The following is a 72,089-nucleotide window of genomic DNA, read 5'->3' as shown; positions in this document are numbered from 1 at the left end:
TGAAAGCCACTCAAATTGACAAAAGAGCAGAATCCTGACAGTGAAAATATTGTGCAGAATCCTGACAGTGAACATATTGTGCAGAATCCTGACAGTGAAAATATTGTGCAGAATCCTTACAGTGAACATATTGCGAACAGTCAGGATTTGGAAATATGCAATTACAGAGTGACTGCAGAAATGTACGTATGTTGTGAACCAAAAATCAATTTAATTCTTACATGGGCACAGAACTATCAACATAATTTTCTTATATCATGTGCAAAATCTCAACAGAAGCGTACAGACCTAAAAGTGAGTGAAGAAGTTGTGCTATCTGTATCGGGACAGTACTGCAGATCTGCATGATATTGTCAGATTAATAATGAAGTTTAACCAATGCGACCCAAGACATGCTTAGTATATTTCAATGAGAAATGGAAGCTCCTGATTGTTTTCCATCGGCATCATAACTTCCTTCACGCACTGTTTTTTATAAATGAGTCACCATTCCCCCATATATTTTGTATTCGTGATTAATGCCTAAATATTTCATTACTTTTTGATGGCCCTTAACTGTTAAGGATCTCAGCGGTGGCATTGGTCATAAATCAGAAATCAGCACCTAAAGCAAATCTCTTGATTCATGTGTATTATGAAATCTTAATAGTAATGTCTGTAATAGGGGAAGCCCTGTATAACAACGTAGGAGGTCATTCATAGAAACATAGTGTACATCCTGCGTACGACTTATCATACAGCACCCTAGGGAGTACATGCCATATATTTAGGGGTTACTGGTTCTGTACTTATTCAATAGAACAGAATTGAGAGAAGTCAGATGAGACTAGTCACCACGTCACGTTACCGTAATTATGCAAATCACATGCATAAGGTCATGTGACCATGCAATTGCAAAGGAAATGTAGAATTCTGACAGTGTCTGCATTAGTCTGCACTCACATTGAGTGACTTCTGACTTTTCTTTTGAAACTAGAAAACACCTTTAAGGCTATTGTTATAAGATTGTCAGGATTAAAGGGAACCTGTCACCAGGTTTTTCCCTTATGAGCTGCGGCCACCATCACTGAGCTCTAATATACAGCATTCCAGGCCGCTCTGTAAAACGTAGAAAACACCTTTATTATACTCACCTACGGTAAGGGACGGTACAGTCCGATGGGTGTCCGGCGCTTCCTTCATCTTGTGCGATCGGAGTCCTCCGTCCCAGCCCTGTGTGAATGAATCATCCTACGTCATTCACACAGTGGCCTCCATTGCGCTCCTGCTGAGGGCAAATCATCTGCCTGGCTGAGGGCAAATCAAAGTACTGTAGTGCGCATGCGCAGGCGTTCTTTGACATTTTCTCATACCTGTGATTTACAGTATTTTTATCTGCCCTCAGCAGGGCAGATCAAAGTGCACCTGCACAGGATTGCAATGGAGGCCTCCCTGTGAATGATGTAGGACGCATGATGCACATGGGGCTGGGAAGAAGGATAGAAGTCACACAAGATGGAAAAGGCGCCGGACAGAGAACAGTGACACCCATCGTACCAGACTGCCCCCTTGGTGAGTATAATAAAGGTGATTTTACGTAATACAGAGCGGCCTGGGCTCTTATATACAGTATTCTAGAATGCTGTATGTACCGCCCCGTAGCAGTGGCCGAGCCGCTCGGATCCGGAACCGTGGTGGCTCGAGGGGTCTCCGGACCCGGGGGTTCGCGCAGATGTGGCGCCCCTGACCTGGTCAGGCACCACTGAGTACTGCACCCATGCTGGGGACAGTACAAAACAGGTAATCCGGAAGGCTGACCGAGGTGTGACTACACAGGCGCATAGTGATCAGGTCTCACACATTTACCTTTGAGAGGACCCCTGGGGATCCCAGGAGGGGGCGAAGCCTCCATCTCCACTCGAGGGGTGTGGTAGAGAGCCTGGTTGCTAGGTGACGTAGGCAAGAACAGGAGAGGAGGGAAGAGTGAGTCGAGGACAGTTGAGTGGTGAAGTTCAGGGAGGGCAGAAGCAGACCCTGTAGCTCTACACAATTCTGACAAACGTACGCGCAGTGACTACCGACGGGGGAGAACGGTCACCTGGTAGTGCTGCCCGAAATCCACACACGGCTAAAGAGAGAGCAACGGAGTGGAAAGTAAGGAGACTGTCAGGGAGATACCAGGCCCAAACGGGTAACAGGTCCCAGTGCAGGGATAGATCCACCTGTCCTTTGCCAAACCTGCATGAGGGGGCACTTTACACCCCCAAGACAACACCACAGAGTCCGCAGCCACGTAGCCAAAGTGAGGGGCCCATAGCTCACAGGAGGCAAGCAGCCGGAGTGACCTGGTCCAGGCTACAAGCAAACGGGCCAAAAAGAAGGGGAGAGAGGCACCAGCAACTTCCCTGGGCGACCCCAGCAGGGCTTCAAGCAGGGGTTACCCCAAAACACAACGGGCTAAGGAAGGCGAGTTGGTAGCCACCCTCATAAGTCAGCCTGAAGGACACCTGGTTCCAGCCTGGTTCATCCCAGCTACGCCCGGGTTACTCACCCTGCCACCATCAGTGAGTAAAATCCCTGAAAGACATCCTGCTTGTGCGTGTGAGTCATTCTGCGACTTGTAGTTCCACACACCTACACGGGACCCTGGGGCATGCCTCACTCTCAGGAGGCTATTACAACTGACTGCACCTACTATCAGCCCCAGGCACCCCTAATGTGCAGTGGCGGTCTCCATTGACCGCAATTCTGAGAGTGGCGTCACGACAATCAAAATAGAGGATTTCCTACCTGTGACGAGATCCAGCCGCGTGGAGTCCCTGAAGGTAATGCACCGCTGCACCGACACCGAGCCTCGGGGCCCCACACATCTGGCGTCACGAACAGGATAAGGACTAGACCTGTTCAGACAGGTGACCATGTGCCTGGGCGGTCCGCTTGGAAAATTGGAAGCGCCGCCATATTGCCACCATGAAAAGCGCGCTGAAAAACAACAGCAGCCCGCGCTGGGAGAAGTTACCGCCCACGAAGAGGTGTGGCTACCCAGAGATCCCCTGAAGGGTCCTGGCCTCGCAAGTGATGAGAGCAAAGGCGTTCAGAGACGTCGGGAAAGAAAGGGAGCCAGAAGCCTGCTACTAGAAGAAGGAGACGCAGAGGAAATGGCGTCTGAACGCAGAGACCCAGAACCAGGCTCCGCTGCCTGGTGGTATCGGGAGCTTGCCCAGTTTTGCGACCAACTGGAGGCCAGAGTCGTATGGCAGATCAGCGAGGGACGTACGGAGCTTCTGGAGATGGCTGCAGCGGTTCAGGCCTATGAGAGGGGAACCGCACGACGAGTGCCAGACCGAGCGGCGACGACTCAGACCCCGATGATGTTACCGATGGGTGAGTCCTGTGTTGCCCCTGTCAGCGCGAGTGCCCCGACCCCTGCTGCCATGCCCGCGGTCCCTGGAGAGATGCCCGGCGCGGCGACACTGAATCAGGCCGCAGCCATGCCAAGTGCGGCCCGCCGAGCCCAGGCCGCCGCAACGATGCCCAGCCCGGCCCGCAAAGATCCGGCTGCCACCGCGACCCTCCTCCACGCCGCAGGTGCGGCCCGCACAGATCCCATCGCAGCTGCGACGCCAATCCAGGCCGCAGAAGCGCCCAGCCCGGCCCGCACAGATCCCATCGCAGCTGCGATGCCAATCCAGGCCGCAGAAGCGCCCAGCCCGGCCCGCACAGATCCCATCGCAGCTGCGACGCCAATCCAGGCCGCCGCAGCGATGCCCTGCTCGGCCCGCCAAGACCAGGTCGCTGCCACGCCAGGCTCGGCCCGCCAAGACAAGACTGTACAATTATTTACCCCGGCCTGCAAGGCCAGAGCAGACACCGCTCCCCAGCCCAAGGAAGTCCCTGCTAGGAAGTCCCTGCTGGGGGAGGACCCCGAATACTGGAAGCTGAAGGCTGATCTAGAGGCCCACTTCCCAAAGGAGATGGTGGACCGGTATCTGCTCCCTCCGCATACTCACAGGAAGACTCCTGCAACATTCATGCCAAAGGGTCCCCCGCCCTGGCCTGCTGATGAAAATCCATCCCTAGCGCTGCCACAAGAGGAGTGCCCAGAAGAACTAAGGGGGAGGGGAGGCCAGGAAGCTGAGAAGCTGACCCCAGAGCCATCAGCAGTGGATGCAGCACCAGTCCAAGAGCCAGAGATGCTGCCGTACTCCCACTGGGATGAAGAGGGACCGACATCCTCCGCTGAGGAAGATTTGTCCAGATACCTCACCTGGGAGCCTGCAAGCGGTAAGGTGGCAGCCAGGCAGGACCCAGCTCGCAGGACACGGCGCCACAGCAGGACAAGGGATCCACCTGCACAGCAGTCTCCCGAGAAGAAGGACGAGGTCACGGCCAGAGACTTAGAGGAAAAGCGGTCCTTGAGAAGAGCCAAATCGCAGGTCAGAGGCCCACTTTGTCGAGGAGTTGTAGAAGACTTCAATCTAAGGTCTGGATATGGCTTTATAGTAGCACCTGGTGTAAAAGAGGGCATCTTTGTGAACAGAAGGGATGTTAGAGCACATTTACCTAGAGGACATCCAGGAAGAAACCTACAGATAGGAGACCCAGTAGAATTTACAAAGCACCAAGGAGAACGCGGATGGTACGCACTAGATGTCACACCCTGCCCCAGAAATCCCTACAGTAACCCTGCTGTCTCAACACTACAAGATAAAGAAAGAGAAAAAGAAACAGACACAGAAGAAGAGGAAAGAAAATACAAAGAACTCATTGATGAAACCACTACAGATGATGACGACAGGTGCCACAGCCCTACAGGCCCAAGCCCTGGTGAGGAGGAAGAAGGAGCAAAGTCCATGTAAAGTAAAGTAAGAAGTACAGCAAGTTAAAGTACAGTTTTGCAACGTTTACAAGTTCAAGCATGTGCCCACATGAACTTATGTGAGAAACCCTTTTGCACTTTAACCAATGAACCTTAAGGCTATGAACTGGCTATAGCCACAAACTCTCGCAGTGTTTATAGTTACCCCAGAGGTACCACCACTACCAGGGAGCACGCCTGTTTATGGGGCCTGGCTCTCCACCACAAAGAGGGTACCTGGTCAGCACCAACTGTGGAGGCCGCCTCTACATCCTGCCAGAAGAGGCTGAAGGCGCGGCTCCACCAGGCCAGGTATACCCTGAAACCACCAGACCATGAAAGCCGCCTCTACATCCTGCCAGAAGTGGCTGAAGGTGCGGCCAACGGGAGAGGCAGATGGGAAGAAAGGTCTGGGGAAGCTGATGGCCCAGACCTGGTTACCAAAAGAAACCGGTGACCTGCCGCCAGAGAGGGTTTAGGGTGGGTTAACGGACTTGTGGGTGGAGGGTGGTGATGTATGGTACCTGTTGGTTTTAAAAACGTTTTACCCTGTTTTACTGTTTTACGCATTTTAAAATGTTGTCTTGCAGCCCGAGGACGTGCTGGTGATAACTAAGGGGGAATGTGGCGCCCCTGACCTGGTCAGGCACCACTGAGTACTGCACCCATGCTGGGGACAGTACAAAACAGGTAATCCGGAAGGCTTACCGAGGTGTGACTACACAGGCGCATAGTGATCAGGTCTCACACATTTACCTTTGAGAGGACCCCTGGGGATCCCAGGAGGGGGCGAAGCCTCCATCTCCACTCGAGGGGTGTGGTAGAGAGCCTGGTTGCTAGGTGACGTAGGCAAGAACAGGAGAGGAGGGAAGAGTGAGCCGAGGACAGTTGAGTGGTGAAGTTCAGGGAGGGCAGAAGCAGACCCTGTAGCTCTACACAATTCTGACAAACGTACGCGCAGTGACTACCGACGGGGGAGAACGGTCACCTGGTAGTGCTGCCCGAAATCCACACACGGCTAAAGAGAGAGCAACGGAGTGGAAAGTAAGGAGACTGTCAGGGAGATACCAGGCCCAAACGGGTAACAGGTCCCAGTGCAGGGATAGATCCACCTGTCCTTTGCCAAACCTGCATGAGGGGGCACTTTACACCCCCAAGACAACACCACAGAGTCCGCAGCCACGTAGCCAAAGTGAGGGGCCCATAGCTCACAGGAGGCAAGCAGCCGGAGTGACCTGGTCCAGGCTACAAGCAAACGGGCCAAAAAGAAGGGGAGAGAGGCACCAGCAACTTCCCTGGGCGACCCCAGCAGGGCTTCAAGCAGGGGTTACCCCAAAACACAACGGGCTAAGGAAGGCGAGTTGGTAGCCACCCTCATAAGTCAGCCTGAAGGACACCTGGTTCCAGCCTGGTTCATCCCAGCTACGCCCGGGTTACTCACCCTGCCACCATCAGTGAGTAAAATCCCTGAAAGACATCCTGCTTGTGCGTGTGAGTCATTCTGCGACTTGTAGTTCCACACACCTACACGGGACCCTGGGGCATGCCTCACTCTCAGGAGGCTATTACAACTGACTGCACCTACTATCAGCCCCAGGCACCCCTAATCTGCAGTGGCGGTCTCCATTGACCGCAATTCTGAGAGTGGCGTCACGACAATCAAAATAGAGGATTTCCTACCTGTGACGAGATCCAGCCGCGTGGAGTCCCTGAAGGTAATGCACCGCTGCACCGACACCGAGCCTCGGGGCCCCACACAGACACTCGAATGAAAAGGAGTGGGGGGATGAGATATGTACAGGGGGATTTTGGAAAGTTTGTGTCGCCGTTGGGGAGCCCGGTGACAGTGATGTTTAATCCCTCCGTGGGTAGGGGGTTTGTGTCCCGGGGCCTGTTGGTGATGGATGGTGTTCGGGTGCCGTTGGGGGATAGGTGCAGGGGATTTCCAATGTACTCACTCAGTCCTACAATAACCACACCTACAGCTTGTAAACTAAAGTTCTTAGCACCAACATAGTCTGCAGGGAGTACGCCTGGATCTGTGCCCCTGGTGTTCTTGTTGGTCTGTGGCCCTATCCCTGGCACCTTAGTTTCACTTGGACCCGTCGGTATGAAGCTCTCCGGGTCCCGCTCACCCGTATGGCTAACAGAGTGAGCTTGCTCTCAGGGTTCACGTGTAGGATTTCTTTGGACTGTAGTGAGAAAGTCCTATACCATCTGTGCGCTAGTACCCCGATTTTGGAGCAGGTTCAGGATGACACTTGAAGTCTTCACCCCCGTCAGGTAAATTACTGGAATGCGTGAAGCTACTTTCCAGCCTAGGGTCCACGTACCCTATTGTGCTCTGGCCCCTGCCCGCTGATAGCTCAAGGCCGCCGGCTGCCCTGCTTGGTAGTCCGTGCCCCTTGACACTGTCCCCTGGGATCGGGTTCCAGCTCCCACCAGGCCCAGACCAACGTCTGCCACCTAGTATACAGGAGCTCTCCTCTGTGGCCTCTCCTCACGAGAGCCACTTCACCTTCTCTCTCCATCACTCTCTCCTCTCCACTTCTCAACTCAACTCCTCAACTCAACTGGCACTGTCTTCACTTTCTCTACACCAACCCCCCAAGTGGGCAGCCCTATTCCCTTCAGGCCCCCAATGGTGTGTCTGGTAGGTTCAAGTGGGAAGTGTTCCTAGGATTTTAATTGGACTAGCTGTTAACAACACCGGAGGAATGGGATCCGTTAACCAAGAAGGGTGGATACTGTGCGGGAGGGCAGATTGCACAATACCCTGTGACGACCTGATATATACAGTGTGACGCACTGGCCTAAGAGCTCAGTGGTGGTGGCCACAGTTCATAAGGGAAAAATTTGGTGACAGGTTCCCTTTAAACGGTTTCTCCCTCTCTGCATCTTCCTAAAAAATGCAGTAAAAAGGGATATGTGAAACGACGAACCGAGGCCTCTCCACTCTGCAGAGCAAGTCACGGGATCAGACAGATTTAACGGGTAAACCAAAAAGGGTATTTATTGCTCAGGGTAATAAACGTGAGCTGCCAAGTGGCTGCGGAATAGGGAAACTGGGAACAATCGGTAAGAGTAAACTCAAAGTACAATCTTGTATAGTCTAGCTGAGGCGGACAGGTCAGGTAACCACAACTAGTACAATAAGCAATACAACGATATGCACATATACAACATTAACCAATCCTACTCTATCCACTAACCTACTGATCTCCTCTAAAGGGACCGGATACCGCACTCTCACTATGAAGGCCTATACTGGTTCCCTCACCGCCGTATTCGGGTACTCACACTCGGCTCCGTCCGCTGGACCGGTCCACTCTGGGGTTCGTCAGTACGGAGGTGCTCTCTTCACTGTTAAAGGGCGATGCAGGACTCTTTTCTCAACCACGCTGGACAGCTGGACTAATGTGGCAAAAAGATCTGGCATGGGATCCAACTCTTCTATCTCTGCATCTCTCAGCACATCCTGGAATCACACTGCTCAGTGATTTCCTGCTTCTTCAATCCCAGACTCCGATCAGACCAAGTCAGCTCCAGCAGCAGGGGAAGTCCGGGCCAACCCATTATGCTCTGCTTATGAGCCAGACTCTTAAAGGTACAGTGCAAAATAACAAATAACACAGAAAGCAGTGAAACATCCTTAGTAGGTGCTGCACTACCCTATATATGTACGTCAAAACAGTATTAATAAAAATATCAGCTAACCATTCACGAGAAAATACAAAACAAAAAAAAACAAAACACCATTTACAAAACTATCAAAAGGTTACGAGTCTAAAGGGCACGTTACACGCTACGATATATCAAATGATATGTCGTCGGGGCCACGTCGTAAGTGACGCACATCCGGCGCCGTTTGACATATCGTAGCGTGTGACAGCTACGAGCGTCTGTTAATGAGCAAAATACTCACTTTATCGTTGCTCGTTGACACGTCACTCATTTTCTAAAAATCGCACGTCCTTCTGCGCGCCGGTTGTTCATCTTTCCCAAGGCAGCACATATTGCTCCGTGTGACACCCCGGGAACTCTGAACTGCGGCTTACCTGCGTCCCGCCGGCAATGCTGAAGGAAGGAGGTGGGCGGGATGCTTACGTCCCGCTCATCTCCGCCCCTCCGCTACTATTGGTCTGCCGCTGTGTAACGTCGCTGTGACGCCGAACGTCCCTCCCCCTTCAGGAAGAGGATGTTTGCCGCCCACAGTGAGGTCGTTTGGAAGATAAGTACGTGTGACGGGGGTTTACGACTTTGTGCGACAAGGGCAACAAATTGCCCGTGCCACACAAATGATGGGGGCGGCTACGATCGTAAATGTGATTGCACGAGAAATTGATACGTGTAAAGCAGACTTAAGGAATAGGCATCACAAGCCTTTTTTGTTTTCTTTTGCAAATTTCTGGGGGGGGTTTCACCAAAAAAAGCAAACTATGAAGATGTTGATTTGCCATAACTGTACCGAAAGGAAAAAGTGTTACATTGAACAATGTAAATATAAAACCCAAAAAACAATGGTGGAATTCCATTTATATCACCACACTTGGATTTTTTTCTTTCCATTTTCTGGTAACGGTATGGTAAAATCAATGGCGTCATTCAAAACTACAACCACAAAAGATAAGCTTTATGCCGACTGAAAATTAAAAAAAGTCATGCTCTTGGACAAAATGAAGGAGTAGAAAGAAACAAGAGCGCAAACACAAAAAGTAGTCATGGTTGGAGAGATCATTGAGGCCAAATAGAACGTGGTGGTTTATGCATAGCACTGGCACTTATACGTTTCACGTCTTCCTTACTACCCTATATAGCACCGCTATGTCTTCATGAATGACTCCTATGAAATATATGATGGTATGGTCCAAATTTATCTGACTCATGTCAGGGACTAAAGCGGGCTTTATATGCTACAATTTATCTAACGATGTGTCGGCGGGGTCACGTCGTAAGTGAAGCACATCCGGCATCGTTAGTTACATTGTAGCGTGTGAAACCTTCGTGCGATTGCGATTGAACGTTAAATCGTTGATCGCATGCACATCGTTCAATTACTAAAAATTGAATGTCAGGTTGTTCAATGTTCCCGAGGCAGCACACATCGCAGTGTGTGACACCCCGGGAACGATGAACTGCAGCCTACCTGCGTCCTGCGGCTCCCGCCGGCAATGCGTAAGGAAGGAGGTGGGAGGAATGTTTATGTCCCGCTCATCTCCACCCCTCCGCTTCTATAGGCCGGCTGCCGCGTGACGTCGCGGTGACGCCGAACGATCCTCCCACTCCAGGAAGTGGATGTTCGCCGCCCACATCGAGGTCGTATGGAAGGGTAAGTGCGTGTGATGGGAAATAATTGTTTGTGCGACACGGTCAACAAATTGAACGTGCCGCACATACGATGGGGGCAGATCACATCGCATACGATATCGCATGCGAAATTGTAAGGTGTAAAGCAGCCTTAAGGTGCATTGGTGGAAACACTTCTAAAAGTGTGTTGTATTAATTTTTAAATAATGGATTTTACATATTGCTTGATGTGACATCTTATATTATTCTTATTTATTATTATAGCGCCATTTATTCCATGGCGCTTTACAAGTGAAAAGGGCATACATGAAAACTAGTACAACAATCATTAACAGTACAAAACAGACTGGTACAGGAGGAGAGAGGACCCTGCCCGCGAGGGCTCACAGTCTACAGGGAATGGGTGAGGGTACAATAGCTGAGGACAGAGCTGGTTGCGCAGTAGTGTACTGGACTGAGGGCTATTGTAGGTTGTAGGCTTGTTGGAAGAGGTTGGTCTTCAGGTTCCTCTTGAAGATTTCCACGGTAGGAGGGAGTCTGATATGCTGGGGTAGAGCGTTCCAGAGTATGGGGGATCCACGGGAGAAATCTTATATGCGATTGTGGGAAGAGGAGATAAGAGAGGAGTAGAGAAGGAGATCTTGTGAGGATCGGAGGTTGTGTGCAGGTAGGTACCGAGAGACTAAGTCACAGATGTAAGGAAGAGACAGGTTGTGGATGGTTTTGTATGTCACGGTTAATGTTTTGAACTGGAGTCTTTGAGCAATGGGAAGCCAGTTAAAGGATTGGCAGAGTGTCGAGGCTGGGGAATAGCGAGGGGACAGGTGGGTTAGTCGGGCCGCAGAGTTTTGGATAGATTGGAGGGGTGCAAGAGTGTTGGAATGGAGGCCAGAGAGCAGGAGGTTGCAGTAGTCGAGGTGGGAGATGATGAGGGCATGTACTAATGCTTTTGCTGATCCTTGGTTAAGGAAAACACGGATCTGGGAGATATTTTTGAGTTGTAGTCGGCATGAGGTGAAGAGGGCTTAGATGTGTGGCTTGAAGGATAGAGCAGAGTCGAGGGTTACTGCGAGCTTATGAGACTGGGGAGAGTGAGGAGAGTGAGCAGCCATTAACTTTGATGGAGAGGCTTGGTGGAGGCGTTGAATGAGGAGGAAAGATGATGAATTCTGTTTTGTCCATGTTAAGCTTTAGTGTTTCAATATGTATAGTACAAATCGATCTTATTTGTGTTCACATCTCTGACATTTGGATGTAAATATGTTAATTACTACATATGAAAACATTGCAGTGCCTATGAGTATTCACTGCATGAATATCATGGAGATATAGGTGATCGCTCTTCAGTAAGCTGTTCTTATCTTATGATTGTAGGTCAGGCTTATGAGTTCTAATAAGGAAAGTGTAGAGCATCGGTAAATGTCACACGGAGTTTTGCACAAACTTCACCGACTGTCATGGCTGAATTGGATTCTGTTCATAATTGCTGATTTTGAGAGTCATACCAAAGGTTTCTCTGCTGTCTGGGTCAACACCGGCAGACTCAGGTGTCAACCTGCTGTGTGCTGATTCATAGGAAGGCTAGCTCTTGCTTGCTAGCCTGCTTGCTCTTTTAATCATATATTATGAGGAGACCTATCATATCTGCTCCCCTCCTATATATACTGCTGAATCCTTCTACCCATGCTAGCTATAGTTTATTCTGTGTTGGTCTGTGATGTGTGGTGTCCCAGACTCTTCATGGTGAAAGTTGTGTTTAGTGGTGCTTTTTGCTTGATGCGGTTGTGGAGTTTACCCCTATTGTTTAGTTCTTCCTTCCTGGTCTTGTTTTCCTCCTGAATCTCTTATTGTCTTATCCTGTGTGTGTGCATGCTGTGTGACAGAGTTTTGGTTTTTCCCTTGCCTGTATTATTCTGTGCTTTTATCATACTCCTGTCCCCGCCTTCCCTTTGGGAGGGGGAATTAGAGTAGGACTGGTCAGGAACAGGGCCAGGAAGTGTAACGGGGGCAGGGGGCGCCTCAGGGGGTGTAGTCGGGTCCCCTCGCCTTGTGGGCCGCAGGCTGAACCCCGGACCGGCCGTTACTTGCAAAACAGGTGTGTTGTTGGGGCAGAGTGTGGATGCATGGGTCCCATTCATGACAGCGTTCTTTCTCAGCTCTCCAGCTCCTTTTTCACTTTCAGGAAAGAGACAATTGCAGGCAGCAGATAAACCAAACACCGATTTATTAAACAAAGCTTCCATCTTTTTGTTTGCAGCAGGTTTACTTTAGTACGTTACAAGTTACAAGTCCTTTTCTACAAAAACGGTTTCCTTTTTCTCTACGGGCACTTTCCTTTGCCTGCAGGGGACATACGTTAACCTCCTAGTAGCTGCGCTCTAACCCGGATTTACTGTAAGGCAGATCCAGCACACACTACCGGCTCTGGATAAGTTCTCACCTCTCCACTTCTTTGTCAGGGCACTAACCTTCGCCTGCAGGGGCCACTTGTTATCCCCCTGATAGCTGCACTCCACTCTAGTACACACCACCGGCTCCGGACTAGTCCCAACTCTTCCACCGTTTCTCATGGGTTTCCTCTGCTTTCTAGCCTAGAGTACTCACTCAGGCTGACTGCCTCGTCTCACTCCCACACTCTGCCCCGTCACCTCAGACCGAGCTTGCTCACCTCTCACATCTCACTGGACTCTGCATTCAGAACCCTTCCTTCCCCACCTAGACTGCCCTGCCCCTTCCTTCCCTGCCACTGTTACCAGGGGAACCACTGCTCTACACTGGCACCTAGTGGGGAAACAGTTTATGACAGGTAACATTTTACCATCAACATTTACAATTTGCCACCATACTACTGTGGCGTTTTCAGGGGGGAAAAACCGCTCCTTCACTACCAGGGGTCCGACTACCCCTTACATTCCTCCCCTCTTTAACCTCAGCCTCCTGGCGAGGTTCGTACCTGCAAAACAACACATGTAGGAAAACACACAGACTGGCACACAAGTTTGGTGCCCGGAGTCCCTCCAGGGAAGCTCCCGGTCTTAGTCGCACATCTGCCCGGAGGCCCTCCTCAGGCGCTCCCGGTCTTAGCTGACCTTCTGCCCGGAGGCTATTTCCAAGCGCTCCCGGTCTTTGGGTGGGCAGAAAACAACAAGACAACAAGATTCCTTCTTAACAGTCACGGAAGGAGTCCACGCACAGTTCTGCATTAAGCTCCTCCCGGGTTCAGTAGTTTTAACGTTGCTTGAGCTGTAACATTTGCTGGCTCCTAACAGCAAACAGACGTCTCTTCCGGATGACCACCTCTTCACGCTGGGTGGTATGCACGCAGCCATTCGGCCCGCTGGGCCCTCACATGGTCGGAGAGGGACTGTCCAGGTAAGCGGGGTAGCCTACGAAACGGCTCATAACCCGGTGGCTCCGGTACTTCCCTCTCCGGTTCAGGCCCTTCAGCCTCCTGCGGGGGTGAGGGGGTAGCTGGACGGGACCGCAGTGGGCTGCCGACAACAACTACTGGGTGCGACACCATACTCTGATGTATCACCAGTAATGCCGATGCTTCTCTTGGCTTGTCTCCAGCCGTAGGTTCGGCGGCCGCTTTTGGCGCGACCGTCGGGGTACTCTTCAGCCCACAGGCTTCAGCGAGCGCTTGCTTATGCTGAGCGCGCCACGCTCTGTTCTCCATTCTGCTTGGTCCAGGTATTGGAGTTTGCTTCTTCTTCCACTGCCGGGGTTGCAATCGCGCCAGGGAAGGTGGAGGCGATTCTTCTTTTCCCGCTTCTGCCCATACTCCGCCCCCGGCCTCACCCACCAGGTCGGCACAGCGTTTGCGACGCCTCTTCTTTCTTGCGGCGCCGCCCACGTCTCTAGACCTCTGCAGTATCTCGGGGCAAACACCTCCCCTCTTTGGGCGGTGCACTCCGGGCTTCTTCCTTACAGGCCAGCCCAGCGCTTTTCGTTTGGCGCCCACTTTTCGCGCCTTCACTGAATCCATGAGGACGGCCGCCATCTTGCCGCCATCTTGTGGCCTGTTCAGTACATCAGGCACCACTTGGTCTCTACTCGGGGTTTCTCTTCTGCAGGCTTGATCCTGCCGACTACGCCAAAATGTAACGGGGGCAGGGGGCGCCTCAGGGGGTGTAGTCGGGTCCCGTCGCCTTGTGGGCCGCAGGCTGAACCCCGGCCCGGCCGTTACTTGCAAAACAGGTGTGTTGTTGGGGCAGAGTGTGGATGCATGGGGCCCATTCATGACAGCGTTCTTTCTCAGCTCTCCAGCTCCTTTTTCACTTTCAGGAAAGAGACAATTGCAGGCAGCAGATAAACCAAACACCGATTTATTAAACAAAGCTTCCATCTTTTTGTTTGCAGCAGGTTTACTTTAGTACGTTACAAGTTACAAGTCCTTTTCTACAAAAACGGTTTCCTTTTTCTCTACGGGCACTTTCCTTTGCCTGCAGGGGACATATGTTAACCCCCTAGTAGCTGCGCTCTAACCCGGATTTACTGTAAGGCAGATCCAGCACACACTACCGGCTCTGGATAAGTTCTCACCTCTCTACTTCTTTGTCAGGGCACTAACCTTCGCCTGCAGGGGCCACTTGTTATCCCCCTGATAGCTGCACTCCACTCTAGTACACACCACCGGCTCCGGACTAGTCCCAACTCTTCCACCGTTTCTCATGGGTTTCCTCTGCTTTTTAGCCAAGAGTACTCACTCAGGCTGACTGCCTCGTCTCACTCCCACACTCTGCCCCGTCACCTCAGACCGAGCTTGCTCGCCTCTCACATCTCACTGGACTCTGCATTCAGAACCCTTCCTTCCCCACCTAGACTGCCCTGCCCCTTCCTTCCCTGCCACTGTTACCAGGGGAACCACTGCTCTACACTGGCACCTAGTGGGGAAACAGTTTATGACAGGTAACATTTTACTATCAACATTTACAATTTGCCACCATACTACTGTGGCGTTTTCAGGGGGGAAAAACCGCTCCTTCACTACCAGGGGTCCGACTACCCTTTACAGAAGGAGGCTCAGGCCTCTCCACTATTAGGAGTATCCTTGAGAATTGGGATAGCTTAGGGCCCCTAGCTTGAGGAACAGTTCCCTGCTATCCCAAAGTCATTGTGACAGTAACTTTATGTCTAGATACATTTTTATTTTTGCTGTATTTCAAAATCTAGACTGAAAATAAGACCCAAACATGGTGGAGAGGAAATAAGTTTTTGATCGTCTCATCTTTTCCTTTACTTCCTACCTTCAAAATAACCCAAGAGGGTTCCTCATTTACCCCTTCTCTCTTGCAACCTTCACAGTTACCAGTCTATAGGTTAATCTTTCCATCTTTTTTCATTATTCAATTTTTTAAAAAAAAGGTTATCCTATCAATGACATTTATGGACAATCATCAGGGTATGTGTGTCGCCCTGGGCAAGCCAGGGGACACAGATAACAACACCACTACACCCCACACTCCAGGTAGGCACACCTGCTAACCAGAAATCCTTGTTGCCTCCCTCCAGGAGTCTGTGATGCACACCAGGGGGTGGGCCAGGCAGTTGGCTCCGCCCACCAAGGAGCTCACGACTCTGGAGGCAGGAAGTTACCAGGCAGAAAGCTCAGGGAGGAGCAGGAGTCCAGTCAGGGACATGAACGAGTGAACAGCAGATTAGCCCAGGCAGGGGCTAGAGGAAACAACCTGAAGTGAAAGTGAAGGAAAGGAAAGTGGAAAAGGAGGAAAGCAAGAAGTGGTGACAGAGCAGAGAGAAGGAGAAGCCTGAGAGCCCAGCTGTGTGTAGGGCTAGAACAGCAAGGTCAGCGACAGCGGTGACTGTCCGGAGTGGGACAGTTCGGAAGTTCCTGGAAGGACCCCGTTGGCTGTGTGCCCGGTGGTCTGGAGCAGTGTTCCGAAGGACAGTCAGCACCAGGACAGGGGCCTCTCGGACCCCGGCAAGGCTAGGAGTCGCCCAATTTGCCGAATCCGTCAGTGAAGGGGACGCAGATCCCCCAGCAACAAAGTCCCGATTGACGGCAACAGCCCGACCATTAACGGGGAGACACCGCCACCGCCAAGGCACCAGTTTCCCCAGGGCCAGCGCCTGCGGGCAAAGTGTAGAGCTCCTCCGGCCCAGATTGCAGTCGGGGAGCGGGTAACCGGAGGGAATCCACCGCTACCATCAGTCAAACAGGTGCAAGGAAGAGAGACGTCACCGTCACCTACCGGGAGTGCAGGTGCAACCGTCTGTGGGACCGTCCTACCAGCCGTTGGTTTACCGTACAAACTGTGTCCGTGTCTCAGGCTGAGTGAGTACCACAGTGCCGCAAGGCATAGCGCTGCCCCCGCGTCCCTGCGCCCTCCAGGCCCTACCCTTCACATCTCTTCACCGGGCCCCGGGAACACCAACCCCTACCCACGGAGGGGCAACACAACACCTGGCTGCTCCCATCACCATCCCCGGGACCCTCACACTGAGCAGCGGTGGTGCCATCACCACAACCGTGGGTGGCGTCACGAACTATAATCCCAACAAACACCCCCTTTTCACTCACGGGCGAGGAGTATCGCTCGAGACACCCCGGGATCCGGCCCGCAGCTCGAGCCACCAGGAGCAACTGCCGGACCCGAGCAGAAGGGGTGAGCGCGGTGTGCTGACACCCTCCTCCCCGCCCGCGACAACTTGGCGTCACGAACAGGATCTTACCGCTCTGCCGTCAGGTAGAGGTGCGCCTTGTGACCGCCGGAGATATCCGGCAGAAAAATTTCAGAAGCCGCCATCTTTGGCGCGAAAAGTTCCCGCTCGAGCGTCTTCTCGAGCAGTAGAAGCGCGAAGGCCAAAACCCCGCCCCAAGAGAGGAGGGGCCGGAAAGAGCTAAGGGGGACGGAAACAAGATGTCTGCGCCCGACGGAGCCGCTGGAGGAGCGGTGGTCGCAGCCGCAGCGGCACCCGCGGATGGGAATGGGCCTGCCCAGGTCCCGGCCGTACTGGCGGGAGGTGCCGCGGCCCCCGCGCTTGCTCAGGTCATGCCGTTTTCCTTGCCCTATGCGCCCGGAGCTGCCTGGCTACCGCAGTATGACGGGAAACCGGATGCCCTACAGGCCTTCCGGAAAAAGCTTAACCCGTTGCTAGAGCTGTACCCCCTGACTGATAAGCAACGTGCAGCGATAGTGCTAGGCCAGTTAACCGGTGCGGCGGAGCAGGAAGCGGAGACCTGGGCCGAGGGGGACCGGCTCTCTGTAGCCACCATCTTCGAGAAGCTACAGACTGCCTTTGAGACCCGGACAGAAGCTGAGGATGCAGTTTTACCAGTGCCGGCAGCGAGCTGGGGATAGCATTCGGGACTATGCTCTACGTCTGCAGACCGCCCTCCGCACGCTGAAGCGGGTGAACTCTATTAATGAGGCGGATAGCAACAAGATGTTAGTGGAGCAATTTGCGCAGGGGATGAGGTCCCCTGAGGATCGTAAACAACTCCGGCTGTGGGCCCTGGAACACCCTGATGTGGACTTTGCCGTGTTAAAGGAGCGGGCTATCAAAGCACTACAGCCCCCAGCTGCTGAAATTCTGGAACCCGTCCCGTGGCCCGTCGAAACAGCTCCCGTTGTGGCGGCCCCAGCCAAACCAACCTCCTTACTACCTGCAGCCTCGAGCAGTACAGTGGAAGAACTGGCAGACCAGGTCCGTCGCCTGGACGGAGACCTTGCCAAAATCCTTGCTGCACTACAACCTCTGACCAGACCTCAACCCCCAGCACAGATACAGCTTGCTGACAGTCCCGAGGATGTTCCCTGGATGCAGCGGAGAAGCACTACCAACCCGCGGAGCAGACTTCCAATCTGCTACAAGTGCCGTAAGCCGGGCCATGTTTACCGACAGTGCCCGTTAAACGAGCAACCCCTGGGGCCCCGGGCCAATCCTCAGGAGTAGAACACCGTGGCCCCCCGGACTGGCGAGACCGATATGTCGGGGCCCGCCCTATCATCCCTGTGGCTGTGGACGGCATACCCGTGATGGCTCTCCTGGACACTGGATCACAGGTAACTACCATACCGTATACCTTGTACCTGCAGTATTGGGCCACAGACGAACTGGCGCCTCCAGACCCTAGTATAAATTTGATTGCCGCTAATGGACTTCCATTGACCCAGGTGGGGTATAAAGAAGTGGCTATGACAGTGGGGCAAGCTGAACTGCAACATCAGGGCATGATTGTGATCATGAATGAACCCAGTGATCATAACCCGAAAATAGTGCTGGGAACCAATGTGATGGAACACTGCATGGCTGATGTGTTGAACCTTTTGCAACGGCTAGCCGCCACGGCGGCGGGGAGCCGGCAGAGGGCTGTGCAGCGTGAGATCCGCGCCCTGATGTACCGCCAGCATGTAAGCTCGACCGGAGGGGAGATTGGTGGAGTGCGAGTGATGGATGCTGCTCCATTGACTGTGCCCCCTAGGAGTGAGATGATGATCTGGTGTAGGGCAGCAGTAGGGCCTCAGGGGCGTGACTACCCTGCGATGATGGAACCCATGCCTTCCGAGCACTGGCCCACTGTAGTGGCCGCCCGAGGGGTGGTAGATGTGAAGAAAGGGAGAGTGCCTGTGAGAGTGTTGAACTGTGGGGAGGAAGAAGTCAGGCTCCCCCGGTATGCCACCATTGCCAAACTGCTCACCCTAGACCCTCACACTATCCAGGAAGCCCGTCCATCCACACTCCCACCTACCACCAGCACTTCCCCACCCCAGGGGGACACCAAGGAGTGGCACCAACAGCTACATGTGGGCACTGATGATACCCCTACACATCACAGGGCAGGGGTACACAGGGTAGTACAGGAGTACGAACAAGTTTTCAGTAAGCACCCCCTAGACTTTGGGCAGATCAAGGGGGTCCAACACCACATTCCCACGGGTGAACATCCCCCTATCAAAGAGAGGTATAGACCTATTCCCCCTGCACATTACCAGTGTGCCAAAGATATGTTGAAGAATATGAAGGAGGCAGGGGTTATTCGGGACAGTTGTAGTCCCTGGGCCGCTCCGTTGGTACTGGTCAAGAAGAAAGATGGTACCATGCGGATGTGTGTGGACTACCGGAAGATCAACCAGGTAACCCATAAAGATGCCTATCCCTTGCCTCGTATCGAAGAATCTTTGGCTGCACTGAGAACTGCAAACTACTTCTCGACCCTTGACCTCACCAGCGGATACTGGCAAGTGGCCGTGGCCCCCGAGGACCGGGAGAAGACCGCCTTCACCACCCCGATGGGGCTCTGCGAATTCAATAGCATGCCGTTTGGGCTGTGCAATGCCCCCGGGACCTTCCAACGGCTGATGGAGTGCTGTTTGGGACATTTAAACTTCGAGACCGTCCTGCTGTATTTGGACGATGTGATTGTTTATTCCCAGACGTATGAAGCCCATCTGGAGCACCTGGCCGAGGTGTTCGCGTCCCTTGCCAAGTTCGGGATGAAGTTGAAGCCCTCGAAGTGCCATCTGCTGAAACCCAGGGTACAGTATCTAGGACATGTGGTGAGTGCGGATGGTGTTGCCCCCGACCCTGAGAAGATCACTGCCATCCAGAGCTGGCCGAGACCAACCACAGTGAGGGAAGTAAGGCAGTTCCTGGGCCTGGTGGGGTACTATCGGCGTTTTATAAAGGGGTACACGAAGATGGCTGCCCCCATTCAAGATCTCCTCGTGGGACAGACCAAAGGTGGTAGACCCGTTGTAGCCCCACTGTTGTGGGAGGACCAGCATGAAGAGTCCTTTGGCCAGTTGAAAGCGGCCTTGACCGGAGAAGAGGTCTTGGCGTACCCCGACTATGGGCGCCCGTTCATTCTCCACACGGACGCCAGTAACGTGGGGCTAGGAGCGGTCTTGTCCCAGCTACAGGATGGAAAGGAGAAGGTGATTGCCTACGCCAGCCGGAAACTCCGGCCGACCGAAAGGAACCCTGAGAACTATAGCTCCTTCAAGCTCGAGCTATTGGCGTTGGTGTGGGCTATCACCGAGCGGTTTCGCCACTACCTGGCGGCAGCAAAATTCACCGCGTTTACGGACAACAATCCGTTAACTCACCTGAACACGGCCAAGTTGGGCGCGCTGGAGCAGCGGTGGGTAGCTCGGTTAGCCAACTATGATTTCACCATAAAGTACCGAGCTGGTCGTGTCAACATCAATGCAGATGCACTCTCCCGGATGCCCCATTTGTCAGAAGAGGGGTGTGAGGACGACGACCTCGAGGAGATTGAGTTACCTGCGTTTCACCAGCCGCCTACTGAGAGGATACAGGTATGTCAGCAAAGGGTGGATCTGGACCCGCGGCCCAGTCAGGAGTGGCAGGACGCCCAGGACCAAGCGCCGGCTGTCCGCCTTGTCAAGACTCTGGTGGAACAAGGCGCCATGGGAATGGACCCCAGCGCTCCAGCCGAAGCCCAACGCTTGTGGAAAGAACGGAAACGGCTTTACCTACACCAAGGGAGGCTGTACCGTGAGCTGATCAACCCGAAGACCCATGAGAAAATATGCCAGTTAATCGTTCCTCAGGCTGATGTCGCTACTGTACTGCGGGCATACCATGATGGTGCTGGCCACTTCGGGTGGAAGAAGCTGGAGATGCTGTTGAGGGAGCGGTTCTATTGGAGTGGGATGCGTGAATCGGTGGAAGCCTGGTGTCGAGAGTGCGGTCCTTGTACGCTGAGGAGAAAGGACGAGACTAGCCAGAGGGCGCCGTTACATCCCATCGTCACCCATCAGCCGCTGGAACTGGTCGCCCTAGACCATGTTAAGCTCACCCCTAGCCGAAGTGGGTACACCTACGCATTGACCATGGTAGACCACTACTCAAGGTTTATGGTGGTAGTCCCCGTCAAGGACCTGACTGGTCGAACTGCTGCTCGTGCGTTTCAGGCTTATTTCTGCCGACCTCATGGGTACCCCGAGAAGGTGCTGACTGACCAGGGCCCGGCTTTTGAAGCAGAGGTGTTTCACGAATTCTGCCAGTTGTACGGCTGCAAGAAGATCCGGACCACTCCGTACCATGCCCAAACTAACGGCATGTGCGAGAAAATGAATCACTTGGTCCTGGGGCTCCTCAAGACGCTACCGCTGGAAGAACGGAACATGTGGCCGGAAAAGTTACCCGACTTGGTCGACATGTACAATAACATCCCAACCAGCTCGACGAAGTGTACCCCAGCGTATCTGATGAGGGCTCGGCCTGGCCGCCTGCCGGTGGATCTGGAGATGGGGTTGGAAGCCCCGGAAGCACTCCCTTCAACAGCAGAGTGGGAAAGTCAGAGGAGGGCCCAGTACCGGCAAATCCAGGAGTATGTGGAGAAAAACCTCAGTCGAAGTCGAGAACAGCAAGAGCACCGGTTCAACCAGAAGGCGCCTGCAGGTCCTTTCCAGCCAGGAGATGTGGTGCTGAAACGGAAGAGAAAAGCCCACAAACTGGATGACCAGTGGGAGCAAGTCCCTTACGTCATACAACCCACTGAGTGGGACAATGGGAAGACCTACCTGATCAGTCGTGACCAAGGGGACACCCTGGCCACAGTTTCTCGGGACCATCTAAAGAAATGCCCCCCAGCGCTGAAGGCAGAGGCCGAAGTACCGGTTCCTCCACCAGTGGAAAAGGTAGCAGAGGTAATCCACACTGTAATGGGTGACTTCCCAGCAAACTGGCCTACACAGAACGGCGCGGTGATACTTCCAGTGATACTGTTCCCACAACCCGTGGATGAAGAAGTAGTGGAAGCGGTCAACCGTGAGCCAGAACTAGTGCCAGTGCCCAGGGATGAACCTGTACCCAGCTCCCCTGCACCTCCGCCTGCCCCACACTGTAGCAGGGAGGAGGAACCGATTGTTCCCTCTACCCCACTGTCTAGTACCACTGACACCGGGCCCCGAAGGTCCACCCGTTCCAACCTAGGTAGACCCCCACTTAGGTACAGGGAGACCGTTCTATGAATGAAAAGGGTCCGCGAATGTAAAAGAGTGTTGTTTGAAAGTTTGTTGAAAGTTTTGAAAAATGAAAAACACTGATTGAACCGAGTTTTCACCTGATTGTCAGCTGTGATTTGCAACCGGCAAGAGCCGGCACCGTTGTCCCCGTGGGGACCGTTTAAAATGCATGGGAACTAGCCATGGACAAGCCCGTGAACTCTGCAGGGCAACCACAAACGTTAGTGGCTTGTAAATATGTTGGGTACCGTTACCGTTTCCGCAGGCCGCCTCCGGAGAGGCAGGTTGGAGGGAGGGCCCTGAGCAGAGCAGGCCAGGGCCCAGCCACCAAAGGGACCGGTGGCTACCCTCTGGAGGGGAAGGACAGATCCCGCTCGGGTGACTTGTGCTGGACTGTGGGTCAAGGGGTGCTGCCTGGGTTTTAGGGGCAGCATCAGGGCCAGGTTGCTTGGGTGGGAGAGAGCGGAAACCGTGACCGTACACCGTTGAAACGTTAAAAGTAAAATGTGCCTCCCGTCTTGGGAAGAGTTGATTAAAAATGTCATGCATGTTGTTTAACCCTGTTATCCCCTTTTTTTTTACAGAAAAATAAAACCGGTGTAGGACGGCAGCCCGCGGACGGTCTGCATTTTGCTAAGGGGGAATGTGTCGCCCTGGGCAAGCCAGGGGACACAGATAACAACACCACTACACCCCACACTCCAGGTAGGCACACCTGCTAACCAGAAATCCTTGTTGCCTCCCTCCAGGAGTCTGTGATGCACACCAGGGGGTGGGCCAGGCGGTTGGCTCCGCCCACCAAGGAGCTCACGACTCTGGAGGCAGGAAGTTACCAGGCAGAAAGCTCAGGGAGGAGCAGGAGTCCAGTCAGGGACATGAACGAGTGAACAGCAGATTAGCCCAGGCAGGGGCTAGAGGAAACAACCTGAAGTGAAAGTGAAGGAAAGGAAAGTGGAAAAGGAGGAAAGCAAGAAGTGGTGACAGAGCAGAGAGAAGGAGAAGCCTGAGAGCCCAGCTGTGTGTAGGGCTAGAACAGCAAGGTCAGCGACGGCGGTGACTGTCCGGAGTGGGACAGTTCGGAAGTTCCTGGAAGGACCCCGTTGGCTGTGTGCCCGGTGGTCTGGAGCAGTGTTCCGAAGGACAGTCAGCACCAGGACAGGGGCCTCTCGGACCCCGGCAAGGCTAGGAGTCGCCCAATTTGCCGAATCCGTCAGTGAAGGGGACGCAGATCCCCCAGCAACAAAGTCCCGATTGACGGCAACAGCCCGACCATTAACGGGGAGACACCGCCACCGCCAAGGCACCAGTTTCCCCAGGGCCAGCGCCTGCGGGCAAAGTGTAGAGCTCCTCCGGCCCAGATTGCAGTCGGGGAGCGGGTAACCGGAGGGAATCCACCGCTACCATCAGTCAAACAGGTGCAAGGAAGAGAGACGTCACCGTCACCTACCGGGAGTGCAGGTGCAACCGTCTGTGGGACCGTCCTACCAGCCGTTGGTTTACCGTACAAACTGTGTCCGTGTCTCAGGCTGAGTGAGTACCACAGTGCCGCAAGGCATAGCGCTGCCCCCCGCGTCCCTGCGCCCTCCAGGCCCTACCCTTCACATCTCTTCACCGGGCCCCGGGAACACCAACCCCTACCCACGGAGGGGCAACACAACACCTGGCTGCTCCCATCACCATCCCCGGGACCCTCACACTGAGCAGCGGTGGTGCCATCACCACAACCGTGGGTGGCGTCACGAACTATAATCCCAACAAACACCCCCTTTTCACTCACGGGCGAGGAGTGTCGCTCGAGACACCCCGGGATCCGGCCCGCAGCTCGAGCCACCAGGAGCAACTGCCGGACCCGAGCAGAAGGGGTGAGCGCGGTGTGCTGACACCCTCCTCCCCGCCCGCGACATATGCCATAAATGTCCAAAAAGTGTGGGTTCCTCTGGGGCTCCATCATGCACCAGGAATACCTCAAAGCCTCCGCCCTGTGAAGTGGATCTCAAATTGGACTGTGCTTATGCAAATATGCATGAAAATGGGCATTTCTAAAAAGGCTTTATGTGTATTTCTGGGTAAATCAGGTGAAAATAAGTCCCATTAATGGGAATTTTTAATTTTAGGTGGTGTGCAAATAACACTACCTTGTGATGTAGTGACGTAGCATGATGAATTTTGTTTTGGTGCTTTTGACCCTTTATAACATTATGTGCATATTGAATATGAAGGTTGTTGCCTTGCATCCTTATGCGGGCGTCACACCGTACGATCTATCGTGCAATCGCACGAGCGATCGTACCCGCCCACGTCGTTTGTGTGTCACGGGCAAATCGCTGCCTGTGTCGCACAAAGTTGTTAAACCGCCGTCACACGTACTTACCTGCTGAGCGACCTCGCTGTGGGCGGCGAACATCCTCTTCCTGAAGGGGGAGGGACGTTCGGCGTCACAGCGATGTCACACAGCCGCTGGCCAATAGAAGCGGAGGGGCGGAGATGAGCGGGACGTAAACATCCCGCCCACCTCCTTCCTTCCGCATAGCTGGCGGGTGCCGTGGGACGCAGGTAAGCTGTGTTCATCGTTCCCGGGGTGTCACACGGTGCGATGTGTGCTACCCCGGGTGCGATGAACAACCGGCGCAAAGAAAAAGAAACGATTTTTTAAAAATAAACGACGAGTACATGACTCACGATTTGTAACCAATGTGCGAACGTTCAGCGCCGTTCGGAGGTGTTACACGAAACGACGTCGCAAACGATGCCGGATATGCGTCACAAAAACCGTGACCCCGACGATGCATCGCACGATAGATCATCTTGTGTGACGCCCGCATTAGACCTCATTTACAAGCTTGTAAGGCTTTCTTCACATAGAGCCACAATTGTGTACCCATAGAGGTGGATGTGATCGTTAATAATCTGGAAGCATTACTTTTAGGGGACATACAGTCCTGATGGAGCACTGGATGGCAGCACACGGCTTCCCTGCAGCTCTGCAGTATTGAGCCTCGGGGTACTCTGTGTGCTCCAACACATTCTCTGAGCCCAGTGTATGTGCCTCTAGGGCCATGGCTATATCTGCATAAAGTTTTCATGTTCATGTGAATGTGGGGTTTTGAGATGCCCAGAAACGCTCTTTATGATAGAGACATTATATAGCTAACCCCGCATGGTTTCAGTGTATTTCAGAACAACACTGTGGAATATGTCTATAGCCATCAATACACGTTCTTCCAGTGGTAAATGGGCAGATGTGTCCGTAGCACTAAGCACCTCTCATTTAAAAAGCCATCTGCACTCTTTATTGTCCACCATCCAGACCCTATGTGAGGTCAGTAACAGGACTGTCTTCTCAACGAAGAAAGAGAAGGATTAGTGTTATTGCACTAAGAGGGATATGCCGTAACAAAAAGATGCATTTTATATCACGTGCCTCAGTGCTGAGGAGCGCTCAGTAATTACCAATCACTGGTTCTGCAAGATCACAGTGGTATATAAAGACCAGAAGGATCCTCAGCGTAAAGCTCATACACACAGGCACATTACAGCCATATTACGCCCTCCACTAAACGTCTTATTGTTCCTTATTTTATATGGAGGAATGTAGAGGTTGTCTATCGGCATTGCATATGAATAAATATTACTTGTGGGCTGAAATCCATATAGTACCAGAGTCCATAGTGCAGTGCAGGAGGTCATCCAGCTCTGTGCTATGGAGCCATGTAACCTCTGTGCTTTACTGTGTGCAAAAGTCTCAAGGTCGCTTAAAGTGCCTAACGAGATAGACAATGATTGCAAGGGTTAATTGTGGAGCAAGGCCATTTCTTAGTGTCGCGGGCGGGGAGGAGGGTGTCAGCACACCACGCTAACCCCTTCTGCTCGGGTCCGGCAGCTGCTCCTGGTGGCTCGAGCTGTGGGCCGGATCCCGGGGTTTCTCGAGCGACACTCCTCGCCCGTGAGTGAAAGGGGGTGTTTGTTGGGTGTGGGGATTGTTATAGTTCGTGACGCCACCCACGGTTGTGGTGATTGCACCACCGCTGCTCAGTGTGGGGGTCCCGGGGATGGTGATGCGGAGCAGCCAGGTGTTGTGTTGCCCCTCCGTGGGTAGGGGTTGGTGATGCCGGGGCCCGGTGATGAGATGTGAAGTGTAGGGCCTGGAGGGCGCAGGGACGCGGGGCAGCGCTGTGCCTTGCGGCACTATGGTACTCACTCATCCTGACACACGGACACAGTTTGTACGGTAAACCAACGGCTGGTAGGACGGTCCCACAGACGGCTGCACCTGCACTCCCGGTAGGTGACGGTGATGTCCCTCTTCCTTGCACCTGTGTTGACTGATGGTAGCGGTGGATTCCCTCCGGTTACCCGCTCCCCGGCTGCAATCTGGGCCGGAGGAGCTCTACACTTTGCCCGCAGGCGCTGGCCCTGAGAAACTGGTGCCGTGGCGGTGGCGGTGTCTCTCCAATACGGGTTGGGCTGTTGCCTTCAATCGGGACTTGGTTGTTGTGGGATCTGCGTCCCCGTCACTGACGGATTTGGCAAATCTGGCAACTCCTAGCCTTGCCGGGGTCCGAGAGGCCCCTGCCCTGGTGCTGACTGTCCTTCGGAACACTGCTCCAGACCACCGGGCACACAGCCAACGGGGTCCTTCCAGGAACTTCCAAACGGTCCCCCTCCAGACAGTCACCGCCGTTGCTGACCTTGCTGTTCTGGCCCTCACAAAACTGGACCCTTCAGGCTGTCCTTCTCTTCTGTCACTTTACTTGCTTTTCCTCCTTTTCTACTTTCCTTCCTTCACTTTCACTTAGTTGTTTACTTTTGCCCTGTCTAGACTACTCCTCCACTCCTTCCACTTCCTCCTCCCTGACTAGACTCGGTTGTTCACTCAAGCTCGTCCCTGAGCTGACTGCCTGGTTTCTTCCTGCCTCCAGTGTTGTGAGCTCCTCGGTGGGCGGAGCCAACCGCCTGGCCCACCCCCTGGTGTGCATCATCAACCTCTGGAGGAAGGCAACAAGGATTTGTGGTTAGCTGTGATGTGCCTACCTGGAGTGTGGGGTGTGGTGGTGTGTGACCTGTGTCCCCTGGCTTGCCCAGGGCGACACATTCCCCCTTAGCAAAATGCAGACCGTCCGCGGGCTGCCGTCCTACACCGGTTTTATTTTTCTGTAAAAAGGGGATAACAGGGTTAAACAAACATAAATACATTTTTAATCAAAACTCTTCCCAAGACGGGAGGCACATTTACTTAAACGTTGCAACGGTATACGGTCACGGTTTCCGCTCTCTCCCACCCAAGCAACCTGGCCCTGATGCTGCCCCTAAAACCCAGGCAGCACCCCTTGACCCACAGTCCAGCACAAGTCACCCGAGCGGGATCTGTCCTTGCCCTCCAGAGGGTGGCCACCGGTTCCTTTGGTGGCTGGGTCCTGGCCTGCTCTGCTCAGGGCCCTCCCTCCAACCTGCCTCTCCGGAGGCGGCATTGCGGAAACGGTAACGGTACCCAACATATTTACAAGCCACTTAACGTTTGTGGTGCCCTGCAAGTTCACGGGCTTGTCCATGGATAGTTCCCATGCTAATTAAACTTTAAACGGTCCCCACGGGGACAACGGTGCCGGCTCCTGCCGGTTCAATCACAAGGCAAATCTGGTGAAGTACTCGGTATCATTTCACTTATCATTCTTTTCAAAACTTTTTAAACTTTTTCAAACAAACAGCTTCACTCTTACATTTGCGGACCCCTTTCATTCATAGAACGGTCTCCCTGTACCTAAGTGGGGGTCTACCTAGGTTGGAACGGGTGGACCTTCGGGGCCCGGTGTCAGTGGTGCTAGACAGTGGGGTAGAGGGAACAATCGGTTCCTCCTCCCTGCTATAGTGTGGAGCAGGTGGAGGTGCAGGGGGGCTGGGTACAGGTTCATCCCTGGGCACCGGCACTGGTTCTGGCTCACGGTTGACCGCTTCCACTACTTCTTCATCCACGGGTTGTGGGAACAGTATCACTGGAAGAATCACCGCGCCATCCTGTGTGGGCCAGTCTGCTGGGAAGTCACCCATTACAGTGTGGATTACCTCTGCTGCCTTCTCCACTGGTGGAGGAACCGGTACTTCAGCCTCTGCCTTCAGCGCTGGGGGGCATTTTTTTAGATGGTCCCGGGAAACTGTGGCTAGGGTGCCCCCTTGGTCACGACTGATCTGGTAAGTCTTCCCGTCTCCCCATTCTGTGGGTTGTATGACATAAGGGACTTGCTCCCACTGATCATCCAGCTTGTGGGTTTTCCTCTTCCGTTTCAGCACCACATCCCCTGGCTGGAAAGGACCTGCGGGCGGCTTCTGGTTGAACCGGTGCTCCTGCTGCTCTCGGCTTCGACTGAGGTTCTTCTCCACATACTCCTGGATTTGCCGGTACTGTGCCCTCCTCCGACTTTCCCACTCTGCCGTTGAAGGGAGTGCTTCTGGGGCTTCCAACCCCATCTCCAGATCCACCGGCAGGCGGCCAGGCTGAGCCCTCATCAGATACGCTGGGGTGCACTTCGTCGAGCTGGACGGGATATTATTATACATGTCGACCAAGTCAGGTAGCTTTTCCGGCCACATGTTCCGTTCTTCCAGCAGTAGCGTCTTGAGGAGCCCCAGGACCAAGTGATTCATTCTCTCGCACATGCCGTTGGTTTGGGCGTGGTACGGAGTGGTCCGGATCTTCTTGCAGCCGTACAACTGGCAGAATTCGTGAAACACCTCTGCTTCAAAAGCCGGGCCTTGGTCAGTCAGCACCTTCTCGGGGTACCCATGGGGTCGGCAGAAATAAGCCTGGAACGCTCGAGCAGCGGTTCGACCAGTTAGGTCCTTAACGGGGACTACTACCATAAATCTTGAGTAGTGGTCTACCATGGTCAATGCGTAGGTGTACCCACTTCGGCTAGGGGTGAGCTTGACATGGTCCAGGGCGACCAGCTCCAGCGGCTGATGGGTGACTATGGGATGTAACGGTGCCCTCTGGCTAGTCTCGTCCTTTCTCCTCAGTGTACAAGGACCACACTCTCGACACCAGGCTTCCACCGATTCACGCATCCCACTCCAATAGAACCGCTCCCTCAACAGCATCTCCAGCTTCTTCCACCCGAAGTGGCCAGCACCATCATGGTAGGCCCGCAGGACAGTAGCGACCTCAGCTTGAGGAACGATCAACTGGCATATCTTCTCATGGGTCTTCGGGTTGATCAGCTCACGGTACAGCCTCCCTTGGTGTAGGTAAAGCCGTTTTCGTTCTTTCCACAAGCGTTGAGCTTCGGCTGGAGCGGCAGGGTCTATTCCCATAGCACCTTGTTCCACCAGAGTCTTGACAAGGCGGACAGCTGGCGCTTGATCCTGGGCGTCCTGCCACTCTTGACTGGGCCGCGGGTTCAGATCCACCCTTTGCTGACAGACTTGTACCCTCTCAGTAGGCAGCTGGTGAAACGCAGGCAACTCGATCTCCTCGAGGTCGTCATCCTCGCACCCCTCTTCTGACAAATGGGGCATCCGGGAGAGTGCATCAGCATTTATGTTGACACGACCAGCTCGGTACTTTATGGTGAAATCATAGTTGGCTAGCCGGGCTACCCACCGCTGCTCCAGCGCGCCCAACTTGGCTGTGTTCAGGTGAGTCAGCGGGTTGTTGTCCATAAACGCTGTGAATTTGGCTGCCGCCAAGTAGTGGCGGAACCGCTCCGTGATAGCCCACACCAACGCCAATAGCTCAAGCTTGAAGGAGCTATAGTTCTCAGGGTTCCTTTCGGTCGGCCGGAGTTTTCGGCTAGCGTAGGCAATCACCTTCTCCTTTCCATCCTGGACCTGGGATAGGACCGCTCCTAGCCCCACATTACTGGCGTCCGTGTGGAGGATGAATGGGCTCCCATAGTCAGGGTACGCCAGGACCTCTTCTCCGGTCAAGGCCGCCTTCAACTGGCAAAAGGACTCCTCATGCTTGTCCTCCCACGACAGTGGGGCCCCAATGGGTCTACCACCTTTGGTCTGTCCCACGAGGAGATCTTGCATGGGGGCAGCCATCTTCGTGTATCCCTTTATAAAGCGCCGATAGTACCCCACCAGACCCAGGAACTGCCTTACTTCCCTCACTGTAGTTGGTCTCGGCCAGCTCTGGATGGCAGTAATCTTCTCAGGGTCGGGGGCGACACCATCCGCACTCACCACATGCCCTAGATACTGCACTCTGGGTTTCAGCAGGTGGCATTTTGAGGGCTTCAACTTCATCCCGTACTGGGCAAGGGACGCGAACACCTCGGCCAGGTGCTCCAGATGGGCTTCATACGTCTGGGAATAAACAATCACATCATCCAAATACAGCAGGACGGTCTCGAAGTTTAAATGTCCCAGACAGCACTCCATCAACCGTTGGAAGGTCCCAGGGGCATTGCACAGCCCAAACGGCATGCTATTGAATTCGCAGAGTCCCATCGGGGTGGTGAAGGCGGTCTTCTCCCGGTCCTCTGGGGCCACGGCCACTTGCCAGTATCCGCTGGTGAGGTCAAGGGTCGAGAAGTAGTTTGCGGTTCTCAGTGCAGCCAAAGACTCTTCAATACGAGGTAAGGGATAGGCATCTTTATGGGTTATCTGGTTGATCTTCCGGTAGTCCACACACATCCGCATGGTACCATCCTTCTTCTTGACCAGTACCAACGGAGCGGCCCAGGGACTACAGCTGTCCCGAATAACCCCTGCCTCCTTCATATTCCTCAACATATATTTGGCACACTGGTAATGTGCAGGGGGAATAGGTCTATACCTCTCTTTGATAGGGGGATGTTCACCTGTGGGAATGTGGTGTTGAACCCCCTTGATCCGCCCAAAGTCTAGGGGGTGCTTACTGAAAACCTGTTTGTACTCCTGCACCACCCTGTGTACCCCGGCCCTGTGATGTGTAGGGGTATCATCAGTGCCTACATGTAGCTGTTGGTGCCACTCCTTTGTGTCCCCCTGGGGTGGGGAAGTGCTGGGGGTAGGTGGGAGTGTGGATGGACTGGCTTCATGGATAGTGTGAGGGTCCAGGGTGAGCAGCTTGGCAATGGTGGCATACCGGGGGAGCCTGACTTCTTCCTCCCCACAGTTCTCACAGGCACTCTCCCTTTCTTCACATCTACCACCCCTCGGGCGGCCACTACAGTGGGCCAGTGTTCGGAGGGCATGGGCTCCATCATTGCAGGGTAGTCACGCCCCTGAGGCCCTACTGCTGCCCTACACCAGATCATCATCTCACTCCTAGGGGGCACAGTCAATGGAGCAACATCCATCACTCTCACTCCACCAATCTCCCCTCCTGTTGAGCTTACATGCTGGCGGTACATCAGGGCGCGGATCTCACGCTGCACAGCCCTCTGCCGGCTCCCCGCCGCGGTGGCGGCTAGCTGTTGCAATAGGTTCAACACATCAGCCATGCAGTGTTCCATCACATTGGTTCCCAGCACTATTTTCGGGTTATGATCACTGGGTTCATTCATGATCACAATCATACCCTGGTGTTGCAGTTCAGCTTGCCCCACTGTCATAGCCACTTGTTTATACCCCACCTGGGTCAATGGAAGTCCAATAGCGGCAATCAAATTTATACTATCGTCTGGAGGCGCCAGCTCGTCTGTGGCCCAATACTGCCGATACAACGTGTACGGTATGGTAGTTACCTGTGATCCAGTGTCCAAGAGAGCCATCACTGGTATGCCGTCCACAGCCACGGGGATGATAGGGCGGGCCCCGACATATCGGTCTCGCCAGTCCAGGGGGCCACGGTGTTCTACTCCTGAGGATTGGCCCGGGGCCCCAGGGGTTGCTCGTTTAACGGGCACTGTCGGTAATAATGGCCCGGCTTACGGCACTTGTAGCAGATTGGGGGTCTGCTCCGCGGGTTGTTAGCGCTTCTCCGCTGCATCCAGGGAACATCTTCGGGACTGTCAGCAAGCTGTATCTGCGTTGGAGGCTGAGATCTGGTCAGAGGTTGTAGCGCAGCAAGGATCTTGGCAAGGTCTCCGTCCAGGCGACGGACCTGGGCTGCCAGTTCTTCCACTGTGCTGCTCGAGGCTGCAGGTATTAAGGATGTTGGTTTGGCTGGGGCCGCCACCACGGGAGCTGTCTCGACGGGCCACGGGACGGGTTCCAGGACTTCAGCAGCCGGGGGCTGTAGTGCCTTGATAGCCCGCTCCTTTAACACAGCAAAGTCCACATCAGGGTGTTCCAGGGCCCACAGCCGGAGTTGTTTACGATCCTCAGGGGACCTCATCCCCTGCGCAAATTGCTCCACTAACATCTTGTTGCTATCCGCCTCATTAATAGAGCTCACCCGCTTCAGCGTGCGGAGGGCGGTCTGCAGACGTAGAGCATAGTCCCGAACGCTATCTCCAGCTCGTTGCCGGCACTGGTAAAACTGCATCCTCAGCTCAGCTTCAGTCCGGGTCTCGAAGGCAGTCTGTAGCTTCTCGAAGATGGTGGCTACAGAGAGCCGGTCCCCCTCGGCCCAGGTCTCCGCTTCCTGCTCCGCTGCACCGGTTAACTGGCCTAGCACTATCGCTGCACGTTGCTTATCAGTCAGGGGGTACAGCTCTAGCAACGGGTTAAGCTTTTTCCGGAAAGCCTGTAGGGCATCCGGTTTCCCGTCATACCGCGGTAGCCAGGCAGCTCCGGGCGCATAGGGCAAGGAAAACGGCATGACCTGAGCAAGCGCGGGGGCCGCGGCACCTCCCGCCGGTACGACAGGGACCTGGACAGGCCCATTCCCATCCGCGGGTGCCGCTGCGGCTGCGACCACCGCTCCTCCAGCGGCTCCGTCGGGCGCAGACATCTTGTTTCCGTCCCCCTTAGCTCTTTCCGGCCCCTCCTCTCTCGGGGCGGAGTTTTGGCCTTCGCGCTTCTACTGCTCGAGAAGACGCTCGAGCGGGAACTTTTCGCGCCAAAGATGGCGGCTTCTGAAATTTTTCTGCCGGATGCCTCCGGCGGTAACAAGGCGCACCTCTACCTGACGGCAGAGCGGTAAGATCCTGTTCGTGACGCCAAGTTGTCGCGGGCGGGGAGGAGGGTGTCAGCACACCGCGCTCACCCCTTCTGCTCGGGTCCGGCAGCTGCTCCTGGTGGCTCGAGCTGTGGGCCGGATCCCGGGGTTTCTCGAGCGACACTCCTCGCCCGTGAGTGAAAGGGGGTGTTTGTTGGGTGTGGGGATTGTTATAGTTCGTGACGCCACCCACGGTTGTGGTGATTGCACCACCGCTGCTCAGTGTGGGGGTCCCGGGGATGGTGATGCGGAGCAGCCAGGTGTTGTGTTGCCCCTCCGTGGGTAGGGGTTGGTGATGCCGGGGCCCGGTGATGAGATGTGAAGTGTAGGGCCTGGAGGGCGCAGGGACGCGGGGCAGCGCTGTGCCTTGCGGCACTATGGTACTCACTCAGCCTGACACACGGACACAGTTTGTACGGTAAACCAACGGCTGGTAGGACGGTCCCACAGACGGCTGCACCTGCACTCCCGGTAGGTGACGGTGATGTCCCTCTTCCTTGTACCTGTGTTGACTGATGGTAGCGGTGGATTCCCTCCGGTTACCCGCTCCCCGGCTGCAATCTGGGCCGGAGGAGCTCTACACTTTGCCCGCAGGCGCTGGCCCTGAGAAACTGGTGCCGTGGCGGTGGCGGTGTCTCTCCAATACGGGTTGGGCTGTTGCCTTCAATCGGAACTTGGTTGTTGGGGGATCTGCGTCCCCGTCACTGACGGATTTGGCAAATCTGGCAACTCCTAGCCTTGCCGGGGTCCGAGAGGCCCCTGCCCTGGTGCTGACTGTCCTTCGGAACACTGCTCCAGACCACCGGGCACACAGCCAACGGGGTCCTTCTAGGAACTTCCAAACGGTCCCCCTCCAGACAGTCACCGCCGTTGCTGACCTTGCTGTTCTGGCCCTCACAAAACTGGACCCTTCAGGCTGTCCTTCTCTTCTGTCACTTTACTTGCTTTTCCTCCTTTTCTACTTTCCTTCCTTCACTTTCACTTAGTTGTTTACTTTTGCCCTGTCTAGACTACTCCTCCACTCCTTCCACTTCCTCCTCCCTGACTAGACTCGGTTGTTCACTCAAGCTCGTCCCTGAGCTGACTGCCTGGTTTCTTCCTGCCTCCAGTGTTGTGAGCTCCTCGGTGGGCGGAGCCAACCGCCTGGCCCACCCCCTGGTGTGCATCATCAACCTCTGGAGGAAGGCAACAAGGATTTGTGGTTAGCTGTGATGTGCCTACCTGGAGTGTGGGGTGTGGTGGTGTGTGACCTGTGTCCCCTGGCTTGCCCAGGGCGACACATTAGCAAGTGAACCACGTGCTCTTTATGAGTTGGTTAAGGGGAGAGAACAATGTGTTGTAACAGGTCAAGCTTTCCTTCTGCCATCTTGATGGGAAGAACACTCACTCACCCTCCCATGTCTCTCTCTTTTAGCTACAATTTTGCCAAGGTATGGTATGTCCTTGTTTATTTGATGGAACTGTTGTAATATCTAGACGGCTTTTTTTCTGTGCCACAGATTTAAAATGAAGATCCACAAAGCCCTTGCCACGGCACGGACTGGGAGAGAGTCCGGCGTGGGCCAAAACACAGATCAACAGGGATAATGTCGCGGGCGGGGAGGAGGGTGTCGGCACACCACGCTCAACCCCTTCTGCTCGGGTTCGGCGGCTGCTGCTCAGTGGTGGCTCGAGCGGTGGGCCGGATCCCGGGGGCTTCTCGAGCGGCACTCCTCGCCCGTGAGTGAAAAGGGGATTTTGGTTGGGGAGATTGTTTATTGTCCGTGACGCCACCCACGGTTGTGGTGATTGAGTGTACACCACCGCTGCTCTATATGGGGATCCCGGGGATGGTGAGGCGGAGCAGCCAGTTGTTGTGTTGCCCCTCCGTGGGTAGGGGTTGGTGATCCCGGGTGCCAGTGGGGTGCAGGGGCGCAGGGGCAGCGCGGTGCCTTGCGGCACTGAGGTACTCACTCAGCCAGTAAACACGACACAGTTCTCGGTAAACAAACGGCTGGTTGGACGGGTCCCTCGGACGGTTCACGGTGCTGCGGTTCCCTGCAGTTAGCGGTGACGGTCCCTTCCCTGCACCTTTGAAATGTCTGTTTGGTAGCGATGGATTCCCACCGGTTACCCGCTCCCCGACTACAATCTGTGCCGGAGGAGCTCCACACTTTGCCCGCAGGCGCCGGCCCTGGGAAACTGGTGCCTTGGCGGTGGCGGTGTTTCCCCGTTGTGGTTGGACCTTTGCCATCAATCAGGACTTGCTTGTTGGGGGATCTACGTCCCCTTCACTAACGGATTTGGCAATTCACAGCGACTCCAAGCCTTGCCGGGATCCGAAAAGCCCCTGCCTTGGTGCTGACTGCCCTTTGTATACTGCTCCAGACCCCCGGGTACACACAGCCTCCATGGTCCTTCCAGCAACCTCCAGACAGTCCCACTGCAGACCTTCACCACCGTCTGCTGACCTTGCTGACTCCGTCTGGGCACACAGCCACAGACTAACTTCAGGCTTTCTGTCACTTCTCTTACTTCCTTCCACTTTCCTTACTCCTCTAGTTGTTCACTCCTCACTCAAGCTCTCCCTGAGCTGAACTGCCTGGTTTTCCCCGCCTCCAGAGCTGTGACCTCCTCGGTGGGCGGAGCCAACCGCCTGGCCCACCCCCTGGTGTGAATCATCAGCCTCTGGAGGAAGGCAACAAGGATTTGTGGGTTAGCTGGTGTACCTGCAGGGAATGTGGGGTGTGTGTGTGTTGTTACCTGTGCAAAACGCAGACCGTCCTCGGGCTGCCCGTCCAACACCGGTTTTATTTTCCTTTTGTTTTCTGTAAATGTAAAAAGGTATAACATGATAAAACGGTAAATTATGTACATTTTTAATAATAACTCTTCCCAAGATGGGAGGCACATTTCTTTTAACGTTGCAAACGGTTTACGGTTACGGTTTACGCTCTCTCCCACCCAAGCAACCTGGCCCTGATGCTGCCCCTAAAGCCCAGGCAGCACCCCTTGACCCACAGTCCAGCACAAGTTACCCGAGCGGGATCTGTCCTTCCCTCCAGAGGGTAGCCACCGGTTCCTTTGGTGGCTGGGCCCTAGCCTGCTCTGCTCAGGGCCCTCCCTCCAACCTGCCTCTCCGGAGGCGGCATTGCGGAAACGGCAAACAACATATTTACAAGCCACTTAACGTTTGTGGTTGCCCCGCAAGTTCACGGGCTTGTCCATGGACAGTTCCCATGCAAAAACTTTTTAAACGGTCCCTATGGGGACAACGGTGCCGGCTCCAGCCGGTTGTAAATCACAAAGCAAATCAGGTTACTTTCACGGTATCATCATTTTCTTATCATTCTTTCAAAACTTTTCAAACTTTTCAAACAAACTTGTAAACATGCTGACTGGTGGTCCCAACGGGGACTGTGCAGCGGCACTCCGCTGCCTTTTGCGGCTCAACAGTCCATTCTCACTCGTGGGGCTCTAGTGCCACCTTCACATGGTGCACCGCTCTGGACCCCAATGGTAGCTCGCTGCAGGCGATCTTCTTCCATATTCATGCGGGCATGCACATCCGCTCTACACCCCTCTCGGGCATCGATCTCCTTGCGCAGCTGCTGTTGCCGCCGCTCCCAGCCGGGAGTACTTTCTGTTTGCCCCGGTTCAGCGTGTGCGGGGGACGGGCCCAGCCAGAGTCCCTCCGTGTCGGCTACGACCGGCACCTTCAGTAATGAGGGACCCCACTGTGACATGGCCTGTTCTGCCTCCTGGCAGCTGCATCCCCGCCGTGCCTCCGGTGCATCTTTGCTGACGGCCTCAGCCTCCGGCTTCTTCCATTGAAGCGGATCAGGGTGGTCACGATCTTCTGCTGCAGGTCTGTCCGCCGGGGCGGATTGGCAGGGTACCGCTACCGGTGGTGGTGGTAGCGGGCCTAGTGGCGGGGCAGCAGCAGCTAACGCGGGTAGCGGGAGAGGCAGCATGGTGAACGGGTGTAGGCCGGGCCCCTCAGCCGCAACGGCCGATCCCTCGGGAATACAGGGACGTGGGTCTCTTACCCGTTCCTCCAAATCTTCCTCCACCTCGCATCTCCGCGTAGCAGCCACCACTTCCACCATGTCGGCCTCCCACTCCTCCAGGAGGAGCTGCATGCGGACCTGCAGACGGCTGCTTAGCTGGGGGGTCCGGACGGACTTCCACCCACGCCGCCATGCCGGGCGCGGGGACCACGGTGTTGTTGGTCGGACTCAGCATCTTTAGCAGCAGCCTCTTCCAGGAACCAATAAATGGCCGCAGGGTCCTGGCGTCCCTGCTTCTATAGCTGCAGCTACATGCGTCCAGCCGCCATCGCGTCCCCCTTAGCTCTTTCCGGCCCCTCCTCTCACGAGGCGGGGTTTTGGCCTTCGCGCCTCTACTGCTCGAGAAGACGCTCGAGTGGGAACTTTTCGCGCCAAAGATGGCGGCTTCTGAAATTTTTCTGCCGGATACCTCCGGCGGTAACAAGGCGCACCTCTACCAGACGGCAGAGCGGTAAGATCCTGTTCGTGACGCCAAGTTGTCGCGGGCGGGGAGGAGGGTGTCGGCACACCACGCTCAACCCCTTCTGCTCGGGTCCGGCGGCTGCTGCTCAGTGGTGGCTCGAGCGGTGGGCCGGATCCCGGGGGCTTCTCGAGCGACACTCCTCGCCCGTGAGTGAAAAGGGGATTTTGGTTGGGGAGATTGTTTATTGTCCGTGACGCCACCCACGGTTGTGGTGATTGAGTGTACACCACCGCTGCTCTATATGGGGATCCCGGGGATGGTGAGGCGGAACAGCCAGTTGTTGTGTTGCCCCTCCGTGGGTAGGGGTTGGTGATCCCGGGTGCCAGTGGGGTGCAGGGGCGCAGGGGCAGCGCGGTGCCTTGCGGCACTGAGGTACTCACTTAGTCAGTAAACACGACACAGTTCTCGGTAAACAAACGGCTGTTTGGACGGGTCCCTCGGACGGTTCACGGTGCTGCGGTTCCCTGCAGTTAGCGGTGACGGTCCCTTCCCTGCACTTTTGAAATGTCTGTTTGGTAGCGATGGATTCCCACCGGTTACCCGCTCCCCGACTACAATCTGTGCCGGAGGAGCTCCACACTTTGCCCGCAGGCGCCGGCCCTGGGAAACTGGTGCCTTGGCGGTGGCGGTGTTTCCCCGTTGTGGTTGGACCTTTGCCGTCAATCAGGACTTGCTTGTTGGGGGATCTACGTCCCCTTCACTAACGGATTTGGCAATTCACAGTGACTCCAAGCCTTGCCGGGATCCGAAAAGCCCCTGCCTTGGTGCTGACTGCCCTTTGTATACTGCTCCAGACCCCCGGGTACACACAGCCTCCGTGGTCCTTCCAGCAACCTCCAGACAGTCCCACTGCAGACCTTCACCACCGTCTGCTGACCTTGCTGACTCCGTCTGGGCACACAGCCACAGACTAACTTCAGGCTTTCTGTCACTTCTCTTACTTCCTTCCACTTTCCTTACTCCTCTAGTTGTTCACTCCTCACTCAAGCTCTCCCTGAGCTGAACTGCCTGGTTTTCCCCGCCTCCAGAGCTGTGACCTCCTCGGTGGGCGGAGCCAACCGCCTGGCCCACCCCCTGGTGTGAATCATCAGCCTCTGGAGGAAGGCAACAAGGATTTGTGGGTTAGCTGGTGTACCTGCAGGGAATGTGGGGTGTGTGTGTGTTGTTACCTGTGTTCCCTGGCTTGCCCAGGGCGACACAATAACACCACAACAAACAAGGGGTACACCGGAGACACTTTAACAATGGTCGTCCCTAGCACTAGTGAGAGGAAAGATGGACACCTCCTCCATTTACCTACCACTGTACCCTGAACTCTTAGCCAGTCCCTATACAGGTTCTTCACCTATCACCGAGCAGGAATCTGGAGTCTTGAGAAGACCCAACAATGGTCCCTGGCTAAGGAGTGGGCGGATGAAGAACGCTAATCCCACTGCTGCACTAACACAACACACCAGGGATGGAAGATAGACAGGGGGGAACACAACAACAGACTGCTGCAGTCTGCACCAAGACTGCAACTACCACAGGAACTACAGCAGAGGGTTTCATACAGCTCCTTCCACCTCCAAGGTCTGCATCCCAATGGCAATAAGAATAACCGGCACCCTCTGCTGGAAGCAGAGGGTATATAAAAGGCCTGGATGTGGCCCCAAAGCAGAAATGGCATGCTTGCAGTCAAGGAACACAGACATTAACCCTCTGACTGCTAAAAGATAGGAAACTACATCAAAATCTGCAGTCTCACGAGGCAAAGTGAGTCTCAGACCAAGAACCTGTCACTCATCTCTTGCAGCAGAGAGACAACCATGACAGCCCAATTGGCTGTTTGACAGATGGTATTTATGTTCGATGCCACAAAAGTTCTCTAATTAGAGTACACAAAAGTTATGTTATTGGATATTTAGATGTAAAACCAATCAAAACCGTGGTCATCCCTCTAGATCCATATCAGTTGTGTTATGCGCTTTATTTGATAAGTATTTGTGGTCACTGATTTAGTCTGAATGTAGTACCCCCTGCAGTCTACTCTATCACTGTCAGAACATCTTTGTATTACAGTACTGGAGGTGCAAGTTCACTTTTTTCCCACTCCATGTGAATTTTTTTAACCACCATTTGAGCTGCATACATGTGGTATCCCACAAAGTGGCCATCTCCATGGGATACCAGAAGCACAGAATGCTCCACACAAATGCTGTCGTTTTCTATGTATATTGTATAGTGTAGCATATTGTGAAACTTGCTGACAGGCAGCACTCAGAGGGTTAAATTTCTCATGTGCAGTCAGCCAATGACTGCAGCTGTATGAGTCACATGTGAGTGGGAGGATCTAACTCCAGCTATGCACTGAAAGATTGAGTCAGTTGGGAGATGGCAGTTGAGGAAAAAAAGAGAACTGACATCCTCCATGTTGGGAGGATTTCTAAAACACATCTAGAAGGATAAGTTGCCTTAGAGGTGAAGCACAACTCAGCCCAAAATACGGGGAACTGAGTAAGAGACAGGGAGACAGCCTGCGAGACAGTCATCAGATCTAATAAGAAAAGTTTTCCCTCAGAGGTCTGCCTGTCTGTACGAGTGGGTCAGCCTTCAACTGTAAATGGGGAAAACACCAACCAGCCATCACTTACTACCTGTAAATAGTTATCCAACCTGTTGTCACTCATAAAAAAACCTGTTCATTCCCAGGCATAGTTGTTTTCTGATGAAAGATTTCCTTTAAAACATCACACTCTACCAAAAGGGGCAGCCATAGCATCTTGGTTGTATTTCCTTTATTTTGGAGACTGTCTTCCTGTTTCTCACTCAGTTCTCCTTATTTTGGGCTGAGTTGTACTTCACCTCTAAGGCAACTTATCCTTCTAGTGAATGTGATGTGTTAAAAATCCTCCCAACATAGAGGACGTCCGTTCCCTTTTTTCTCTCTTAACTGCCACATCTCCCTGTTAAGGAGAAATTCCATAGTTTTCGGGAAATCTCCTTTTTAACAGTGAATGTCTGCTGTAATCTCAGATTGAAGGTCGATGAGAGTCGGTGGAGAAATTCAGGCCACACAATATAGCTGGTATGAATTCCTTCTCAGTGAAGGTGCACATGTGACGTGCTTTATTATAACAAGCCTTTTATAGAACAGTCATGGGTTAATCTCTTAGTAAAATTCCTAAGTATGCCTTTGGATATATTAAAAGCATATTCAGAAAGCCTGTGACATTCATCCATTTTTTTGGGACTTTCCCTCTAGCTCCTCTTGTGTTCCAACTCCATAGCTTACAAACTCTTTGTCACGTACCAGATACAGCCGGCCATTGTTATCAATATTTTCATTCTGTTCCCTTGTTTCACGATGTCAGCTGCTGACCTTGGTGTACACAAGCTTATAGTCTCTTGTTACTTATATATAGAAAAAAAGCTTGGTTATAGAAAAAGCAATAGAAAAATATATTGTATTCGCACAGCCCAACCAACTCAATTTTTAATTGAGTAGCCGAAGTTAGCTCCTCCCACTTGCATGTGACTCATACAGCTGCAGTCATTGGCTGACTACACAGGGGAAACTTAACCCTGTGAGTGCTGCCTGAAATTACAGCATTTGTGTGAAACAGTCTATGCTTCTGGTATCCCATGGAGATTGCCATTTTCTGAGATACTTTAATATACACGCTATATTATGTTAATGTAGTATGTTGATTTTTTTTTTATCATTTCTATATCTGACTCACTGAACGATCAGGCATTAATGATCAGTCCACTCTTGGCTTATGGATAAATTGAATAATGCATTCCCAACCCTGAAATGAAGCATCTTCAGTGACCTTCATTTCAGGGGCTAGGCTAGTCCCAGTGCTACTGAACATTTTTATCAATTCTGCCATATAATTAGTATGATCTCTTGGAATGACTCCTGGAAGAAGGAGAGGAAAAACGGAAAATTGCCAGAGGTGAAGGGGTTAAAGACGTATTCTCATCATTGACATCCATGGCATGCTAACTTCACTGTATGTATAGCTCACATATAAATCAATGAACAAATTCATGCACATTAGACATGATCGAATCTTTTAAATTTCGAGTTTACCATAAAATTTGATCAACAGCAAATCAAGTCTTTGTGAATCGTAAGGCTATGTGCGCACGCTGCGGATTTACCGCGGATTGGCTGCAAAAAATTCCCCAGCAAAACCTATGGGTGCGCACACTGCGTTTTTTTATACCCATGGATTTTCCGGTGTGGAATTAATGTGCATGTCACTTCTTTTCTTCAGGTCCCTGCGGTTTTGGCCATAGATAATGGTAAAAATCCGCAGGGACCAACCTGCGGAAAATCCACGGTAACTCCACGGCAAATCCGCACCAAACCACGGTAAAACCGCATACGGATTTCGTTACGGTTTTGTTTTTTTGCCACAGGTGCGGGATTCTTTCAGAGGGTCCGGATTTTTCTTAAGAAATAGTCAGTTTCTAGTGCACACATGGCCTAATACTGCAAAGCCTCCAAATTCACTGAAAAGACGTAACACTCTGAGGTTTCTTAGAGCTGTAGCCAGCCTCTTTCAGGCTCTTTAACACAAACAAAGCATTAATACTGTAAGACTAGGTACACACATTGCATTTTTGCTGCATTATTTTGCAGAGTTTTTTTATTACTTAAAAGCTGCTTTTTACAGTACCAGCAAAACCTGAGACTCCAGATATCTCAGGTACACAATTGCTTTTTTTTTCCTGACTGAAATAGAAAACTGCTGCGTTTTTAAAAGAAGCATCATGTCCATTATTTTAGCAGCATTTTTTCACCATTGAAAACAATGAGAGAGTGCAAAAACAGAACAGCTGCATTTTTACTGCTCTTAAACGAACTTCATTACCAAAGACGCAAAAAAACGCAACAAAAAATGCAGAAAAAAAAGCAGCAAAACCTTGTTTTTGGAAGTAGCATTTTTACTGCCAAGAGAGCAGGTTTTGGCTGCAGAAAAAAAAGGCAACGTGTGAACATAGCCTAGAAATTACATTGTTACAGAAACAGATGGTAACCAATATTAACCAACAGCCATGTAGTAACACAGCACACTGATAGACTCATATTTTTTTAAATTAAAAAGCAATCCAAAAATTATCCCTCTTTGGGTGCGCGTGTAACGGGGTGCCAGGGGTGCCTCGGGGGTTGTAGTCGTGGCCCCTTTTTCTAGCAGGCTTACCCCTGGCTCCGCCGTCACTTTTGGGACAGGAGATGACTTGGTGGGGCAGAGTGTGGTGGTGCAGATGCCGCCGTCAGTTGTACAAAGACTCTGTGGACGTGGATCAATTGAACCAGCAGGCTTGTTTATTGAACACTTCTTCATCACAGAGGCAAAACACATCAGATGACTTAACACTTTTGCTAGGGGAAAAACCTGTTCCTGACGTCTCCTCCAGTGGGGATGTGCCCGGCTACTCCACTTCACCTAGGCTCCCACTCCGGCTAACACAGACTGGACCCACACCAATTCTGCTTCACCCTTGAGGACACTTCTTCTCTTCTTCCCTTCTTTCTTTCTTTCTTTCTGCCCACTCAGCTCCACACTCTGCCCCTGGCTGTTCCTTCTCCCCCCGTCCCGGAATCAACTGACTTTTACACACACACACACACACTCTCTTTCCCCCTAAGCTGCCGGCTCCTCCTCCCTCCTGCACAGTTTCTATGGGGACAGCCGTCCCACTCGGCCACTAGGGGAAACCCAGCTATACAGTGCAATTACAATAAAACATCAACATAACACATCAACAGCTTTGTCTACCCCAGCGGGGGTATCTTCAGGGGAAACACTGCACCTCTTTGTAAGGGGTCTGCCCACCCCTTACACGCGCACACCATTTGGATCTCTGTCAGTCCCCTTTCTCCTGGCCTCATGATGAAACTTAAAGTGAACCTGTCAGGTCCAATATGCACCCAGAACCACGAGCAGTTCTGGGTGCATGTTGCTAATCCCTGCCTAACCGTCCCTGTATACACTAGCATAGATAAAGGGATCTTTAGAAAAAGTATTTCTAAATACTGTATGTTTTACCGTATGCTAATGAGTGAGGGGACTAGTCCTCTGGGCGTTAGTTCCCCTGGCTAGTTGGCTCCATTATCATTTTAGTACGCCCCTGTGGGTGTGCTAACATGCTAAAGAATGTTCAGCGTCAGAGGATGATCTCACTCACCTCTCCGCCGCCATCACGCCCGACGCTGGATTTCAGGTCAGTGCCCATGACCCCTTCAGATTCAGTCATGCGCACTACTTCAGTTTGAAGCCAGGACGCTACACCTTGCGTCATAGTGCACATGACCAAACCTCCGGGATCATGCGCACTGAGCCAAAATCCAGTGTTGGACGCAATGGCGGCAGAGAGGTGAGTTAGATCATCCGCACTGATTAGCATGTCAGCACACCCACAGGGGCCCACAGGAGCGTACTAACATACTAAGGGGGCCAACTAGCCAGGGGAACTAACACCCTTGGGACTAGTCCCCTCACTCATTAGCATACGATATAAGATTATTATTATTATTTATTTATAGAGCACATTGATTCCATGGTGCTGTACATGAGAAGTGGGTTACATACAGAACACATATACAAGTTACAATAGACAGACTAGTACAGAGGGAAGAGGGCCCTGCCCTTGCGGGCTTACATTCTATAGGATTTTGGAGAGGAGACAGTAGGCGGGGTGGGGGTCGGGCGGCAGTTCTGTACGGTGGTGGGGCGGCAGGTCCGCACGGTGGTGGGGCGACAGCTCCGCACGGTGGTGAAGCAGTGAGGTCATTGAAGGTTATAGGCATTTCTGAACAGATGAGTTTTCAGGTTCCGTTTGAAGTTTGCAAGTGTAGTAGATAGTGTAGTAGATAAGATCTTTAGAAATACTTTTTCTAAAGATTTTTTCTGTTGTTTTTTTTTTCTGGTACAGCATATGGTTTGGTGGATATATTATATTACCTTTGTGGCACATCATATTTGCTGGCAATAATAGGTGATTACTTAAGGGGTAGACAGATTGGGGGCATCATCTCATGTTTTGCCTACCAGGATTCCAACCTCTGCAGTCAGGCAGGGACAATATCAGGGCCGCTAATGGATCTGTTTCCATTGCCCTGTACCTTGATAATGCACATGCACATGTGGAAGCAAATATCTTGTTTTATTTTTTCTGTTTTTGTTTTTTTTAATGCATGCCTAATAAAATATGTTATGATTTTATTACATCTATAGAGGGGATATTTTTTCTACTTGGGCTGTTTCTATGGACAAACAAGTACACTATCTTCGGTGATGGTCCGATACCTGGCACTGCCACATATCAGCTGCGTTTTGCTCTAGCGGCGACTATATGTAAACAATTTGAACACAGCTGCTGAGTGCAGCTTCAAAGTGTTACATCCGGCCAGAACAAAAACAGCTGATCAGTGGGGTCGCCAGGTGTGGTGCCACCACAGATCTTCCATTGAATCTATCCTGCAGATAGGTTATAAGTATCAATTTGGATCTGGGCCCCCTGCATATTGGTCAGATGTATGGGCCCTTGTTGCGTTCTGAATCTTATAAAGACATACTTGTTTCTCCCCCCCTTATGTAGTAAAGTCACCCATTCTGTACTAATGCCCCCGATCCTTGGCCCCTTCCTGACATACTGTATATACCAGGAAGGTTCCCAGGATCGAGGGCATTAGTACAGGATGGGCGACTTTATTACATAATGTGGGGGAAATAAGTATGTCTTTCTAAAATTAATTCTGGGCCCCTTCCTTTAATATATTTCCCCCATCCAGGACCCCTTCTTTGTATATATGCCCCCATGCTGGGTTCCATCTTGGGATATATCTCCCCCGTGCTGGTGTGGCACCCCTGAGGCTTCAGGCGCCACAGGGTATTGTATCTCATTTAAGATGCAATGCTTATCCTGGGTGATGAGAGAGTTACCATTGGTGTCTTTGAACTTACACAACATCCAGCCAGTGAGTCAACCAGTTATACAACTCAGAAAACCAGCCAGCCTGGGAAATTCCCGATTGCTGGGACAACCACTAGTGAGTCATCAGAAAGGTGGGGGCTGCACTGAGGGAGTAGGGACACACAGACAGTTTCATTTTAGAATAGTCTGAGACCTTGAACAACACGGTCGCAGGACGAGAGTGCTCTAGAGCTTCTCCTGCTAACTGGAAAAGGGCAAGAGGCAACCAATGGAGCTAGTGAGACAGAGGAAACATGGTAGCTGGAGGTCGAGCTTAACCGTTCCCACAGTGCCAGCACTGTGCACGGTGCAGAGCCCTAGGGCGATACAGACTTTATGCTGGATCACCAGATTCTGTAGAGACAAGGAGATTGCATGTTTCCCTGGTCACCACAGTTCCTGGAGAAAAGTGACACATAGGATCCGGTGTCGGGATTGCAGCCAGGCCCAACGGTGACGATCTGCGCCACCTGCATATGGGATGGGACACTTGACACTTTACACAAACAAGAGGGTCGCCAAGTGCTTCAAACCATGGGGATCCGACTTAAGTAAGCGCAGAAGAGGAAGGTCTCACACTCCACAGACACCGGTGATTGCTTTTTATTTACCTGGGACAGGCTGGAGCTCATCACGGCGGAGAGCGGCACCACCGGGGCATCTTACGAACTGTAAGCAAAAAAAGAACTTTGAACCGCAGTCCCGGTGTTACCCTTGTCATTGCTGTCGCCCGGCACTTTGGTGCCACCAGCCGTCCCCACCACTTTCATTTCCCCAGAGCCTGCTCCACCTGTGGGGAGCGATACCATCTTTGCTGCTACTACCATCTGTCCCGGAGGACAGCGACAGGAGTGGCGGCTAATTCCCTGGCCACGTACCACATGTGGCTTCATGACAATCTTCCTAATTATTCCACTACAACACCCATCATCCTCCCTCTCTATTGGTGTACACCTCAGGGCATGAAGCCGGGCAGGCCATGTGACATTCCAGATCACCACACCGGCTGGTGACGAGTGACTCATGTACGCGAGACCCTGTGCCTGACACCCCTGCCCCCTGGGTGGTACACTGGTATATATATTTCCCATCCTTGGCCCCTTCCTGGTATATATGTCCGCATCCTAGACCCCTTCCTGATATATATGTCTCTCATCCTGGGTCCCTTCCTGGTATATATGCCATCCATGTATGCACACCATACTGTGCCCCTTTAAAGTATATATGCCATCCATCCTGGGATATATCATTATTATTATTATTATTATTATTTTTTATTATTATAGCGCCATCAATTCCATGGCGCTTTACATGTGAAAGGGGTGTACATAATAGGGACAAGTACAATATTCATAAACAATACAAGACACAGACAGGTACAGGAGGATAGAGGTCCCTGCCCGCGAAGGCTCACAGTCTACAAGGAATAGGTGAGGATACAGTAGGTTAGGGTAGAGCTAATTGTGCGGTGCTGTATGAGACTGAGGGTTACGGCAGGTAGTAGGCTTGTCGGAAGAGGTGGGTCTTCAGGTTCCTTTTGAAGCTTGTGAAGGTAGGTGAGAGTCTGACGTATTGAGGCAGAGCATTCCAGAGTATGGGGGAGGCATGGGAGAAATCTTGGATGCGATGGTGGGAAGAGGAGCTGAGAGGGGAGTAGAGAAGGAGATCTTGTGAGGATCGAAGGTTACGTGCAGGTAAGTACTAGGTCAGAGATGTAGGGAGGAAACAGGTTGTGGATGGCTTTGTAGGTCAAGGTTAGGGTTTTGAACTGCAGTCGTTGGGCAATGGGAAGCCAGTGAAGGGATTGGAAGAGAGGAGAGGTCAGAGAGTAGCGGGGGGACAGGTGGATTAGTCGGGCAGCATAGTTTAGAATAGATTGTAGGGGTGTGAGACTGTTAGAAGGGAGGCCACAGAGCAGGAGGTTGCAATAATCCAGGCGGGAGATAATAAGGTATGTACTAGGGTTTTTGCAGCTTCTTGGGAAAGGAATGTACGGATCCGTGAAATATTTTTGAGTTGGAGGCGGTAGGAGGTGAAGAGGGCTTGGATGTGTGGCTTGAAAGAGAGATCAGAGTCTAGGATTACTCCCAGGCAGCGAGCACGTGGCCCTGGGGAAAGTGAGCAGCCATTGACATTGATGGATATGTCAGGTGGAGGAGCTGATTGAGGAGGAGGAAAGACAATGAATTCTGTTTTGTCCATGTTCAATTTTAAGAATCGAGCAGAGAAAAAGGATGAAATAGCAGACTGACATTGGGGGATTCTGGTTAGTAGGGAGGTGATGAGAGGTAGATCTGGGTATCATCAGCGTAGAGATGATACTGAAAACTGTGGGACTCTATGAGCTGTCCAAGGCCGAAGGTGTAAATGGAGAACAGCAGGGGTCCAAGAACTAAACCTTGGGGGACCCCGACAGATATGGGGCGATATGAGGAAGTGGTGTGAGAGTGGGATACTCTGAAAGTTCGGTTGGTTAAGTATGAGGAGATCCAAGATAGGGCCAAGTCTGTGATGCCCAGAGATGAGAGAATTTGTAGTAGAAGGGGGCGGTCTACTGTGTCAAAGGCAGAGGACAGGTCCAGGAGGAGGAGGACAGAGTAGTGTCGCTTGGATTTTGCGGTTAGTAGGTCGTTAGTGACTTTGGTTAGGGCAGTTTTATATATATATATATATATATATATATATATATATATATATATATATATAACACAGGGACCCATGTTTGGATGCACATCCAGCTGACATAGGTACTGGGGTCAGCAAATCCACATCCTGCACAGGCCCAGTCATTATCGCACCCTCTCCAAGTGAATGAATGATGACTCATTTCCTAGAGTGCGATAAGTGTAATTCTGCTCAAAGGCAGGAGGGGTAGATTAAAACCGAGGAAGCAGACAGCTGTCTATCTGGTAATGACAATTTCTAATTGCACGGTATTTGCTGTGTTCGGTATGCTGTGCATTCTAAGTATGATGCTCTGACGTCAAGTTTAACCTGTGAGATTTTTGTGGCAGGTTGAGCTATTTAAATTTAAAGTATCACATTTCAAAAATAAATATATATATATATATATATATATATATATATACAGTATATCACAAACGTACATCCCTCACATTTTTGAAAATATTTAGTATCTTTTCATGAGACAACACTAAACATGTCACTTTGATACCATGTAAAGTAGTCAGTGTACAGCATGTATAACAGTGCAAATTTGGTGTCCTCTAAATAACTCAACACACAACCATTAATGTCTAAACCTCTGCCAACAAAAGTGAGTACACCCCTAAATGAAAATGGCCAAATTGTGCCCAAAATGTCACCATTATTTTCAAGCACTGCCTTAACTCTCTTGGGCATGGAGTTCACTAGAGCTTCACAGGAGCTGCTGGGTCCTCTTCCACTCCTTCATGACGATATTACGGAGTTGGTGGATGTTATAAACTTGTGCTCCTTGTGGAAGCCCCAGAGATGCTCAACAGCATTTAGATCTGCATCTAGACATGAATGGCCAGTCCAGCACCTTTACTCTCAGTTTCTTTAGCATGGCAGTGGAAATCTTGGACGTGTGTTTGGGGTCATTATCATGTTGGGATACTGCCCTGCGGTCCAGTTTCTGAAGGAAGGGGATCATGCTCTGCTTCACTATGTCACAGAACATATTGGCATTCATGGTTCCCTCAATGAACTGTAGCTCCCCATAGCCACAGCACTCATGCAGTCTCAAATCATGACACTCCCACCACCATGCTAGACTGTAGGCAAGACACACCAAACTTGACACCATCTGAACTAAACAAGTTCATCTTGGTCTCATTAGACCACAGGATATCGTTCCACTAATCCATGTTCTGTTTGTCTTCAGTAAACTGTTTACAAGCCTTTTTGTGCATCATGTTTAGAAGAGGTTTTCCTCTGGAATGACAGCCATTCAGACTAATTTGGTGCAGTGTGCAGCGTATGGTCTGAGCACTGACAGGCGGACCCCCAACCTCTGCAGCAATGCTGGCAGCATTCAAATGTCTATTTTGAACAGACAACCTCTGGATATGAACCTGAGCATGTGCATACAACTTCTTTGGTCGACCATGGCGAGGCCTGTTCTGAGTGGAGTCTGTCTTGTTAAACCACTGTATGGTCTTGGCCACTGTGCTGCAGCTCAGTTTCAGCAATATTTCTTTTTTCAGATCCTCAGAGAATTATTTGCCATGGGCTGTCATGTTGAACTTTCAGTGACCAGTATAAGGCCCGTTTCACACGTCAGTGAAAAACACTAACGTTCTTCACTGACGTGTAAAACACGCACATGTCCCTCCGTGATTCACGGCATACGTGGGTTGTCCATGTGCAATCTGTGATCCGTGATTGCATATGGACATTACTCACCTGCCTTCACTACTGCTGTCCATGATGCTGAACTCCTTGGCTCTGCAGCATCCGCCCAACGTTCTTTGCAGCTACTTCCTGGTTGGCTATTCCTGCTCTCATGAATATTCATGAGTCGGGCAGGAGCTGCCGAGAACGGAGGCTGCAGAACGAATCGCAGGCAAGCTAAGTTGAAAATATTGAAGATTTAATATGTCCGTGATTTTCTGGTACGTGTTTCACGGATCACACACGGATCACACCATAGTGTGGTCCGTGGGTCATCAGTGATGCCATAAAAAAACTGACTTGTCTCCGTGCAGAATCACGGCCAAGGGAGCACGCTGCACGGAGACACGTTGAGAGAAAAATCACTGATGTGTGAGCAGACCCATTGATTATAATGGGTCTGCGTATGTCAGTGATTCTGGTACGTATAAAAAAAGCACATACGTACCAGAATCACTGACGTGTGAAGGGGGCCTAAGAGAGTGTGTGAGCGATAACACCAAATTTAACACACCTGCTCCCCATTCACACCCAAGACCTTGTAACACTAATGAGTCACATGTAACCAGGGAGGGAAAATACCTTATTGAGTACAATTTAGCCATTGTCACTTAGGGGTGTACTCACTTTTGTTGCCAGTGCTTTTGACATTAATGGCTGTGTGTTGAGTTATTTAGAGGGCACACCAAATTTACACTGTTATAAAATCTGAATACTGACTACTAAAATGTGTCAAAGCGTCAGCTCTTCAGTGTTGTTTCTTGAAAAGATGGAAAAAAATATTTCCAAAAATGTGAGGGGTGTACTCACTTTTTTCTGACACATTGTACATTTTTGTCATCTTCATTGCACAGGTACTACTTACATCATATGTTTCTTTTCTTTCTATGCAAGTGCTTTAGATTGCAGCCTTTCTATGGCACATTAGGTATAGAGCTCCCCCTTCTGGCAGACCAGTGTAAGTAAATACACATATAAGCTAGTTAAGGCTACGTAAATAAAAGCTGACCGCATTCGACCAATACTATTCAACAGGGCTCATTTTTTTCTCCTGCACTGAAGGTCTACATAAAAAAAAAAAATCACAGCATGCAGTATTGTCTCTGTATAAGGGCTGTATATTCACCTATTCAAGTCTACAGGTGCATAAAAAAAAATCGTATGAAATGTAAAGCATCCAGCTCCTATATATACATTGGAATTCTTTAACATAAGATACTGTTTTTGGTCTGAATGATATATGATGACAATATAGATGAAAAATTGTCCGTTTTTTCTTTTTGAAAAATTTTATGATTTTTTTGCGCACTTGGGTGAAATTAGCCTAATTCTATATAATGTTATCACATTCTACCTGCCATTTATTTTTTTTTTGCTAAATCTTTATGTTAAATCTCTAATTGGCATAAAACTAATACCTATAACTTGTTTCAGTGTAAATTTTTTACATTAAATGAGCTCAACTCAAAGTCACATGCTCAACATCCCCGGGTCCAAAATATTAGCAACATGAAGAATAAGAGGCGGATTTTTATGAAGATTGGTGTTTCATACACAAGTGTTCTATCCTTCAGTGGAGTGACGTACAATGCACCAAATTTATATAAAGTGACCCTCCACCCGGGGACGGAAATAAGACTATAGATTTCTAATGTCCTCCGTAACCCCCCCCACCCCCCCCCCCCGCTGCCGCCTTCCCTCAGATCATTGTCCCTTTCCTCCTTCTTCAAAATTGTAGTGATGTGGGGAGTGCAGGGGTAAATCTGAATCATGCCCTCCCTGCTTTTTCTGTGCTATGGCGTTGAAAAGACCGGGGACATGGTTTATAATTACCCCTGTGCTTCTTGTGCCGCAGTGGTGGCCATTTTTAAGTACAAAAAGAGGGACAATGAGGAGAAGAGGCAGCGAGGGGGGAAACAGAGGCCGCCTGGTAGGGTCTCACATGAGAATATACAGTGACTCTTCAGTCCCATCACTCGTCCTAGACACCCGCTATGTGCAGCACAGATGTGCCGCCCCCGTGCCAGCAGCCAGCCGCTGCTCGGGTCCGGACCTTCAGGGTTGGTGGCTCGAGGGTCTCCGGACCCGTGGGTCTCGTGGACATGCCGAATAAATAAGGGGACGTAGATGTACGGGCAAGGCTGTAGTAAGTTCGTGACGCCAACCACGATATGTGGTAAGGTAGGACACCACCGCTGGTGTTACGGGGCACCCGAGGGAGATGTTGCACAGCAAGTTGTTAACCCCTCCGTGGGTAGGGATGGTGGCCCCGGAACCCAGTTGGTGCGTGCAGGGGAGATGGCAACCGCAGGGAGTGCTGGTGTACTCACTGTTAGTAAAATAAACAAGTCTCTGGTAAACCAAGGTGATGGTGGCCTGTTGCGTTCTGGTCCCCCACCCGGCTGGTGGTCTCTATCCTTTGTGTTAGGTGGACTTTCCTAGTGTGAAACTCAGGAGTCCGCTCCCGGCTGGATGTGGCCCAAGGAGCGGTGCCTGCAGATGCTGGCCCATGGGATCTATGGGCCCTGGCGGTGACCTCTTATCTCTAATCGGTGGGCTGTTGTCTTCTATGAGGGACTTTGGGTGGGATAGGACCTCTAGTCCTGGCCTCAATCGGTTAATTAACCAGTTCCACTTGTTTCTGGTTCCTGGCTTCAGGGTCCGAGTACCCCCCTTTGTGCTACGGTTTCCGTGTCGGTTCTCCGTGTCGGTACCGGCGGGCTACAACCCTGGCCCGGTCCACCAAGCTGTCTTCCTGTCTCCTGCTGATGGAGACCACTATCTGCCTCCTAACCAGGGCTCCTACCCTGGTACCGTTCAACTTGAACTTCACTGCTGGAGCTACCCCTAACTCCAGCCCACACTCCTCTTCAAACTGAACTCTAGACAGATGTGTTTACTTTCCCGCCCCGGGCTGTCTGGACCCCTGGGTGGGCGTGTTCCAACCACCTGGTCACACGCACTGGTGTGTCTATCTTTTCCAACGGGGGGTGACTAGGGTTTACTGGTTGGCTGTGTGTTTCCTAGTGAGGGAAGGTGATATGTGGGGGCCTATTTGTGACTAACTGGTTTTGCCAGGGCATCACACAGACACTCGCTATGAGCAGGCACAGACACCCACTATGAGCAGCACAGACACCCGCTATGAGTAGCCACAGACACCCACTATGAGCAGCACAGACACCCGCTATGAGTAGCCACAGACACCCACTATGAGCAGGCACAGACACCCACTATGAGTAGCCACAGACACCCACTATGAGCAGGCATAGACACCCACTATGTGCAGCACATACACCCACTATGTGCAGCACAGACACGCGCTATGTGCAGCACAGACACCCGCTATGAGAAGGCACAGACACCGCTATGTGCAGCACAGACACCCGCTATGAGCAGCACAAACACCCACTATGAGCAGGCACAGACACCCGCTATGAGCAGCACAGACACCCACTATGAGCAGGCACAGACACCTGCTATGTGCAGCACAGACACCTGCTATGTGCAGCACAGACACCTGTTATGAGCAGGCACAGACACCCACTATGAGCAGGCACAGACACCCGCTATGAGCAGGCACAGACACCCACTATGTGCAGCACAGACACCCACTATGAGCAGCACAGACACTTGCTATGAGCAGGCACAGACACCCGCTATGAGCAGCACAGACACCCGCTATGAGCAGCACAGACACCCGCTATGAGCAGCACAAACACCCACTATGAGCAGGCACAGACACCCGCTATGAGCAGCACAGACACCCGCTATGAGCAGCACAGACACCCACTATGAGCAGGTGCAGACACCCACTATGAGCAGGTGCAGACACCCACTATGAGCAGGCACAGACACCCACTATGAGCAGGCACAAACACCCGCTATGAGCAGGCACAGACACTTGCTATGAGCAGGCACAGACACTCGCTATGTGCAGCACAGACACCCACTATGTGCAGCACAGACACTTGTTATGAGCAGGCACAGACACTCGCTATGTGCAGCACAGACACCCACTATTTGCAGCACAGACACCCGCTATGAGCAGGCACAGACACCCGCTATGAGCAGTACAGACACCCGCTATGAGCAGCACAGACACCCGCTATGAGCAGGCACAAACACCCACTATGAGCAGGCACAGACACCCGCTATGTGCAGCACAGACACCCACTATGAGCAGGCACAGACACCCGCTATGAGCAGCACAGACACGCACTATGAGCAGCATAGATACCCGCTATGTGCAGCACAGACACACGCTATGAGCAGGCACAAACACCCACTATGAGCAGGCACAGACACCCGCTATGTGCAGCACAGACACCCACTATGAGCAGGCACAGACACCCACTATGAGCAGCACAGACACGCACTATGAGCAGCATAGACACCCGCTATGTGCAGCACAGACACGCGCTATGAGCAGGCGCAGACACCCGCTATGAGCAGCACAGACACGCGCTATGAGCAGCACAGACACCCGCTATGAGCAGGCACCCGCTATGAGCAGGCACAGACACTTGCTATGAGCAGGCACAGACACTTGCTATGAGCAGGCACAGACACTCGCTATGAGCAGCACAGACACCCACTATGAGCAGCACAGACACCTGCTATGTGCAGCACAGACACCCGCTATGTGCAGCACAGACACCCGCTATGTGCAGCACAGACACCCGCTATGAGCAGGCACAGACACTCGCTATGTGCAGCACAGACACTTGCTATGAGCAGGCACAGACACTTGCTATGAGCAGGCACAGACACTTGCTATGTGCAGCACAGACACCCACTGTGAGCAGCACAGACACCTGCTATGTGCAGCACAGACACCCACTGTGAGCAGCACAGACACCTGCTATGTGCAGCACAGACACTCGCTATGTGCAGCACAGACACCCGCTATGAGCAGGCACAGACACCCACTATGTGCAGCACAGACACTTGTTATGAGCAGGCACATACACCCGCTATGAGCAGGCACAGACACCCACTATTTGCAGCACAGACACTTGCTATGACCAGGCACAGACACCCGCTATGAGCAGCACAGACACCCGCTATGAGCAGCACAGACACCCGCTATGAGCAGCACAGACACGCGCTATGAGCAGGCACAAACACCCACTATGAGCAGGCACAGACACCCGCTATGAGCAGCACAGACACCCACTATGAGCAGGCACAGACACCCGCTATGAGCAGCACAGACACCCACTATGAGCAGGCTCAGACACTTGCTATGAGCAGCACAGACACGCGCTATGTGCAGCACAGACACCCGCTATGAGCAGGCAGCCGCTAGGAGCAGGCACAGACACCCGCTAGGAGCAGTCACAAGACACCCACTATGACCAGGTACAGGCACCAATTTCTGATGTAAGTTGCTGTAAATCCATCATTAAGGCCGCACTGCACTAGCTATACCTGCCTCTTTTTTATTATCTATGAAAAATGTTAGCGCAAAATAACAATTTTTATGCAAATCAGTATCAAAACTTGAGATTTAATTTTTTTCAATAGCGAACTGAAGTGTTTCTGCAATAGTGATGGAATGGAGGGGCGCCCTATGTATCATGTTTGTAGGTCCTTCCTTCTTGGGTTAATCAGAACCTGTTTTGTCCTTTTAAAGGGAAACTGGCAAGAGGTTAATTTTATTTAATCTGAGAGCATCACGATGTAGGGACGGAGACCCTGATTCCAGTGATGTGTCACTTAGTTGCTGTAGTTTTGATAAAATCACTGTTTTATCCACTGTATGTCTACCAGTTCTGTGAATGCTGAGCTCTTTGTAACCTCTTCCATATCACTGATTGGCAGCTTTCTGTGTATGCTGTAAATAGACAGAAAGCTGCAAATTATTATTATATAGAGAAGGAAGACTACATGGCATGAGACAATCCTCTATTGATAATCTATTGATAATCTTCTGCTGATAAAAGAATATTATTATTATTATTAATAATAATAATAATAATAATTCTTTCTATAGCGCCAACATATTCTGCAGTGCTTTAAAATTCAGAGGTTCATATACAAACAAGTAAAGCGGGCTTTACACGCTGTGACATCGCTAGCGATGTCGCGAGCGATAGCACCCGCCCACGTCGGTAGTGCGTCATGGGGTAATTGCTGCCGTAGCGAATAATATCGCTACGGCAGCGTCACACGCAATTACCTCTTCACCGACGTTGCTGTGGCCGCCGAACAATCTCTCCTTTAAGGGGGAGGTTCGTTCGGCGTCATAGCGACTTCACTGCGGCGTCACTAAGCGGCCACCCAATAGAAGCGGAGGGGAGGAGATGAGCGGCCGGAACATCCCGCCCACCTCCTTCCTTCCTCATTGGCGGCGGCCACCGGTAAGGAGATGTTCCTCGTTCCTGTGGTGTCACACATAGCGATGTGTGCTGCCTCAGGAACGAGGAACAACATCGTACCTGCAACAGCAACGATAATCGGGATTAGAACAACGTGTCAACGATCAACGATTAGGTGATTAATTTTGATCGTTAACGGTCGTTCGTGCATTTCACACGCAACAACGTCACTAACGAGGCCGGATCTGCGTCACGAATTCCGTGACCCCAACGATATCTCGTTAGCGATGTCGTTACGTGTAAAGCCCGCTTAACAGTTATAGAAAATACAATAATTAGAGCAAAAAAGACAAATATGCTCGTGAGAGCTTACAATCTACAATGAGGTGGTGGTGGTGGGGACAAAGTATAATTTTATTGAAACTACTACAAGCAGTCCAGTTAGTGACACATCGCTGGAATCAAGGTCTCTGCACCTACATCATGCTGCTCTCAAATTACATAGTAAGAACCTTATGACTGATCCCCTTCAATTCTAAATACTCATGTTATTCAATACTTGTTGCAACTTTATAGCGCAGTTTCCAAAACAGGATTTCATGGGAAATGAGGGTCTCGGAAACCTTTTTAGGCGTCCCCGGGAGACCACAATATCACAAGAAGTCTTCTTACAATAGGAATGGTACAAAGCTTGGAAATTACTGCTATAAAGATTTAAGTTACAAACTAAGTGGTTAACAGTAAGGGCTCGTGTGCACACTGCGTCCTGACCAGTGCAGAAAAAAGTGCACCCTCTGCCAGACGTGACGCTGCGTTTTGACAAAAAGAATGCATCCAAAACGCAAGTATTTTGGATAAATTTTGCATGCATTTTACATGTGTTTTGGATGCGTTTTTGTCAGTGCGGTCCCCCAGCTCTGCTACATGCCCGCTGACAGCAGACACAGACAGAGCCGGGCGATGAGACTGAACTCGGATGAACTTCACCTGACTTCATTGTCATCCCGCGACTCTGTCTCTGTGTGCTGTCATGAACTCAGATAAACCTCTGAGGTCAGTGCCAGGACACAGGAGTCCACAGCAATGACGTCAGAGCTTCACCCGATTTCACTGACATTGTGTGGCTCTCTCTCTGTGTCGCAGCCTGATTTGTGGTCACACGTGAAGGACTCTCCTGTGACCGCAAATCCCCCGAGTGACTGAAGTGAGCCGCGCGATCAGGGTTGCCATCACTCAGGTTACCCGCGGCCATAGCTGCAGTCCTCTACCTGAGAGCGGTGGCCGCGACTAACCTGAGTGACGGCACCGCTGACAGCACGGCTCACTTCAGTTGCTGCATGGAGCTGACAGACAGCGGCGGTGTTCTACGGCCGCTCCTGTCAGCTTCATGTAGCAGAGCTGGATGCGTCGCGGGACCTTGTGAGGATTATGCCTGACCTGGAGGGATATTTGGGGATTTTAATAAAGTGGTGGAAGAGGGTGGGTTTTTTTCCGTCTTTTATTCCAAATAAAGGATTTTTTCTGGTGTATGTGTTTATTTACTTTCACTTATAGGTTAATCATTGGGGGTGTCTCATAGATACCTGCCATGATAAACCTATGACTTAGTTGCAGCTATGGGCTGCTACCAATAACTCCTTATTACCCCGATTGCCAATGCACCAGGGCAATTCGGGATGAGCCAGGTAGAGTCCCAGAACTGTCACATCTAATGGATGCGGCTATTCTGGGCAGCTGCTGGCTGATATTTTTAGGATGGGGGGCTCCCCATAACGTGATACTCCCCATTCTGAGAATACCAGCCCACAGCTGTGTGGTTTTATCTTGGCTAAGTATCGTTTGGGGGGGAAGGCACGTTTTTTTTTTCTTAATTATTTATTTATTTATTTTACTGCACGATATAGACCCGCCCACTGGCAGTTGTGATTGCTTGCAGTGAGACAGCTGTCACTCAGCGTGGGGACGTGTCTAACTGCAACCAATCATAGGCGCCGGTGGGCGGGGGAAGCAGGGAATACGAGATGGAATAATGAGCGGCCGGCATTTTCAAAAGAGGAGAAGCTGCCACAGTGTGAACGCTGTTCAACGCAGAGCCGGTGATCATGGATCGGTGAGTATGAGAGAGGGGGTGGGAGGGAGAGACCGACATTGACAGAGAGAGAGAGAGACCGAAAGATCTTTGTTTGTTATGTCAAAAAAACATGCGGATCGCAACAAAAATGGAGTACAAACGCACTGCTTAGCATTTTGGTAGCGTTTTTCTACAGCTCATTGATTTCAATGGGGGTAGAACGCTGCCAAAATGGACAAAAGAATTGACATGCTGCTTGTTTAAACGCAGAGATTTTGTCAAATATTTGACAATCAAAACGCTGCGTTTAAAAAAGCATCGTGCACACGGATTTTGCATGATTCTCATAGACTTTGCTTCGGAAGCAGAGCGTGTGCATTTTGGCAATGTGACGCTGCAGCTTAAAAAGCTGTAGAAATGCAAAGAAAAACGCAACATGCGCACGAGCCCTAAGAGCGGGACAGAAACTGCAGCCGAGTCGGTCGGGCCGTGGTGCAGTTCTGTGAACAACTGCGGGGAGGGGGGGGACGTTTCTGTGCTGGGAAATAAATTGAAGTGGCCTCCATTATTAGAGTATGTTCACACAATTTTTCGAGGAGTTTTTTTTTTTTAAGCTGATCCTCTAAAAAAAAAAAAAAAAAAAAAAAAAAAAAGTTTTGGACTGTTTCCTTTTTCTTGAAGAATTTTTGAACACCTCCTGGTGGGAAACGAAAGTGCCTGTCACATCTTTGAAGTTGATCTTGATAGAATCCTCTCCAAATTTGAACTGTTTCCAATCAAAAGGCTGCAAAGATGAATCCAGAAAAACTCTTCTAAGGGCTCATGCGCATGTAACTGCTGATTCTTCTTCAGCAATTTGACAGCCCATGTGCGCGTCAAATCGCTGCAGCAACACTGCGTAATGGATGCAGTTTTTTTGTTAAAAAAAAGCCGATTTCATGCGCTCTGGCTGCTGCCCCCACCATAGACAGAGTGGGAGCTGCATCCAGAGCGCACGGAATAATTGACATGCTCATTTTATGAACGCACAGATTTGGGTAAAAATTTTAGCACCCAAATCGCTGCGTTCATAAAAGCAACGTGCGCACGTCTCATGCACAATCTACATAGATTGTGCAGGGGACGCAGGATGCATGCATTTACGCTGCAGTGCTATACGCAGCGTAAATGCATGCATTTACGCAATGCGCGCATGAGCCCTAAGGTTATGTGAGCACACTGCAGTTTTGTTTCTCCAGCAAAAAAAGCACCCTCTGGCAGAAAAACGCAACTAAAAACGCATGCGTTTTTCTCGCGTTTTCAGTGCGTTTGTGCCGCGTTTTTGGTGCGTTTTTCCCTGCATTATTTTTTAACATTGTCAATGGAAAAACGCAGAAAGAAGTGACATGCTGCTTCTTTTTTCTGCAAGCAAAACTGCAAGCAAAAAAGAAGCAACGTGAGCGCAGCCTTTCAGATTTCTCATAGACTTTGCTGGGGAAGGAAATGCATGCAGTATAGGGCAATAAACTGCACTCAAAACTGCACCAAAAAAGCAGCAAAATGCAGCAAAAAAAGCAGCGTGCGCACAAGGCCTAAAACAGCTCAAAACTGCTTATGAAAAAAAAATCCTCCAAAAACTCCCAGAAAAAAAAGTGTGTTCTGAAGCAATTTCCACTTGTATGTCTTTGAATGCCTTCAAGTGAACATAGCCTAAAGGCCGCTTTACACGCAACGACATCGCTAACGTGATGTCAATTGGGGTCATGGAATTCGTGACGCACATCCGGCCTCATTAGCGACGTCGTTGCGTGTGACACGTACGAGCGACCGCTAACGATCAAAAATACTCACCTTATCGTTGCTCGTTGACACGCTGTCCAGTTCCCAAATATCGTTGCTGCTGCGTGTACGATGTTGTTTGTCATTCCTGCGGCAGCACACATCGCTGTGTGTGACACCACAGGAACGCCGAACCTCTCCTTACCTGCGGCCACCAGCAATGAGGAAGGAAGGAGGTGGGCGGCATGTTCGTCCCGCTCATCTCCGCCCCTCCGCTTCTATTGGGTGGCCGCTTAGTGACGTCGCTGTGACACAGAATGAACCACCCCCTTAGAAGGGAGGCGGTTCGCCGGTCACAGCGACATCGCTAGGCAGGTAAGTAGTGTGACGGGTCCGAGCGATGTGTTGTGCGCCACGGGTAGCGATTTGCCCGTGACACACAACTGATGGGGGCGGGTACGCACGCTAGCGATCTTGCTAGCGAGATCGCAGTGTATAAAGCGGCCTTTAGAATCAGTAAAAGTCCCGAAGATCAGACCCCCATAAATCATAAAATTATGGGATATACTCTTTTTTTTTTTTTTAAAAAAAAAAGATGGAAATACCCCTTTAAGTCAGTGGGTTGTGAAATTTCTTAATCAGTTCTGCACTTATTATTCCATGTAGATGTGTATGTGTTTGATATATATGGGGCTTTTTTACATCATATTTTTCAGTAAACTTTAGACTTGGCTACAATTTTCCACCTTGTATTTGATCAATGCAGAACACAATGTAGTGTGCTCCGGAGCAGCGCACATAAAGCTGTTCCCGCAGATTTCTCCTCAGTATGGCGAGATGTAAATTTAACAATAAAATAATGGTTGTTCCCTTGAACAAAATTCAGTGGATTGTTAACTGTGCATTACCTGGTGCGTGATTATTCCCCAGGTGCCACTAGCTGTTACTATTCGCTAATGGAAAAGATAGTGAACATTGTTCAGTGGAGTCTTCCTATTAACATAATTTTCTTTTATTTCATGCCCGTGGTCGTGTCAGTTCTGGGAAGCATATTAATTGGCTCTGCTGACATTTAGTGCATGTCATTAGATTACATTCTGGTTGCGATTTTTGATTCAGACAAACGCGGGTAAAGGAAATGGCAGGAGTCTGGATGTGATGCATCTCATTATGCCTCCCGCTCTCGCCATCCTGCGCCTGTCTGACAGAAATATTGTTTTGTGGGAAATGCTACATCATCATTAATTCTGCATCAGAGATTTTGTGCGTTCATGAAACTTGTACAGTACAAACCTAAAACGGACGACTTTGGTCAGATGTCGTTCTGTCCGTCATTTAATAAATATTGCAAGTAAAAAAATAGTGCAAATTATATTAAAGGGGTGGTTCACCCATATTTTTTATTGTCTAGTTCGATATTAAATTGAGAAACAATGTTTCTCTCAAATACCTTGTGTTGGCAATAGTGCCTGTGAGAGGCGCTATTAAAGACCACTGTTCTCCACTCCAGTGATGTCACATCAAGTTCCGCACACGTCACACCCCTGCGGCCGGATGCAGTCTTCCTGACTCACTGAGCTGTGGGCGGTGTTGCACTGCTTGTCACAGCCCATCTGCTCCCTGCTCCCTCCTCCCTCACAGCAGAACTCTGCAAGCAGGAGACGCACTGCGCTGTGACAAGCGGTGAAACACCGCCCACAGCTCAGTGAGTCAGGAAGAATGCAGCTGGTCTCAGGGATGTGACGTGTGCGGAACTTGACGTGACATCACCGGAGCGGGGAACATCGATCTGCAATAGCGCCTCTCACAGGCACTATTGCCAACACAAGGTATTTGGGAGAAACATTGTTTCTCAATATAATATCGAACTAGACAATAAAAAATATGAGTGAACCACCCCTTTAACTTCAGTACAAGAGAAATCAGAAATTATTGAATATATGATTCGCTATTAAAGTGAATCTGTCAGTACGTTTTTGCTACCTCATCTGAGTCACCATATGCGAAATTTTTTTTAAAATTTAACTTTTAATTAATTCATTCATAAAAATGAGGATAACCCTCACTAATAAAAGGACAAACAATACAAATAAGGTTTGGCCCTTCCTACTTTTTCAAGGGTTCAATGCAAACCATAAATAAGCTAGTACCGCTATACAAGGTGGAACTTTTCTCACCCATAAACCAGGTGCCAGTTTCAGAAAAGTCCACTGATAAATAAAGAAATGGATTTATCTCACCAAATTCTTATATACCACATATTAGATTCAAATGGGTTCAGGCATCCTCCTGGCGGAACCTCATGATTATGAAAATGTACCTCCCAGGGAAAAAAAATTCGCATATGGTGACCCTGATGCATAATATTGCTGTTCTGATTTGATAACTTGTGAATTTAACCCAGTGGCTATTTATATACCTCATCTGAGAGCAACATAATGTAAGCAAAGAGATCCGGAATCTAACAATATATTACTTAGATTTCTGGCTGCAGCAGTTATGACACAATCAGAGTTTTTAGACTTAGAACAAAACTGAGAAAGCTGCTCCCACCCAGTCCAGGCTCTCTGTATACAATGTCTATAGACAGTGACTGTCACGGTCGACTCTCTGCTATAAGAGATTAGGGACAAGTTCTGGACCTGAGTGTCACTTTACCTGGTGAGACTCTGCTATTTAAATGTGGTTTTATCAGTATTCCTTGCCAGCAAGCATTCTCATTATTATCCCAGGTTTTCCGGTTTGGACCAGTCCCTTTAATATCCTCTGCTCCCAGTAGAGGGTGCAGGTTATTTTTCTTGCCATTTGGATGCTGAGCTTGGAAGTGGAAGGAGCTGCTGGAATCCTCTGTCAAAGTTGCTGTGGTGGCTACAGTCTTGGTGCTGACTGCAGCAGTTTGTTGTTGTGTCTCCCTGTTTGTCTTCCTTCCCTAGTGTGTTGTTTCAGTGCAGTGGTAGGGCTAGTGTCCCTTACCTGCCCACTCACTATCCAGGTCAGTTCTAGGGTCACTCAGGGCTTCAGGTTCCTGCTTGACAACAGGTGAGGAACCTGTATAGGGACTGCATGGTAGAGCAGCAGATAAGTGGAGGAGGTGTCCATCTTCCCTCTCACTAGTCCTAGGGTCCTCCATTGTTAATGTGACCCTGGTGTCCCCCTTGTTTGTAGTTGGTGTGCCACAAACATGAAAAAGTGGACCACAAAGTTTGTTTTCCACTTTCTTTTAAGTGCGGCAATACTCAACATGTAGTCAAAAACCTGTGTTTGGACAAATGGGAGGGATCGGAATGGAAGGAGCAATATTTCAATTTTGGAACACAAATTTGGTTGAAATAGATTGCAGGCACCATGTCGTATTTATAGGTCCCCTGAGGTATTAAAACATCAGAAACCCCCACAAGTGACCCGTTTTGGAAACCAGACTCATCAAGGAATTTGTGTAGGGGTGTGTTGAGCATTTCGAACCCATAGTTGCTCCACAGAACTTTTCAAAATGTTGATACGACAATGAAAATTAGTTTTTTTTTTCCTTTAAAATGTTGTTTTAGCTACAAATTTGTAATTTTGACAATGTATAATAGGAAAAAATGGACCCCATCATTATGTGGTCAGTAACAAATGTATGTATACATGACAAAACTCGGAAAGCAGACAGCGCTATTTAATTCTTGAAATGCAAATTTAGACACTGTGTTACATTTACAGAGCCCCTGAGGTGCTAAACAAGCCGAAACACAGAAATGTTTTACAAACTAAACAACATAATTAATTCATCTATTGGTCTAGTGAGCATATTGAACCCACAAATTACACAGAATTGTGTAAGATTGGGCCATGAAAATGAAAAACTTATGTTTTTTTCCACTAAAATTTTATTTTAGCCTCAAAGTTGTAATTTACACAAGGGGTTATAGGAGAAAAAAATGGACATGACAATTAGTTATATAGTTTTTACCAAACGTGGCAGATTCCCATATGGTTATACACTACTGTTTAAGCACACGGCGAAGATCAGATGGGAAAGGGCACTACTTGGCTGTTAGAATGCAGATTCCATTTGATTAGAATTTAATTGAATTGTGGGCTCCGTTAGCTGAGTCCCTGAGGTGCCAGATCAGCAGAAACCCCACAAGTAACCCCATAATGGAAACTTCACTGCTTAAGGAATTTAGGGGTGTAGTGAGTATTCTAAACTCACAAATGTCTCATAGAATTTTATACCATTGGGATGTGGATATATAACTTTTTAGAAGTAACATTGTAAGTTTTTTATTAGCTGCCCTATATATAAGTCATCAGAAATTACTGTTTGTGTTCCAGAAATTTTTATTAAATTGTAAAGGGGAAATAATACTGTTTGGCCACTCATTAGGGCTGAGCAGGAAGGAGCACAATGAGGCATTTGGACCACAGAGTTTGCTAGGATAGTTTGCCGATGACATTTGCAGAGCCCTTAAGGTTCCAGAAAAGCAGAAAACCAACAAACGTTATCCCATTGTAGAAATTGTACCTCTCAATAAATTAAGCTACGGCTTCAGTGACTATTTTTTAACATTCACACTCGTGACTTACCATACCTGATGAAGTGACCTGAGTAGTCTGGAAAGCTTGCTATTTATTACCATCTTTTCAGTTAGCCATTAAAAGGTATCAACCACTGAGGACTCAGGGTTTTTTTAAACATTTTTTTTTCTGTTTTTATTTATATTTTTTGAGTAGTTTGGCATGTGGTAAAAGTGATAAGACCAATTTATTGTACGCGGCAGTATGATTACAGCAATACAATTTTTATTTTTTTATATTTTGCTACTTTTACACACTAAAAACAATATTTTTCAAAAATGAATTTGTTTTTGCATTGCCATATTCTGTAACCTTTTTTTTGCCCAATTAACTATATTAGGACTTTTTTTGAGGGACGGTTTGTCATTTTACGGTTTGGAATTTTTATTTGTACCATTTTTGATAGCTTTTATTACATATTTTGTGTATCAGAATGATGAAAATGTGACATTTTTAGTGTGTACTTTATTATTTTTTTGTACAGTAATCGTCTTACGGAAAAAATGACATGACAATTTTATAGTTCGGGTCTTTCCGGTCACGGCAATACCAATTATGTATACTTTTTTTGTTTATTTTTCTTTCAACTGCGTTTTTTAGTGGCAAAATATTCTTTCATGATTTCTGTGCACTTTTAGATCTGATTTTCTTACATATTTTATTTCACATTTTTATTTTTTCTCTTGGTTCCACTGTGGGACATGTGGGATATTTTCTACCTTGATGACTGGTCACATGCATTGCAGGACTTTTGTCCTGCAGAGCCAGTGACTTGTCAGTTGTTCTCTGGCAGAGCCTGTTAGGCCAGAGTCTCACTTGCGAGTGCCTCGCGTGTAACTCACGCGAGTCTCTCATTGAATCACCCGGCATGGACTCAAACTCTCAAGACAGGAGCATCTCAGCTGCATAGACATACATGCAACCGACCCGCTCCTGTCAGGAGAGTGCGAGTCCGTGCCGGATGATTCAATGAGAGACTCGCGTGAGTTACACGCGAGGCACTCGCAAGTGTGACTCTGGCCTTAGACTCTGCTTATAGCAGGATCTAACAGGCAACTATACTCTGGGGTCATCAGATGACCTCAGGGTACCATGGCCACAATTAGCAACCGAGATTACGATTGCAGAGGGACTGAGCCTATCAATGGGGGTCTTTTAACCCCCTTTTAAACTGTGAGATTTCACTGTCGCGATTGACAGTGGTATTTAAGGGGTAATCAGCACCAATTGGTTCCAAAACACCGTTAAGGGGTTAATGAGGACCTGCCTAAATCCATTGAGGAGAGAGAAAAGTCTCTAGAGTTAGGGGCAGTAAAGATCTAGTACACCTTGTTGTGGTGTGATAATATAATATAATAAAATATGTGAAAATAAATAGATAGAGAGAGATATATATATATACATATATATCTCTGAGGGCGGCACGGTGGCTCAGTGGTTAGCACAGCAGTCTTGCAGCGCTGGGGTCCTGGGTTCAAATCCCACCATGGACACCATCTGCAAGGAGTTTTTATGTTCTCCCCGTGTTTGCGTGAGTTTCCTCCGGGTTCTCCGGTTTCCCCCCACACTCCAAAAACATACTGATATGGAACCTAGACTATGAGCCCCAATGGGGACAGTGGCGCTGATGTATGTAAAGTGCTGTGGAATTTAACAGTGCTATATGAATGAATAAATATTATTATATTATTATATTATCTCTTGAAAGTGCTGGAGGAAACTGGGGGTGGAAACCCCTTGGCAATTTAAGCTTTTGCCTTACTATTACTGAGCTGCGTTGTAGCTATGTAGTCTAAAGTCTTATCCACAAAAATGTCCACACTCCAGAAACATGACTTTTTGGGAAGCCAATTAAACTAACTGCATAATTTTGGATTGTAGAATTAAACCCACACAAACATGGGCAGGCCATGTAAACTATATAGTGGCTAGATCCTGGAAACAATCCAACCCATGAAAAAAACATTTCAACAGAGCTGTAGCTAGGCGTTTCTTCACCAGAGGAAAAGGTATAATGTAACTTTTTATTTCATTTTCCAAAGAAGTACAAATTACCAAAAAGAGTGCAATAAAAGTACAAATAACATTTTCAGAAAAGAGAATGTTAACTCACCCAACCTACTTAACAGAGGAGAAAAAGAGAAGGAAAAACAAAGATAAAAGAATGTAATATAAGTAAGGCTTCAAACTTATTTATCGAGAACGTGTCACTTACTCAAAAAAGTTGAGTTAGGCTATGTGCCCACGAGGACAGTGTCCTGCGGTTATATCCGCAAGACATTCCGTAGGTGCTCCCAGAAATCTGCAACAGAACTTTCTCTGTTTCCATGCTGCGGATATACAGCGGAATGTCCTGCGGATATGGTGCGGGCTTTCTGCATTGAGGATACAGTACCATGGCTTCGGCACTGCATCCTCAATGCAGAACAAGTGCTGCAGTGATCGGGTAGCTCATACTTATCTCCATCATGCAGCACCTCACTTTCCGGCGGCCGGGTCACTCTGTCAGCGTCTGGTGCACTCTGGAGAAGGTGGGTGGGCCTGAACTAGCTCCGGCTGTCACATGACCGGAGCTTGTGCAGGCCCCGCCCACCTCTTCCTTCCTGTACCTGGCTGGATCCACCGCGCTGCTGTACACCGGACGGAGAAGTGACTCAGGTCTCTATCAAGGCAGGTAAGTATATGGGACCCTGCGGAGAAATCCGCAACAATAATTGACATGCTGCAGATTTTTCCGCACGAAAATCCGCACGATTTCCGCTGCGGAAAAATCCGCGGCGTGGGCACAGCATTTCCGAAATGCCATAGAAATGGCTGGGGAGTAGCTGTGCTGCAGATTTCTGGAAAATCCGTGGATTTTCCGCGAAAAATCCGCGGCAAAATCTGCGTATTTTCCGCAGCGTGGGCACATAGCCTAAAACACATTGTAAAAATTCTTGAGTTCCCATAATTCTGCCGCTCTTTTCCGTTTTGCCCAGTGTTGCTCCATTGCAAAAGGAAGCCAGGAAATTCTGAAGCGTTTTTTGTTGTCTTTTTGGTTGTGTCCTGAGTTCTTTTTGTGATGTCTTTGGCCGAACCTTTGCACGTGGCCTTAAGGTGAAGTTGCTCTTTGTTATATATAGAGATGAGCGGACCTGTGGAAGTTTGGTTTGGTGGGTTCAGGCAAACTTTAAATTAAGATTGGGTTGGGACCTGGACTTGACCTGCACCCCAATGAAAGTCATTAAGTGGGCAGTTCGGGTCTCTACCCACATGAAGTCAGCCATGAGCAGAACACTTCTGGGGATGGATGAGCACGTATTTTTTTTCCATTTTTTTGTTTGGTGCACATACTACATCTGATCATGCTGTTGTTGTTACCCCCAGTGTGAGCCGATGAAACACTGCAAGTGGCTCACACTGGGCTGAGCACCGAGCGTACCCAAGCCCAGCAAAGCTCACACGAGTGGTGTTCATATGTAAAACACCCGAACTCCGAATCTGAACTCTGTTTTTTTTTTTGTAAAGTCCGTGTTTGGTATGAACACGGAACCTCAGGTTCACTAATCTCTAGTTATACATGTTTATGAAATTGAATATTAGATCTATTCATCTAAACGGTGTTGTTTTGAATGAATGGAAAAGTTGCAGAACGTTCTGCCACAAAACCTGCAGCGTGAAATCCTATAACCGAGCTCATAACGCTGGTGTAACTCTCACCTTCGACTATCATTCTCCGCCAATGTCAGAATCATCATTGTCCACGATAGTCTGACATTGCTGTACCCTGCAGAACCTGCCGTTGTAAAAGCAATAACATGGAGCTAGAGTGAGAATTCACAAACTTATTGCCAAAAAAATCTCATAATCAAAGTAGATATCTGGTAGGAAAACCTGGAGGAAAGCATCTCAAACTCTGGGGGAAGAGAAATCAATACCCAATTTTCCAAAAGCTAAATTGGTAATATTTTCGATACCTTAGACATTTTCACTTGTCCATGATTTTTCTTACGCACAAAAAAACAGACCAAGTTTCATCAGTGATTGGAGGAGATTTTCATCAGTGTATGTTTACCATCAGTTTTTTTCAACTGCATGTGAGAAGTTTTCTCAAAGCTTCTCTTATTGAATAAATGAAAATCGGACAGCGTCTGAGTGTTGTCTTATTTATTGATGGACTCATAGACTTGCATTGTTGAGATGGCTCAATGACTCTAACCAAAATCAGACATGTCTCATTGCTTTGTTGCAGATCACAAGGACACATGTGAACAGCCCGATAGATCTAATGGGGAACATGACTTCATCAATTAAAGCTGATGTCACACATAACGACAACGACATCGCTGTTACGTCACCATTTTCTGTGATGTAACAGCGACCTTGTAAGTCGACGTTATGATCGCTGCTTAGCTGTCAAACACAGCGACGCAGCAGCGATCATAACGTCGCTACATGTGCAGAGAGCAGGGAGCCGCGCACACTGCTTAGCGCTGGCTCCCTGCTCTCCTAGCTACAGTACACATCGGGTTAATTAACCCGATGTGTACTGCAGCTACATGTCACAGTGCAGAGAGCAGGGAGCCGCGCACACTGCTTAGCGCTGGCTCCTTGCTCTCCTAGCTACAGTACACATCGGGTTAATTAACCCGATGTGTACTGCAGCTACATGTGCACAGAGCAGGAGCCGGCACTAGCAGCAAGAGCGGCGGAGGCTGGTAACGAAGGTAAATATCGGGTAACCAGGGAAAGGTCTTCCCTTGGTTACCCGATGTTTACAGTGGTTACAGCTTTCCGCAGCTGCCAGATGCCGGCTCCTGCTCCCTGCTCGCTTCATTTCGTCACTCTCTCGCTGTCACACACAGCGATGTGTGCGTCACAGCGGGAGAGCGACGACGAAAAAATGAAGCAGGACATTCAGCAACGAGCAACGACCTCACAGCAGGGGCCAGCTCGTTGCTGGATGTCACACACAGCGACAGCGACGGGACGTCGCTGCAACGTCACAGAAAATGGTGACGTAGCACCGACGTCGTTGTCGTCGTCGCTGTGTGTGACACCACCTTAAGTTTTGTGAAAGCCAAATACCAGGAAGTATCAAAAACAAAGAAGCTAAACTTTAACCCTTCCAACATTGGATGTACCAGTAAGTCCTATTTTGCAGTACATTTCTACAAATGGACATACTGGTACATCCTAGAAGAATACAAGGCACTCCCAAGATTGGCTGCAACGTGTGATTTATTTAATGTGCATAACAACAACAGAACATTTTCGGTCCGTAGACCTTCCTCAGTAAGCACATTCGTGAAGAGGAGTTCAGCGTGGGTGATTAGCGTGGTGTCCACCGCCGCATGGAGGCTGCCACGCATGGACACCACGCTAATCACCCACGCTGAACTCCTCTTCACGAATGTGCTTACTGAGGAAGGTCTACGGAAAAAAAACGTTCTGTTGTTGTTATGCACATTAAATAAATCACACGTTGCAGCCAATCTTGGGAGTGCCTTGTATTCTTCTATTGACAAAAGGCCTTGGAACCTGAAGCGCACCCCTACATCTATTACCATCAGCACAGAGGAAGTGCCATTCACTTCTTGTTGTATACTGGTACATCCTAGTGATTGTGCGGGCACATGAGCTGTGCACACACAACCTCTATTGGGAGCTCGACTTAAGTAATAGTCAAGCTCTGGCTGTCATAGCCAGGGCCGGCCCCCACACAACCCCTGGCTGTGACATTTCGGAATTTGGAATTTCTGTAGTGAGGAGAGCCCTTTTAATTTCCCAGGTGTGTGTATCCAGAAGCACAAGCTGGGCACAATCTGTGGGCACTACAATATACGGGCACTACAATGGCAGATTTTCAATTTTCACTCTGCAACATCCATTACTGCTTGTTTCTGGAAAACACCCATGGAATCAAAATAGTCACTACACCTGTGGATAAATGCACAGATGGGTGTCATTTGCAAACTGGATAAACTTGTCGGGGATTCTGCTCTTCTGGCACTCAGGGGCTCTGTATATGGAGTTCACAAACTATTCTAGGAAAATCTTTGCATGGAGGATCAAGTATTGCTTCTTCCCTCCCTCGCAAGTGTTTTGCCATTCTTAGTAGAAATTGTGTGACACGTTTTGGTGCAATTGTTACACATTTTCCTGTGAGAAAATGTAATATCTGGGGCTAAAACCAAATTTTTGTGTTAAAAATGTAATTATTTTTTCCTCACCGCCCAATGGTATAAAATCCTGTGACACACCTGTTGTGTCAATATGGTCACTGCAACCCTACATGAATTAATTGATGGTGTATTTTGGCGTCACTTATGGGGGGTCTGCTTTTCCAGCACCCCAGAGACCATCAAACCATTCCATCAAAATTTTCACTGCAATAAAGGGCACCTTTCCCTCTGACCTTTGCCTCAAAAAAAAATCAAAAAATAGTTTTTGACCACATATATGGTATTGGTAAACTCAGGAGAAATTGTGCAACAGTTTGTTTTCTTCTATTACCCCTTTTGAAAATTAAAAACTTGGGGCCAAAGCAATATTGTGTTGGAAAAAATGGGACATTTTCATTTACTCAGCCCAATGTTATACAATTCTGTGAATTGCATGAGGATGAAAATTGTTCACTACACTCCTAGATAAATTCCTCGAGAGGTGTTGTTTCCAAATTGTGGTCAGTTGTGGGGGTTTCTGCTGCTTTACCATTTCAGGGGTTTTTCAAATGTGACATGGTGTTTACAATCTATTCCAGTCAAAATGGTGCTGAAAAATTCAAAATAGCACCTTTTCCCTTCTGAACTATGCTGTGTGCCCAAAAAGTCTACCACATATGGGGAATTGGCATACTAAGGAGAGCTAAGGAAGTTTTCTTAGGGGTACTTTGCACGTTGCGACATCGCTACTGCGATATCGTCAGGGTCAAAAGTGAAAGTGACGCACATCCGGCGCCGGTAACGACGTCGTAACGTGTAAAGCCTAGGAGAGAAGATGAACGAGCGCGAAACAGTCAAAAATCGGTGATCTGTGTCACGTCGTTCATTTTCATAATGTCGGTGCGTCCGCAGGTACGATGTTGTTTGTCGTTCCTGCAGCTCCACACATCGCTGTGTGTGAAGCCGCAGGAGCGACAAACATCTCCTTACCTGCGCCTGCCGTCCACCGGCAATGCGGAAGGGAGAAGGTGGGAGGGATGTTTACATTCCGCTCATCTCTGCCCCTCCACTTCTATTGGCTGGCCGATTAGTGACGTCGCTGTGACATCGTTGTGACGCCGAATGCACCGCCTTCTTGAAGGAGGGATTCTTCAGCAGTCACAACGACGTCGCCGACCAGGTAAGTGCGTGTGAAGCTGCCGTAGCGATAATGTTCGCTACGGCAGCTATCACAAGATATCGCATGTGCG

This window comes from Anomaloglossus baeobatrachus, chromosome 2 (genome assembly GCF_048569485.1).
Source record: "Anomaloglossus baeobatrachus isolate aAnoBae1 chromosome 2, aAnoBae1.hap1, whole genome shotgun sequence".
Lineage (NCBI taxonomy): Eukaryota > Metazoa > Chordata > Amphibia > Anura > Aromobatidae > Anomaloglossus > Anomaloglossus baeobatrachus.
Note: the sequence above shows the minus strand (reverse complement) of the source record.